We start from the raw sequence: 72,089 nt of genomic DNA on the forward strand, positions 1-72,089 counted from the left end.
AATTGATGACCATCGCTGGCTTACTGCGGACTGCCGATTGCAGTCTACATACATAATTGACGTAATTTTCCAATTACACCATGACAAAGCGACAACGACATTAGCAGCCTACTGAGGTAGTAAGGGAAAACACGCACATGCACATTAGGGTGTTACTTAAGAATTCATGGAATGCAACTTGCGAGTATTAAGATTTTTAATTCATAGCTATCATGCATACTTTTTGCAGTTAAAATATATTTTCAGAAATTTATTTAATTAGAGCTCATATTTACTTAAGCCTCTTTTAGGCATCCGGGTTTGTCCAGACTTTTTCGACTTTGGACGTGAATTTAACATATTTCTATTATAGCTAACGACTTGAGCTTCCAAGTAGCTTCCTAAAATTTAATTTTCTATTGATTTATGTATATAACCTTTTAAAAAGGATCCTCGAACAGGACAAAAAAAGGCCGAATAGAATATTTGTTGAAATTTTCTAAAACTAGGCAGGGTTTTTCTTGTATGTGCTTGTGCATATACTAGGGTGGTTATTACTTTTCATTTTTCGAAAAGTAGCCGAGTCAACTATCAATTCACTTCTAAATGAGGGACGCGTAATTTTTTTTATATTGAGTTTTAGAAATGTGGTAGTGATTTCAAAGTTTGAGAAAATATTGGTAATAATAGCCATGTTCTTTTCGCCATCGACCTGTAAAAGAACACTAGGATATTTAGTAAATTACGTGAAAAGCAACTACACAAAATATCCTACTTGAGTTGCTATAACCGGTTCGAGTTGGAAGCGCATAACTAAAATGCGACCTGATTAGTTAGTGTTGTAGATTTAAAAAAAAGTTGCCACTGAAAAAATCCCATTGGATAGTACTTGGGAAATTCTAGGTAACGTCAAACTACTGCATACACACATAAAGCCGAGGCGTATGCATTTGCAGGTGATAGTAGAAGAATGGTTGACTTGTATTTTATTTGCGGGTTTCAATGACAAAGTGATCTGCTTTATAGTTCTTGTTTCGCTTGTTTGTTTACATTACTTTTGAAATTTTGATATTCAAACCACCACATTGCAAAAAGGAAATACGTGCGAAGAAGAAAATATGAAGTGATATCACTTTCTAGGAGCTCGCCTTGAATAAAACGAAACGTCAAATAGCTGGGTACATAAAATAAATAAAATAAAACTAAACTAAATATAGTAACTGTAAGTAAATTTTAAATATAACAGATTTCGGGTGTTCTTTCTGCACCTCAGATGCAAAAGAATGCAGCAATATGTTTTCCTACAATTGATCTTACGCAAAATATTTACATTAGTTATATAAATGTGGTAAATAGTGACCCTGAAAATCTCATGACGTAGAGATTTATGCATTGGCGGGCCCTGTCGGCTTTAATCTATCTTACATTGACCTTTCTGCTGTAATAAAGTGGGCACGTGGGTTTCGTTTCTTCAGGCATTGAGTGTCACGACGTAAAAAATTGCAGACAAGAGCACCCTAATACAAAGAAATCATCATGATTGTAATAAATAAATAAATAATAAATAAATTTACATTATCAGCTAATGTTGTCTTTTAATAATTTTTTATTTGTTTTTTTTTTGCTTTTTTCTTAATTATAAAAAAAATCCGAAAATAATACCTTTTTCCTAAATAATACTTAAAAATGTGAAAAAGTGCTTAACATTTCCTTTATGGCTTAGAATAGAATAAGTGACACGTGACTAAAATAAAGAAAAAATTTGGAAAATATAAAAATTAGAGCCACCCTAGTACAAATTATATATATGTACGTACGTAATTTGGAATATTTGAAAAAATTGTTAAAAAATAAAAATTAGAACCACCCTAGTATATATTAGATATATGTATGTATGTACGTACAGCTCGCGTTTTAGTCTATAAAACACAAAAATTAAATCAATCAACAGACAATCGAAATTGAATGAACATTTCACAGCACACTGTGACGCCAGGATAAAGGAGCAACACGCTATCGATGGATTTTATCGAATAAATCATTCAAATGGAAAGATTAGTTAACTAGCGTAGTTGTTGACATATAAATTCGAAAGTAATGTTGAAAAAATAGCAGGTAAAAAAATAACGCAAACAAAAATAGTTATAATAATAAATATAATAACAAATTTTAATAGTTTTAAATAAAAAATGCTTAACTAAAATTCAATTAAACAATTATGAGACATATTACGGGGTTGCTTATTTAATTCAAATTTATTAACAGGTCCTATGCATGTGAATACATTTCTATCCGTATTAGAGGCACCTTAAAGGATTTCGAAATAATTATTTAATAATTATGTCAAGATCTCACCTCTACTGAACGCACAGAAACACTGAGATATCTTACTCTTATAAGTATAGCGATATGAAAAGGAAAGAGCTACAGCTTCTTCTATATCAAATATGTACTACCGGCCTGAGCATGGGGTCAAGTGATTTACCGTTCACCCTGTTTCGAAGACTTTAGAAGAAATTCAGCTTGCCTCCCAGTAAGTAGGCGTTGCTCTCTGCTCCTACCCTCAGCGATCACGGCCAGAATATAGAACGATTACAAATTACCGGTAACTCTTAGGGCATAGACAAACGAAGTTTGGTGGCCGATGGAGTACTCGGCCACTTACTTACTTACTAAGTAGTCTGTGTACGCAATAGAGGAAGTTTCAGGTCTATCAGAACACTGTGTCCGCATTACAACGAGACGTCTTGTGGTGTTGAGAGAAGTTAGGAGTTTTTCCAGAACACTACAGTCAACGGGATGTTTTCTGGTCTACCTAGATCATCGTCATAAAAAGTTAAATATACAAAGTTTTTTTGTAATAGCGATCGAGCCTCGGCATACCGAGTGTATTTCTTCCTTGAAAAAGGTTCTCATCCAAACCATCATCTATTGGGGGGCAGCGTAAAACTGTCAATTCCTCCATTTATGAAATAACATCGAAAAGCGCACTACAAATAGTGTTTGTCTCCAGGTAAGGAGCTCTGAAAGCAGTTTTCGTCGGTATGTGACGCCGCGAATCAACCAGGATATCTTCTAGATTAAACGGAAAGTCGTCGCCTTTCACAGATAGATTATCACCATTTTCACCAACTCTTGTTCAGTGTTTTCGAGTACCGTAATTGCAGGCCAATCAATCTTACAGCAGCATATTGATATCTACAATTTACTCAAGCATATTCAACATATGTTCAACTTGGGAAGGATCCCTGCATTTCATTGGACAGCTCTTCAATTGTTCCATCAAACCAATTCATCATTCATTTTTTTTAACCAGTCGAAACAGCTTGTTTCTTTCGCCTACCGTTAGATGACAGCAGAGACTATAACAGATGGACACCCCGACTAGACTAGGATTATAACTAGCTGCAAGGATAATGGCAACAACAGGGTGTCATGTGTTTACAAAAATCTTACGTTTAAAATTAAACTATGTATTTCCCCAAAATTTTCACCCTCTTGCACATTTGTATAGGAAATTGGAATAGGAAACTATGTGATCCTTACATTTTAGAAATATGATATGTTCAGGGATTCCATGGAAAAAGCAATGGGGAATATTTTTGTGGAACACTTTAACCCTCTAGCTCCTCAAAAAATGGGTATTTTTGTCTCACTTGTAAGAGATACCTGTAATAAATAATTAATACCTAAAAATGGAGCCTAAAAATGTAGCAGAGGGATATAGCGGTTTAAAATATAATATAAAAATATTAGTCATGAAATTCTTCTTTAAGTCTCTTCATACACTAAAGCTCAAAATTCAGCTTGACATAAATCAAAACCTTTGTGTGTATGGCAAACATTGTTTTCATTGTATTTAAGATGCAGAACTCAGTGATCGCTTTAGTATTCCATAAGAGTTTATATACCCCAACTTGTTAAATTAGGTACCCTGAACAAAGTCAGTTAAACCCCTAGCCTAACTTTGGCGCGAATGTTTTGTACAAAGGCAAATCAACTATTTCATCTTTATATTTATAAAAAGTCTACCTAATGTGTGGCTCAGTAATGAAACGGTTGCTTCAACGATTCCATTCTGGCAGGCCAATCGTTGAGAATATCGCGAAAATCAAAAAGACTATCTAGTTCGATCGGCATGTGGGCACTTATTCGATTGTCAAGAAATTGAAGATTAGTCAGAACAAAAAAATTATAATATTGTATATGAAATCCTAATTACGCAAAACACTTTTCAATTCATCTAACATATTTTGGTGTGTATACATATATAACGAGGAAACTTTCACGAAAACTTGTTTCGAATACAGTACCTTCTCTTCCTCTCTGCGATACCCCAGACCCGCTAGCTTATAAGCAGTTAGATACTTACATATGTGGGTGCATAGGTTTGCACTTAATTCACTCAACATTCACTGTTCTTACAACACGTTTATTCTTAGTTTCACCCGGCTTGCAAAAAAGTAGACTAAAACTTGTGGAACTTTCTTCTATATAAATTATGACAGTAGTAGTAAAAATAATAAACGAAAAGTGTTTAGTTTAAGACTAAACTTCCAACTTTAGGCTGTTAGGCTTTTTGTGGGCAACTACAATTTGATCTTTAAAGTCGGTATTTATAAAAAAGAATAAAGACTTAAAAATTGTTTGTAATATATAAAAGTGATTTTTAACGAAAATATAATTTGACGTAAATATTTGATTCAAGTCTCTCGGCATGCCATATACAAAATACCATAACAAAAAAAGCACCACACCCACATAGCCAAAAAAGAAAAATTCAACTCAGAAATGATCAAAAGTTAAAAAATTGAATGAAAGAAATGAAGGTATGAAGATATGCAACTACAAAAGAGAAAATATTAAATTGAAAATCACTTTTTCGCAGAGTAGAATCCCTACAACCAGAGCTGATTCCCTTACAAAGACTCAGAAATACTGGCGCTTCTTTTGGTCTAGAAGCGATTGCACGAATGATTGAAAATCATTCTACGCTACATTAATCACCGAAATGTCTGCCATTTTACAGCGATGAGTGGTAACTGCTTGTCCATTCATTTTTCTTCGTTTTTGTATTCTTTTCTTGCAAGTCCAGCAGTTGCATATAGCAAAAATACTGAGCAAAAAAATTCCACAAAAACTTGGCGCGCAGTTGGTTGGGCATTCGATACATTAAAGAAGTACAGAATTGAAAGAGTATCGGTTTTTGTTTTCATTATTATTAGTGTATTGAAAGTTTATTAAACAGCTTTTTTCACATCTTCAGCATTTTTGCAATTTTGTGTTTTCATTACAATAAAAAAATGGATAGCAGAAAGCAATTTTTTTTTGCTTTTTTTGTTTTTGTTTTTGTGAGCGCTACTAAATGACTACTATTTATGACCATTCTGCAGTCACTTCTTTGCGTAATGATTCCATCCTATCTCTCAATACTTTGTTTCCGATAATTATCACAACCAGTTCATTGGCATTCTCTGCATTGAAATTCCTCAGCAATTGATTGCGTTGAGGATTAAAATGATGGCTGCAAATTTTTCATATTACGAACTATGCCTAATCAGCAGGCAGGGCATTGGCAAATGCAGTATCTACTATCAACTTAGCAGACTGGACTGGAACGGTCTTTCCACTTCCTTTTGGCATGCCAGCATTTGCTGCTGCCTGCCTCAGTGTCAGATAATGAAAAATTCTTGGCAACTCTCACCAAACAGTTTTGCATTTCAGGCGCAGCAGTCGGAGAAGCAACCATTTAATTTCAAAAATTTTAGCGACATCATTAGTAAGTACATTGAAGGAAGCAACAGTTATCAGATTCTGAGGAAGAAGGCCGATGCGCGCTGCGACCATGTGGCAGCCAGAGAATGTAGGAAAAAAATCACACCGGACCTCACTTTGACTCCCAGCTTCCATTTTTCCTTCTCGACCACTTGTCGTAGCACTCAACAGCTGTTGCTGAATATCGCTTATTGCTTTTTTATTTTTGTTGACTGCTCTTCCGAATTTGTTGCATTCAACTGACTATCAACTGCTGGCTCCTGCCCGTTGGCATCTTGGCGAGTGTCAATGCTGCGAGCTAAGCCATTGCCTTCCTATTGGCATTACTGCTGCCAATTGTTATTGACTGCATAATGGGACGATGCCTTAAATTCCTGAAGTCCATTTGCAAGCGTCAAGTACTAAATATGTAGAACAGCAGCTAGCGAAGTAGCGTAGAGCAGTGTATACGAATATGAGAAGTTGCTGAATGAAGTGGAATTCCTTTCAGATACAATAAATGAAAAATGTCTCTGCAAATGCCGGATAATTGGAATATCGGGATTTCGGCACTGTAGGCAACTAATTGCCAACATTATGGTATTTCCTGCGCTGCTTAAGCTCGATTGGTCAGTCGCCTGCCAGCTGGCCGCCATAGACCAGGGGATAATGTTTAAGAATATTTTTTAAATATACCTACAACAACAAAAATTAAGAACTTCAATAAACAATAAAAATATTACCGAGGCATGGATCCCTAGTATAGAAATCGGGGTACCTTATAAATCTGCGAGACACATAGAGTAAGGTCGATGTTCGCCTATAATGTGTGAAAAGACCGCGCACCAGGCGAAACACCTACGGGTTTTGACCCCAATAGTTTTTTATGAGAAGCGTTTTCATGGCACAAATACACTCATATTTATGTTGGGGAAATGTGTCTGCTCGGAGATAGCAAACGATGATCCATCAGTGAAACACATTTGATATTTGGTTTGATTTAATTCATTAAAAACAAAATTTCAAAAATGAGCTGTAAGCTATGTGGCTGGGCCACTCGAGCTGCTCGGTGGAAGGAGAGTCATCGTTAGGGTTATTGTTAATATAAAAAAATAATAAAAAACAAAAGCAAAAAAATGTTTTTGCTTTACCCAAATTTTCTACCAAAGTTTCTAAGTTACCATTTAAAAAACATACATATTTCTACACTTTATAAAACAAGGCCCGACATATGTATGTATGTACGCTAATAACTATGCGCAGGCTGCTTCGATTTGCGTATGACTTTTTGTGTTTTCAAGCTGGTCTCTCCTCCATGGCCTTTTCCTATATAAATTGCATAAACTTACATAAATTCAGTTTTCAAACTGCAATAAATCTAAAATTACGCTACCGACTAGGGAACTATTTTTTGCTGTAAAACTTTTATCTGTTTGCTGTAAAATGCTATCTGTTAACCAAATTTAAGTACTTGCAATCATTAACCAAATGTATTAATTATTTCTCATTACTATTAAAATTTTGAAAACAAGAGGCACACTTTTTCAAAAAGTAGCTATTTGTGCGCCAAACTCTACTTAGCGGCAATAAGCACAAAAAAAAAGGTGAAAAATGTATGCTCTCTGATTTCTATATCTGCTGACTTACTATTCTGCTGCTCACTACACTTTCGGATATATACATAGGAATGCCTCTTATTTGAAATAAACTATATTTTAAACTCGCATGTAGCCAATAGCGAAAATCACATTTTACAATCACATTCTACATCTGTTTGTAAAGGTTAACCTCAAAACGCACTAAACTAAGCTGAATGGGACTAGCACTAGCAAGTAGCGGATTTATCGGAGCAGGTTATAGGCTATTTTTATTAGCCCATAGGTGACGCTGGCTTAAGGATATTTCGAAAAATCGATCTTATGTCCAAATTTTTGTTCGAGTCCAATAAAATTTCATACCTATATTGCTACCTAATGCCAGAAATATGAGTGTATAAAGAAGAAAATCTTGGGAAATCAAGTTTCAAAGTTTATTGCTCTATGGAAGCTAGAAGATTTGGTTTATGTTATAAAAAGTTATTTGTGATTCCTTTGTATGCTTAGTATTCTGTGTTTTAGTATAACACAACACATCCAATAGTTAATCAAGTCTACTCATTAACCAAAAATTCGAAAATTTGCATAATCAATGCTTCTCACACAAAGGGGACGATATGGGCTATTCTCTGTCAAGTGAATACAGTTTCGGACATCGTGGTGCTAGTGATTCCTGAAAGTTTCATAGTGGTATTCTAGTAACCTTTCCAGGGGTCTTTTCAAAAAAACAGAAAAAAAAATTTATAAAAAAATTTATAAACATTTTTTGTTTAAGAAATTTGAGATTTACTCAATGTTGAAAATTTTGGAACAGAGTTTTTAAATTAAAATCTCTTCATTTAACTGGTAAACTGGTTTTTTAAGTTTTTGGGAGAAAATATATTTTCTGAAAAAAATTTTATGGAAAACAAATATTTTTTTTTGTTAAGCGTTTTTGCGAAGAACGATTTTTTCATTAAAAACAAACATTTCTTTGAGTGTTTTGTTTATACAATATACAGGGTGTTTAAATTTCAAGGGCCGATGTTGAATGCGAACCACCCCTCAACGTCAAGTTCTTGTCTGCATTTCATCTGATATTTTTCAATTTCAGAATAACTCAATTTGAACCAGAGAAATATACACAATCCAGCAACGCGTTAAAAATATACAGGCTTATTATGAAAACGCGCGTTCACATCAAAATACATGTCGCACACTTCATCTTCAGTGATGAGACACATTTTCACCTCAGTGGATTCGTCAATAAGCAGAATTGCCGAAAAACCAATGCATTCACAAATAGTGGCTGTTTGGTGCGGTTTATGGGCCGGCGGTATCATTGGACAGTATTTTTTTCAAAATGAGGGTGGTCAGGCAGTTACTCTGAATAGTGTTCGTTATCGTGAGATGATAACGAACTTTTTATGGTCCGAATTGGAAGATATGGATGTGCACGATATGTGGTTTCAACAGGACGGTGCCACTTGTCACACAGCTAACGAAACAATGGATCTTTTGCGCGAAAAAATTGATGGCCGAATAATCTCACGTCGCGGCGATGTCAATTGGCCACCAAGATCATGCGATTTGACACCGTTGGACTTCTTTCTTTGGGGTTATTTGAAAGAAAAGGTGTACGTCGATAAACCAGCAACAATTCAAGAGCTAAAGGATGAGATAATTCGGCACATTAACGGCATAGAACCTCAATTATGCCTCAGCGTCATCGAAAATTTGGACCATCGGATGGAGGTGTTCCGCCGAGGCCATTTGGCGGATATTTTGTTCCATACGTAATTAAGCCATACCAGTATTATCATAATAGAGAGAAATGACAATAATTTCCTAAAAAAAATGTACTTTATTCAAAATCAACACCGACCCTTGAAACTTAACCACTCTTTATTTCATTAATAACTGCGACTTTTCTCAGTTAATTCCTGAGAAGATTCTGGGTGAGTGGGATTCTTATATATTAACTTTTCCAGTTATATTCAACAAATTTCTAAAATTTCTTTTTCATTTAATGTCCAAAACATATTTATAAAAAAAAAATGTCCAAAACATACCAAAAACGAATATTTTATTTCAATGCCCATCAAATTTTTATAACTCTTTTTAATATATTTGATACTCTACAAAAGAATAGAAAAAAACTTTAAATGTTAAAATGTTAAAATGAAGAGGGCTCATTTCCTTCCTTCCTTCATATTTCCTTTGCAATGATATCATAAGTGTGCTGTCTCTCTGGGCAACCATTTCAACCGAACCCAAGCTAAAAGAAACCGCAGATATATTACTTTCCAAAACTTTACTCCAAAATTTTCAGCATTGAATAAGTCCTAAAATCATAAATTTTTTAAAAAATTCTTTCACTTTACTTCTAATTGTACTCGGTCCCACAATTTTTCACCTGCCATGGAATGCCAATCAATTGGAATTTTAGTTGTTTTATTTCAATTTAAAAGCCGATGCCACTAAATTGATCACCCTTTACAATAAATAGTTCTTTGATATGGATTCGTAATGTTAGTTATGTTACGTTTGCTCTCTGGGATTGTACTTATATTTTAAACAAATAGCTGCTAAGTAAAAACTTGCTTTAAAAATCAATCGTTTTAGATTAGATAATCGACACTGGCCTTGAGAGAAATGGGAAACGATAGCGTTTTGTAGCAAAATAGGGTTTCTTGAGCTTATAGGTAATTCTTTTACGGATTCCTTACTTCAAATAAGTTTACTGCATTTTAAGTTCCCTTGGTTCCAAAGACACACCTTCCTTGACACACCTTCCTTTTGAAAGTGCTTAGTTTGTCACTTAAGAATAAAAATTTAAATATTTACTTGAGAGTTGCTGCTAAGCCGGTCGCGTATTAACTGGTATATACCACATTTAAGTTATATAATAGCATTAAGAATTTAATTCCATATGTTTATGGCTGTGCACAGCAGTTACCAAAAATAGAAATACAAATTTGCAACTATCATTTCGAGAGCGAACGAGAAACCTTTTATGTTCATCATCTGTTTATTTTGTGTAATTTCATTTCGTTGCATTTCATAATCATCAGCAGACACAACGAGACGTGGAGAGACATTTTGTAACGAGACATAAAATGTCCGCATCAGACTCGACCATTTCAAAGCCAAGCGAAGCTGGTGTCGCTGCATAGCGATGGATGGATGGGTGGATGGGAGTGATCCAAACGACTAGGCGGCTGACGACAAGCGAGTCATACGTTTGGTATGCTGACGTGCACACTGACTTACATGTATGTATCTATGTGTATAAGCATTTGTGCATTTATGCGCAATTTTAAGGCAGCACATCAGCCATAATACAGGAAAAAAACACAAACATTAAAAGCACACTGACTGACAGCCAACAGTTATTGCGTAAAACAGAGGGAGGATGCGAGTAAAATATTTGAACAAAAAATCTCATTTAGTGGATTGGCCGATGTTAGGTGGCCAGCCATAAAACTCGTTATAAGCCTTTTTGAATTTCAATACAAGCCCAAACTCATTTTATACATACATAAGCATGCGTGTGTGTATGTGTATATTTACACTCTTATCTGTACATGATTTTTTTGTTCTGTTTTTGTTTTGGTATGTTTATATTTTTTGGGGAGCTTTACTGCTTTATTTTGTCTATGTGCTCCAACACTTCAGCAGCTTTCTGATTACAGGCACACATACATACATACCGCCACATGTACTCATACATGTATGTGCTATATTTTTTTTTGTTTTAGCAACAAGCATTTTTCCAGCGCGTAAAAATGATTTTCCGCTTGGCAAATTGCATTGTTAGTAAACGACCAAACTGGCTATTGCGGTTCGGTCGGCAAGCTGTAGAGCCTAGACGGACAGACGCAGCCAGAGGTAGGCACGCAGGCCAATATTCAACAGCAATCTGCTTCAGTTTCCAACTCAGCTGTCATTCGCTAGCCATCAACTCGTACAACTCACAACTCCCACTCCACCACACACGCACATACTCACTAACGCAGACTTTCTCCTCTGCTATAGCTGCTCTACCTTCCTGCTCATATGGCTGTTTCATCTTATCCAATTCCATTCACAACCAGCTCATGCCATGTACGTCCCGCATAGCGCATAGCGGCGGGTACATTAGGTGCTGTTCGGCAATTGTCTGTTCGTAATCGTTGCTGAAAATCGAATTTCCCGGGCGGACTGATTCGATTTGGCGTTGCAATTTCACGCTGATATTGCAAAGTGGCTGCTGTTGGTTGTTGTTGTTTTCATTTTTGTTTGCGTTTTTCTATGTTTGTGGGTATGTTGCTGCTCTGTAGCTTCCATGCCAGTATTCCCGGTATATGAAGGTCGCCTACGAAAGTGTCTATGAAGTGTCTGCATTGGCTGTAGCTGCCTTTTTGTGCTGTAAATTGCTTGGCAACATCCGCGCGCATTATTGTACATTTTGCCACACATAGGCATTACTGCGCACATAGGAGATGTGGATGTAGCTATGTATAAATGTAGCAACATACGTCGGCTCATTTTGCTGTTGTTTAAGACAGCGCGTGTTGTTGTTGCTATTGTGGCATTTGAAAACACCAACTGACCATGAAGAATGAAAAAAAAAAGAACTGCACTCTGTACATCGGGGAAAATAGAGTGGAGAAAATGAAGTGCGGAAAACATTTAGTGACGAATTAGACGCTTCGATAGACAGCGCGACCGAGAGCTATGGCAACAATAGCTGTGACATTGGCAATGGCAATCAGCCGCCGATTTATGGTCACGGCCGCTATAAAGTCGAATGCCGAATGCTGGCATTGATGGCGATTGCAATTGTAACGCTAGCTACAACAACAAAAATGGCTGCAATAAGAAACACTATTGATGTGGTTGCTGCAATAACGCCGCCAATGTTAGATATTGATTGGTTTTCCAACAGCCACAACCATTGTGTCTCCATGCACTCCATCTCACACACGCATACCAATGCATGCATGCAACATATCCTTTAGACTCCTTTTTAAGAGACTGAGACAAAAAGTTGCCTATTTGCTCCCCTGCTGACGTGGCAAATTGCATTTTTCGTCCTCGAGTCGGCATGTGTTGTAGGAGAACGTGAATCATACACCCACACTTATGCGCTTATGTCAGCATCGCACACACTAGCATACCTGCATATGTATGCAAGCGTATGTGCAGGGGCGGCACTTTCCTTGTGGCATTAGAAATGATTTATTTATGCAATTTGAGTAGGAGATGCGCTTTTATCGGTCTCAGCATTGAAGGGGTATTGTGGCATTATAAGTTTTACAGTCGATGGCAACACTTTAATGGACAACCTGCAATATTCGTGCATATATTGGGACGTACAAATATACGGTAATACATGCATACATGCACACTTTGTAGCTTCTTGTTGCACATACGAGCAACGCCCGCATGAAACTTCACATCTCACAATTTAGAAACTCATAGCAAATTTAGATTTCGAGTGGCGCACTTGTCGGTTGCCAGCTTGCCGAAAGAGGTTCATCAATTTTTGAGCAGTACACGAATTTCTTTGAGGTCGTTTATTAATCAAAGTCGAGGTTTAGTAAACTGCAAACAGATTGCACTAAAATATTTATTACCCAAGGAATCAATTTTGAGTATATTTTGTAAGCAATGAAAGTTGTGGGTGCGCTTAAACGTATTTTTGTACAGTATATGGCCAAATTATTATACACAAGTTTATTTATCTCTAAAGGATTTCCAAGGATTTCTCTTCGACCATTTTTATGCAACATTTTGTGGGTTGGAAGGAATCTCTTTGATATTTTATAAGTTCGTGAGACTTGTATCAATTCAGAATTCAGAAATTAAGACACTGCACGCAGCTAAGTTTGGTGAGTATCACACGAAGAGCAGAAGAGTGCTTTAATCACATTTTTAGTGCAAAAACTATGGATTTAAGATAAGATTTTTTATTTAATTTATTGTATTTGAATTGAATATTACTCTGACATAAATAAATCATGGGTATTCTATGTTTCACAGATGTCATCCTAACCTCAAAGCCCCTCAACATTTCCGACTATAAGAATCATTAATACAAATATGATTTTGAGTCGTACCAGTCATTCTCAAAAACAAAAATGTCTGTCTACGGTCGGAAATGTAAAGAAAATAAAAGGTCTTTCAAAAAAACGTGCATAGATATTGTTTTCGAATAAAACATGTAAAAATATAAATTATTTCATATCCCACTATTTCATCCAGATTACGGCTCCTAACAATTAGATGTGGCATCATTTAAATGTCCATTAAGGCTCTCGCCTCATTACAAACGGTGTTCCTTTAAAGCGTATAAAACGGAAATGAAAAAAGATTCTCAGTATTTCATTTTCTGATTAATTATAAAAAAATACAATTTTTTTTTGGTTTGCTCAAAAAGTTGTTAGCCATCTAAAATGGTATGTAACATGGTCAATGGGCACAAATATAGTCGGTTCTACTAAACCGATTTTGATGAAATAATATTTAAATGACGCGTAACTGATGTCATTATCGTGTGAACAACGATAATTTGGAAAAAAAATTGTGTATTTTTTTCGGACATTTAAAGTAAAAAAAGGGCTAAAAAACTGTTTTCCATCTTTGAACGTCAGCGATTTTGCCAAATTTTATTTGTTTTTAAAAATCGTAGTTCAAACGATAACGACGTTCATTCTGAAGAAGGCCCTTTTTGTCTTTTCGAATTCAGACATCTGCCAGTCCCGGAATCCGTGTCTCCAGTGATCCATTTTTTTGAAGACTGACAACATTTTGAACGAACTTCGAACGAACAAATTTAAAATTTTTTTAAATGGATCAGAACATAAAATACTCAAAACAAAAATAAAAAATATTTTTCTATTTTCATTTTACGATTTTAAAGAAACTCCCAAGAACACATCATTTGAAATTAGGCGAGGGCCTCAAACGAGTGTAATTTGCGCAAATGCATTAATATTGGAAATTAGGCATCAAATATTCTTTTTCGAGGAAAGCTGTTTTTCAAAAATGTGAAACAAAAATTTCTTCACAAAAAATGTTGATTGGGAACATTATTTTTTCTTAAACATTTTTTTTTTTTTTTTAATTTTATCCTGAAAAAATTAAAAAAACTGAAATTGGGTGGTCGTCAAAAATGCAAAAAAAACGTTTCGTCCCAAAAAAATTTCAATAAAAAATATATACATTTTTTCGAGGAAGGGTGGTTTTCAAAAATGCAAAACAAAAACTTTTAGCAAAACTTAAAAAAAAAATTTCTAAAAATATAAATATACCCTAAAAAAATCAATTACGGAGGAAAGGTGTTCTACAAAATTGCAAATCAAAAATTTCTTCACAAAAATTTTTAAGGAAAAAACTATTTTTTGAAACGTATGTTGTATTCTAAAAATTTTTTAAAACATTTAAAAATTTTTATAAAAATGCAAATATTTCACTTTAAAAAAATCTATAGGTACAGAAACTCTCAACATTTAATGAAACTGAAAATTAGAAAAATTATTTCTCTCTGTAAAATATTCAAAACCGCATAATTAGAAAAGTTTCAGAAAAATTTTGCTTTGGAATTGAGTAGTACACCAAAATGTATTTTTTAAAGAGGCAAACGTTGGGCATTGAGGGGTTCACAATTTTCTTTCCACTACTGTAAATTAATAATCACACTAATAAATACGAGTTTGATGAGGTATCCGACTGAGCGGATTTTAATATGTATGAGTTCCAAAGTAATATTCAACGTTATTAATTCAACATTAAAAAGCACATAAATACAAAACGAACGATTTGGACGCTTGAGATAAATAAATTAAAAACAACAGGCACTTGTAAAATTAAAGCGCGGAAATAAGTAAGCGAAAGAGATACCAACTATAAAGTGAAGTAAAACAAAAAGTATTTACAAAAGAATAATGAAAGATAATGTGAGAAACACTGGAAACTAAAAAATGCTGTTGAGCATGCGCAGATCATCAATTAAAACGGTGGATGTTTTTCTTTGTTCTTACCAACTTTTTTGGACCTCTACAAGACTAAAATACCCATAAAATCGAACAGATTTTAAGGTTGGAGAAGAAGAGAAGACAAACAAATTTGTATATCAGCGAAAAAAAGTAAGAAATCGAAGCGGAAGAAAATATGTACGAGCAGGCTGCTGTGAATAGGCGCTTTAAGGTGGAGTTGCGAGGCGAACTGTCAGCAGCGGCAAGCAATTTATTACGCCGCTGATTAGGTAACGCCGCCGCCAGCGCCACAGCCAGCCATCAATGCATAAATTGTTTAAACAAATGCTGAGATCGAGTGATGTTGGTTGCGTGCTTCGTTTTTCTTTTGTTTTGTTGTAGGTATTGCGTGAGAAAGCCTTTTTGGCTTCAAAAAAAAAAAAAAAAACGAAAGAAGTCAAACAAATATTGAATCTTGTTAATACCAACGTTACAACAACTGTGTAAAACATGGAACACAGAGGATTAAAAAAAGTCACAGCAGCAAACGATCCAGATGCACGAAATGAAATGAGATAAGATGCGTGATGACCAGGCCTAAATATAAAAGTATATTACCTACGTATATTTGTATGTACATATTCTCTACGCATAAGTACTGTCGATCAGCAGTTAGGTGAAAACAAATACAAAACAATATGAATAGAAACATACATGCAATGATTAAGAGCACTGAATTACAGTTAGAATGTATCCAGCTGTGCGGCACGAACACGCGCCACTCTGTTCGGATTTCGAATGGAACTTATGTAGATCTCCATTGAAGATACAAGGTACATACATATATATATACAAGTATTATTAAGATAAGCAAATAAATATTAGGTGAAGTTAAAAGTACCGAACTTTTTTTGACTTTATTTCAACGATGAAATTCCCCAGTGTAAGTGATTTTTGAGTAACAAAGACGCTTCCATTGTCTAAAACCTGTTTTTAGCAAAAAAATATATACTAATCTTAGCAGTTACAATTCAAGCAAAGTGGCGAACGAATTTCGTTCAAAGAGTAATTGCAGTCCAGTACTCCAGTACTTTTATGTTCCCTCGTTAAAACTTAGTACTTACGTATAAGTAAATATTTAACAGAATAACACAATTTATCCTAGGAACTAACAAAAAAAATTACATTTTTTTCTTTTAATTAATACATACAAACAGATTTCCTAGATTAAATAACCACGCTGTCACGCTTTCATCGGAAATTAGGTATTTTGGAGTAATACTTTGGTCAAAACTCCCTCGGAAGTTACACATGGAAAATCGGGAAAAGAAGAGCAGTGTAACATTCAACTCCTGCAAATATATGTTCCCAAAAATGGGGACTCAAACCACAGATCGTTCTTTGGATATACAACGCAGTGGTTCTGCCAATTTTAACGTATAGATGACTGGTTTAGTGGGAAGCTCTTCGGAAGAGCTATAGTATTACTAATATGGGAACGGTGTAAAGGATTGCTTGTATTGGCACAACCCGAGCATGTATAACTTGTCGCAGTGCTGCATTGAATGCAGTTTTGCACTTACTTTCCATCAACTTTTACGTTATTTCCATCGCTGCTCAAAGTGCAAACAATTTAAAGAAGGTTAATCTCTGGAGCCAATCTCTCAAAGGAAATGCTAGCGTTTTTAGCCAGTTAACACCACATTTTCTCACATTTCTCTGAACTTCGTACAGATCTCTCTATCCGTAAACCGGAGTTTGAAGGTCGTGCCAGGGCAATTTTTCCAAGTAGGCAGGATTGGAACTAGGGAAAAATCTGTACCGATGTTGGCACCTCTGTCTTCACTGACGGTTCCAAGAAGCAATCGGGAGTCGGAGCAGGGGATTTCCTTGAATCAGTCAATTTATCTCTTTACTTCAAACTGCAGAATAATGTTAGCACTTCTCAGGCAGATGTCTTTGCGATGCTGCAGGCAAGCAAAATGCGAGCGAAATATTAACATTTTTCCGATAATCAAGCCGTGATCAAGACTTTGACGACGCCGTGGTGCAGATCCAAAGTGGTCATCTCCTATAAGTAGGAAAACAAATCTCTTGGGTGTGCAGGTAACATTTCTCGGATCTGGGTTCCAGAACATGGGGACATAGAAGGAAATGAAAATGCTGATGTGCTTGCCAGGAAGGAGGCGATTGAATTGGTCTCAGAGATCTCTTACCCGGTCGACGATTTCCTTGATTTTTCAGCACATTCGATATTTGACTTATCGGAACTGAATAGTTGAAACCTGTATTGGGTATATAATAAACATAATTTTTTTTAGTCGCCTACTCCGACTTTTCATCTTGACCGTAGTGGCCGTGACTAACATATAGAACTTTCTCTTTTCTGTCGCTATTTTAAGGCAATATAACTCACAACCGACATCAAACACAAACACAAAACTATCAAGAACACATTTTTTTAAGCATAATTTAACTTTTAGATCACATGTAAGTATTTCCCCATACGATTTATATACACATGTCGAGCTGTAACTCACTAAAAACGACAACCCAAAGACATTCAGAACTTTTTACTTCACCTAATATGTGGATGCTAAGTGCGTTGGAGCGTTGGCGTTACAAATTTCTGAACATTAAATTTCCAATCAACATTGAACATATACATAAATCCAATCCTACTTTCCGCTGTTAACAAATTACTTTGACGAGCTAACACGATTGAGACTACATGCATAGGTACATACACCATACTATACGTACATATCTTGAACTACACCCATTCATACGCACGACTAGCGCATGTGCACCACAGCGCTTCACCTTAACTTGGCATAACATGTTCGCGTAATTTGATATTTTCCTATATTTGTCACATTTTAAACAGCAAACCATTGTCACCTTCAACACCAAACACAATTCACTAATTTTTATGGCCCACAAAGAGCGAGAATGCGCTCATTGACATTTGCTTAAGAGTGCTTTCAAAATACCAGCGAAGAAACAAAGCGACACAAATCTCCTTTTGTGGCATCCAATTCCACGAAATTCATTTTTAAATGCCTCATAAAAAGGCGCTGACGCTGTCACATACCTTGCAAGCGATGGTAATCAGTACAATATCATTTGGAGCTCACACTTTTCCATTGGATTCGAATTTTAAGTATCTGCATGCGGTAACTAAATACCTGGCGTTTAAATTTAAGCGATTTCAGGTCGAGAGTGAGTGCTAAGGCGCCAAGCGCTAACTGACAGTGAAAGACGGAAATTGTTAAAATACTGAAGAAATATTTACAATGCTAAATTTTAATGTAGATTTTTAAAATGTTTTAAATTTTATTACATGCAGCAGGAATATGGTAAACTTGCCAACTAATACTCGTAGTTGGAGGCAAGGCATTTGCATTGACTGAGGCTATAGAACTTAGTGAAGAAAAGAAATTACAGGAACAATTATGAAAATTTCATTAGTTTAATGAACGAGAACGCTTATTTTTATGTAAAAATGGTCTTTAAAACATTTTTTTACCAAACATATTCTTTAAAAAATTATTTTCAAAAAAGTTATTAAAAATGTTTTTTTAAATTCAATTAAAAAAAATATTTTCAAAAAAATTATTAAAAAAATGTTTTTTGTTTTAATTCAATAATTCAATTAGAAAAATTATTTTGAAAAAAATTATTAAAAAAATGTTTTTTTTATTCAATAATTCTAATATATTAGAAAAATTATTTTCAAAAAAATTATTAAAAAATGTTTTTTTTAATTCAATAATTCAATTAGAAAAATTATTTTCAAAAAAAATTAAAAAAAAAACTTCTTTCTTGAATAGACAAATCTGTTGTTTGTATTCTTGTCTGCGTGTTTTCTTATTAAAGCTTCAGCTTCCCAAAGATCCTTTAGAGGTAGCGCACACAACTTACGAAGCTAAGATTTATGGTGTTTCCAAAATCACGACATAGATTCACTATGCATGGTGGCGATTGTCTAGAATATCCTGTACTTATCAGCGGGAAAACCCTGATTTTAAATATTCCCTTAATCTGTGGGGATTAGTTGGATCGATATATGGTATAAAGTGAGTGGTAACGTTCAGTAGATTAGTGAGTAGTCGTGTTAGTCAAGGTTTTGTGTTTTTTTGTTTTTTGGGACATGGTCCAGAGCTATACGGAAGGCCAGTTGATAGTGGTTTCAGCTACGAAGTCTGACCGGTGACTTAAAACTAGTGCCATGAGGAGGAACAGGAACCCTCGGGAAGTATCGTGATGATTGTGGTTTAACACTTAATTGTGGGTAGAGCCGGTTTGGCTCGATGTCTCCTATTGTCCTATTGAGAAAAGACATTAGGAATGGGGAACACCGGCCGTTTCATACTTTCTACTAAGAATGATATATTGTAAGGTTTGGCCATTCGAAGCAAAATTGTGGCAGTAACTTCGGCTGTCACGTGATCGAGGATTCGGCAACAGAATTCCGATCGCTCGTTTTACTCGTATTCACACGCTCGTCCCATTAGTCGTGGGTCAGACAGCAATGAAGTAACCTGAGAGGAGGATGCGTTGGGCTTTATCGTTTATCACCAACACCATCTAATTTTCTTATTAAAAAAACCGCTGAGATGACACCGACTACGTAAGCCAATCAGCTGATTCCATGCTGAGAGCCTGTTGACAGACTGATATTGGTCACACCTCTGCGTTCAGTAGCGTTCACGTTGTTGAAACATTGGTTTCGCAAACCTAAAAGCATACGATTACTTGTTCGCGAACAGAAATCTTTCGCCGATTGACAACTCCTAGAATTTATTCTGATCTTATCAATTTCGCGAACTTATCAATTTCGTCTCTTCTCCTCAATAATGCTTCGAACGGATCGAATATTTTCGCTTCTGGTGCTGAGACGAAGACGTCGATTGTGTTTTTAGCTTTCCACTTGTGTCAAATTACTATTCTTATGTTGATTTATACTCACAAATTGTTTAGTCAGATATATTAAGAAGACCAATATGTACAAACTCACCTGAAAAAAAGAAAAGTTAAAATTAGTTTTATGCTCGAGATTAAATAACAAAAAAGCATATATCCAAATATATAAGTATATTTAATTAATAAACGCCATTATTTAGTTTTATTTTTTATTTATTTATAATCTGGAGTGACATAAGTTAGCCAGCAAGAGTGTGTAAGGATTTCAGAAGGAAATTTCGAACACCAGATTACGCGATATTGGGTCAATTCGAAACCAACGGAACTCAAATGAACTCTTATGCCACATTAATAAAATAAACCTCTTGCCGCAACAAATTAAGTTACTGATGAATAGATCTAATTGCGAGTGGAAAGTATTTAAACTGCCATACATAGCCTTACGATCAAGATCGAGAAAGCGTTGGCTGGTAAGGAGATTGCACTCTGTACATCAGTTTACATTACGGGGGCATTCGGCAATGTTTCTTTCAGTTCTATTGAGGAAGGTATGGTTAGCAAGGAAACATATAGGCTAATCATAAAGTAGGTTCTCAATATGCTGAGGAATAGAGCAACAATCTTTGAAACTGGGCCAAAAAGATTATGTGTTAAGTCAACCAAAGGATGCCCCCAAGGAGGCGTTTTATCACCGCTTCTTTGGACTCTCAATGATCTCGGATACGAAGTTCAGGGATTTGCTGACGATCTAGTCGTCATGGTTAGAGGCAAATTTAATTTTACTATAACTGATCGCATGCTACTAGCGCTGGATATTACGCAAATTGGTGTCGGGAGAAAGGACTTTCGTTAACATGTATGGTACCCTTCTCCCGAGGAAGGAAACTAAGTCCAGGGTCCCTTAAATTAGGGGACGGCAACTTAATTCTATCTAGAGACATGAAATATCTGGGAGTAATATTTGATAAAACCTTGACCTGGAAAAATCACTTATCGTACATCACAAATAAAGCCTTGAGAGCAATATACATATGCCAAAGGCTTTACGGTAAAACATGGGGTCTGCGGTCAAAGATGATGGCATGGTCTCATAAGGCCATAATAGTGCCAATGTGGTGCCAATTTGGTATGGTGGCCAAAAGTAGACCAAACTAAGACTCACATACGAGTAACACTTAACAAGACATACAGAATAGCCTGTCTGATAATAACGGGAGCAATGCGAACCTGCCCCACAGCGGATTTAGGAATGATCACTGGACTCATTCCACTCTATCTTGTAGCCAAAGGGTCGGCAGTCAGTGCAGATCTAAGGCTTCCTAATCTATTATATCTCAAAGAAGGCAATCTGACAGGACATGTAAGATTTTTGGAATCAATCCTGAACTCTCCGAGTCCACGGCAAGATGGAAAGAAAACTAGAATTATCCAAGAAATTCAAAGTGGTCATTAGTGACCGCTCAGTGTGGAGAAATAATGAAATATCCTTAAAACAGGGTGCACAGGTGTCGTTTACTGATGGTTCACGAGACGCACGCGTGGTGCCAATATTAACATTCTCTCTGACAGTCACGCAGCTCTAAAATCGCTGGATAGCTTCTCATTCTAATCAAGGTTGGTATGGGAATGTTTTAAAATCCTAAACTTCCTAGCATCAAGAAACTCTTTTATCTTGATGTGGGTTCCGGTTCAAGGGAATGAAATTACGGACACCTTAGGGAAAAAGGGGGCAAACACGTCCTTCATAGGTCCTGAACCTTTCTGCGGAGTAAATAACAGTTTCAAACGTGCCTTTCTACGCGAGCAGAACAACGAGGCCTAATCGACTACTGGAGAGCCCCATCGGGCATGCGGCAGTCGAAAAGACTCATAGATCCAGAACGGATAAAAGCAGAAGCAATCGTCAACCTAAGCAGAAACAGGACACTGTAAACTTACATGAAAAAGATAGGTGCGATAGAAAACGATTCCTGTAGACTCTGCAAAGAGGCACAAGAAACAGCAAAACATATTATATGCGACTGCCCAGTGTGGAGTGGCACGACGCAGACTAAATTACCTGGGAAATGGAGCTATAAATCCATAAATCCTAGTAGAAATTAAGCCTACAGCAGTTTTAGGATTCATAAACAGCCTGAAACTGTTTGACATGTCTACATGGCTGCACAATAGATCTCTTCAGGTCGCAGTGCACAAGAATCCAATAAATAATAGTAATTTAAAATATTTTTGAACAATGTCAGTGCTGTTACATTCTATGATGATAAATAATAAGATGGCACCTATCGTGGTCCCGTTACTTTCTCTCAGCGAATTTGACAACGAGTTACGTGGTTTTAGCACCAGTATGGCCAGATTACCATTTTCGTAACTTGATTTACAATAGCATTTTTTTTTTGTTATTTAGCCTCGGAGTTTTAGTTCTTTCTTCATGACATTTTTCTAGCCTGTTCTTATTAAAATGTAATGTTTATAATTTTGTAAAATATACATTTTTTTATAATTAGTTAAATAATTCACTCAGTTTTATTTAGCTAAAGCTAAATTTTTTAGTATCTGGTGGCATTGCCCACGATAGCAGGTGATGTTGGTGTTCTTCTGCTTTGTTGCTAATTTCTCTCTCGTTACTGCAGTGTTGCCTAGCTTAGGATATAAAAACGCACTAAAATTCCCATTTAAAGAAAATAAAACACCAAGTTTTTATTGAATTACTTAAAGAACTTTGTACCTATGCGTGACAAATTGTTTTTAGAATGTGCCTTTTTTTATTAAATAAATGCTTATGTACAATTTAATTTATGAGTTTTTTTTTGTTAAGCGAGACTCGTTTGTTAAGGGCACGACTTTTTTACTATATTTGAGGTTATGTGACTCGATAAGGTACTCTTTTTGTAAAAATGTCAGTATGGTTTCTTTAGTATTTTCTGGCATCTTGTGGCTTATTTTTACAATGAATACACCTCTTGATGCCCTATGTCCCACTAAGGATTGATGGCCGGAAGAAACGATTACACTTCTATGGTTTTAACGCCTTTTAAAATGTGTGAAAAGCTTTTCAATCTTAAGAAGAATTGAGAGAGGGACATTTAATATTCTTGCATAACCTTAAAAGGAGCAAAAAATTAAATTTACACTTTCAAAATATCAAATTTTATAAGAACCAACTAATTTTCATTAGCACTAAAATCTTCTCAGAAAGGCCTTTTTTAACCTTCTTTTGTATAATAATACAGTTTTGTTTTTTACCTTAAAGTTTCGATAGCTTTAACTTAAAAAAAAAGAAACAAACACGAAACTTCAAAATTTTCGCATTTTGGGTATAAAAAAACACTAAATTTATTGCGAAGAGCAAATGGTTGGCAATACTGCACAACTTGGAAAAATGTGACATCACCCACTCTTTGATGAGCGCAATCTTCTCTCTATCATTCTTGCATTCTATGTATAAGTATTTCAATATTGTTTGGTTTTAAAGAGTAAACTTTTGTGCGTGACTATCATTCGGTTGCTATCGGGTTCGAAGCCCACTCTGGGCATAAAACATCTAATGGCAGCAAAATTTGCTTCTAATAACATTCGTCATTTGGCCGATAACACAAAGTGTTTTGCCATGAAAAAGTTTTTCTAGGACCACATGAAATTGGGGATATCTACTATTGTAGGACAAGATTAAGGTGTACAGCTAAATTTAGAAGCTCGTGCAAGCCCCAAACGGAGAGCGTATGCGTGTATTATAAAGGCTAGCGTATGCGTATGTTCATAATAATGGCTGGGCGACATGTAGCAAATTTTATTTAGCTTTTTTTGTTAAGAGTTTACAGCAAAACATATATAACTTAAAGTTTCCAATATTAGCGAAATAAAAAAAAATAAAATTCAAAAAACTCAACAAACTTGTATCACACTTTTTAATCCGAATTTTTAGAAAATTTTGATAGAATGTAGAAGTGTAAATATAGACCGAAATATCGGTGCCAGAGTCGGTAAATTCTTCGTACCGTCTAGTCGAGCTGGCGAGAAATATTATTAACTCAAATAGCGACCCACGTAGAAAAAAAATTTATGACGGTTCAAAAGTGGAAGAATTCCAATTTTTAATTACATACACTTATAAATGAATGTGAAAGGAAACATAAAGAAGGAAAAATACAAAAAAAAAAATTTAATTGTCTTAAAACAACAAATAAAATATCTTTTATGATTGTTAGCAGATTTTTCACAATTATTATTGTATTTATGAGAATTAAAATTTCAGCGGAAATTCAATTAATTATTGTAAAATTTTTCAAAACCTTAAATCCGCATGAAAAATATTAATACACAGGTACTAGAATTCATATAAAAGAGAGATGAAAATAAATAGTGAAATAAATATTGCAATTTAAAATTGTTGATTTCATGCTTGCTTGTTAATTTAAAATGCATTTCCAATTCACTTTTTTGCGTATTAATTTATTAACTGAAAAATTTTGCATGAAAAAATTGCAAATCAGCAAATTTGCTTTTTATTAATTTACGAAAATTGGTACGATATGCAATCGAGTTTGAAATGGTTAAATGAAAAAAAAAAAAATATTAATTGATATATGGGCATTTTTTAGAAGCAGGATTTAAACAAAAAAAAAAAAAAGAGAAAAGAACGAAAATACAATAAAATAATTTCAGATGAAAATTTATATTGCGAAAAGTTGGCAGGTAATTGTTGCATATTTATGGGCGCTCAACTCCGTGTCACAATTTGACAAATTAACAGAATTTACAGAAGGATTAAATTAAAGTAACTGAAAATTTACAAGATGCCCCGCATGCGCATGCCGCACACAGTGGCAAGTTAGTGAATGCATAAATCCTGTGCGCACCGACGCTGTGACAATTGCGAACTTACAACTTGCCACCACATGGCAGTAAATACTTGCACTGCACCACACATACATATAAACACACAAATACATGCGCATGTAGACGTAGTTATCGAAGTGGTGAGCAGTAAGCGCAGCGCATATAAATCATTGGTGGCAACAAAGCTTGCACAAGGTAACAAAGTGATTGGCGGCGCGCTGACGTAGGTGGGGGCAGAGAGGAAGAAGCGAGCGTACGGTAGAGGGTCTCATAAATTGTGGCGCAATGTTAATTTACATTTTAATTGTCATTGGCTTGGCAGCTCATAAATGCCATTTGGTGTGCCAGCAACAACATTCCCGCGTGGGCAATAAAGCACACACACACACACAGCAATCAGAGCGTAAGAGCAATATAGACGGAAAATATAAATGTCAAATTTATGCAAGTGTTAAACTGAGCAACAGCTTTGGATGATTTGAGAAACTACAAAGAAACGAGTGAGCCAAAAACACAAAAGGAAAGAACAGATAAGTTCGCGTATCTGTAACAAAGGAGGGCAGTCAATTATTATTTTTTTTTTTGTTTTTATTCTAAGCTAAAAAAGTTAGAAGTGCATGATTCGAGGATGTCGTCAAAGCGAAAACCCCTCTTTTATTATTTATGGCGCATTTTTTTTTTGTTTTTTGTATATTCATTTTTTGGTTTTGGTTACACGCTGTAATATGAGTCGAAAAAAAAAATTTCATGAATGACTGGTAAAGAGCGCGCAATTATAACTTGGCTTTTCTTCCGGTAAACAAAGCTCTCGCGCTCCACACCGTCTCAGGAATACAGTGGCGCGTAAATAAGTAGACGCTGCAGTCATAAAAAACTTGTTTCATTATCAGCTGGCAAGAATATTGGTCGCAAATTTATCAACTGAGAAGCACTGGTGAACTTACTTACATATGCAAAACACACACACATTTAAACTTGAATACTAAATTGAATGCCACATATCCTTAAGCATTGTCGCCTTTTCCCCCCCAAGAAAAACAGAGCACCAATTAAAAAGTATAATTAAAATTACATTACTTGCTGAAGAGTTGTTTCTCAGAAGTTCGTGCGTGTGCCAGTTTGTCGGTAAAAACTTTTGTATACTTGTGCGTGTTTTAGCCACAATCGAATCACAAATGTATGTACCTATGTAGATTACAAGAAAACTTTTCAGTGTATTTGTTCCTTGGAGCATATCGACAGGTGTTGCCCATGCATTCAATTTCAAGCCACTGCGGCACTGCGAAAGCAATTAAGCCATCAACTGGTTTCATTCAGGCATGTGTATGTATGTGTAAGTATGCACCTTGCTGTGTATGTATTTCAGTCCATATGTAAACTCACATATTTATATATTTTACAAAAAGGGTGGTTAAATTTCAAGGCCCGATGTTGAATGTGAACCACCCTTAAGCGTCAACGACAGTGTTGGACTTCTTTCTTTGGAGTTATTTGAAAGAAAAGCTGTACGTCGATAAGCCAGCAACAATTCAAGAGCTAAAGGATGAGATAATTCGGCACATTAACGGCATAGAACCTCAATTATGCCGCAGCGTCATCGAAAATTTGGACCATCAAATGGAGGTACGCCGCCGAGGCCACATATTTTGTTCCATACGTAATTGAGCTATACCAATATTATCATATAAAGAGAAATGATAATAATTTCTTAAAAAAATTGTATTCTATTCAGAATCAACACCGGCCCTGAAACTTAATCACCCTTTAGCTAGCGTACCGACACCCAGTAGTCAGCTGAAGGGTATGCCTAAGCCGCTTACTATTGTAACTTAATGATATTAAGACAATTGAACAAAATATAAAAATACATACTCGACATATACTACATCCATTTGTGAAAAGTGTAGAAACTGTTTTTTGTAGAAAATTGTTTCTAAATTGCGGTAACTATGGATTTTACACCAGATTTCTCAGATCAGATTTGATTTCGGCTTAAAAAGATCCAACTAACTTCTTTTTGCTCAAAAAACCAATGCTGCAATTATTTAATAGTCAAAACCTAGTAATTCTATATTGCAAAGCAAAAACAATACTTGCAAGCACTAATGCTGATCAGTGAGGACCGTCTATCACTACAGACCTGAGCAATTGCTCACTAGCCACAAATGATGGCGGAGGAGATGAGTATTTTAATGCCACTATTTTTAGCGCCCGCCATAGCCGAATGGGTTCGTGCTTCACTACCATTCGAAATTCAGAGAGAATGTAGGTTCGAATCTCGGTGAAAAATCAAAATGAAGAAAAAGTTTTTTTCAAATCGCGGTCGCCCCTCGGTAGTGTATTTTTGCGACGAAAAAGCTCCTCATAAAAACAATATCTGCCGTTCGGAGTAGGGTGGAAACTGTAGGTCCCTCCATTTGTGGAACAACGTCACGACGCACACCACAAACAAGAGGAGGAGGTCGGCCAAACACCCAATTTTGTGATCGACCGTTCGAACAAAAAACAACTAAACTTTTTAGATATGCTTTTGTTTTCTTTCTAATTTAACATTGCATCAAGGGAAGAATGGCGCATAATGGAAAGATGAGCTTTGCACAAACTTGTAAGATCGCGACATCATTCCGGCCACTGATGGTTCGAGGCGTTCTAGGGATCTTATAAGGTTAACAAAAAAGGGCACATAGCGAGGAATGCATGCTGTGGGACGCGGCAATATTTCGAGCTCTTTGTACGTCAGCTGGTATAGCAAGCTGTGAATATCAGGCCATGATAAAATGGTTAGCATAACCGTAGTTCAGTCATCGTTCGGTCATCATACATACCACCTCCTAACTTCTCTGTTCTGATCTTTTTCGTCAGGGCGGGCTCTCTTTGACCGCATTGACTTACTTTATAGTTTATGAAATAATATTCACTTAAAATAAAACGTAGATTTAAAAGCGATTTATTTTTTATTTATTTGTATTTTTGCGTAGACAAGCTTCTCAAAACATTATTTGTGTTTTTATTTAAAGAGGTTTTTTGCATACCAGTGTCACCTAATAACATTTAATCCGTGATTTCATAACTTATTTTTACGATGCCCGTTACCCAACTTTATCGTTTTTATGACGCATATCAAAACACACTCCTTCAGGGAGTTTTACTTTACAATATTTCAGTTTATTGTTACTGTTTAGAAAATACAATAAATTAAGGTTGATTTCAATACAAAGCAAGCCCATATAAATTAAGAAAATTCAATTCTTTACAATGAAGACTTCGTTTTTAATATTCTTAGAGGTATTGGGTATATTGGAAATAAGATTCCGTCCTTTCTTAGCCAAACTTAGGAATTATTTAAACAATTAAATAGTACAACTCTACTCCACCTTTCGGGCAGAATACGGGCCCCTCTGACGAAAAATTCGAATTCTTTTGACTCGATCCGTTCATTGAGCCAGTTTGCGATGCTCTCGTAAGAAGTGAAGCGCTTTCCAATAAGGGCTGACTGCATTGATCGGAACAGACTATAATCCGAAGGTGCAATATCTGGAGAATACGGCGGGTGGGGCAAAGTTTCTTAATTCAGTCCCTCTAAATATTTTTGGACCGATTTAGCAACATGTGGCCTAGCATTGTCATGCAGCAAAATCAGTTTGTCATGTCTACCGTCCCATTTCGGCCACTTTTCTTTGAGAGCTCGATTCAAACGCATTAGCTGCAGTCGGTAATCTTCGTTAATGATGATTTCACATGGTTTAAGGAGTTCATAATAGATCACACTCTTCTGTTCGCACCAGATGCACAACGTAACCTTTGAAGCATGAATATTTTTCTTCGCTGTCAATGGACCTGATTCACCTGGCAGGCTCCCATATTTTCGACGCTTAGGGTTATCCTAATAAATCCATTTTTCATCGCTAGTTAGGATGTAATGCCGAAAACCTTTTCTTGTCTGCCGTTCAAGAAGCATCTCACACGTCACCAAACGTATCTCGATATCCCTCTCCTTCAATTGGTGTGGCACTCACTTATCTGCTTTCTGGACCATTCGCCTCGCGCGTACAATTGTTTACCGACGGTTGATCTGTCAACATCCAACTATTTATACATATCATCAAGGGTTCGACTTGCGTCTATATCCAATAATTGTTGTAGTTGAGTACCTTCGAATTTTTTGGTGCCCCTTCGCGATCTTTATCTCTCACGTCGAAATTGCAACTTTGGAAGCGTCGAAACCACTCTTTACGCATTGTATTTGATGGAGCGTGATTACCGTACATATTAATCAATATATGACACGTTTCGGCTTCACTTTTTTTTAAAGGTAATAATGAAGCATGACTTCCCGCAAATGCCTTTTTTTCGGGATGAACGTAAACACTTTCGACGTCAGATAAAAAAGGATCTTTACGCTTCGAACGAATGTCAACTAATGCGATCAAGACCTCACATAAACATCTTCAAATCACCAGTATATTACTAGAGTGAGCACAAAAGTAGTATCAGCAGCGACACCACTTTTACTAGGACGGAAACTTATTCCTATATTTACGTTGGACATTAAGATTTTGCTTAAGAAGACTCCTATCAGAATTTTCCAAAGGATACTTTTCTAAAACATTTTAATGCGCTGACAGCTTTCCGAATTTATTTCTTGGCGAGTATCTTGGGGTGAGGACCAAAGTGACCCTTTCAGTTACGTGCTAATGGGTTAAAATGTCCCACGAAAATATTTCACGTGAAATTTTACTGCATGTGGATAAAACTTTAATTTCACTTAGACATATTTTTTCACATTTTTTTCAACTTTTGTGGAAACCACTTTCATATCCCAGGAAAACTTTAGCAGACCGTTAAAAAATATGAGCCAATTTTGCAAATTCATCGATAGTTTTATTACTAGAGAGAAAATATTGAAAAAAATCCGGGTTGGTTTGAGTTGTCATTGTCAAAACTGCCGCACATTGATGCATATTTACATATGTAAGCCTTGCGAGTACATCAGAGTTTATTATCATTTTCAAAATCCATGTTAAAAAACGATCCGTGTTTTTCAAGTTGCACACAAAAGGCATAATATTATATTAAATGTATTTTATATTTATATACATAGTGTATCGTATGAACGCTGTAGGACAGGATGCGTATACTAGACGGACAAATAGACAAGCAGATATATGAGTTTACTAACCTCTTTTTCTTGCCTGCGTAAATTTTTGTTTATTTTTTCATGTTACAATTTTTCTTCTAGATAATTTGTCTTTATAATCAATGCTCTATTCCCACTGCACGAAATTCGTTCTCTCACTCGAAATTCACTTCTTGGATCAAATAAGATTCATAGAATAATTCAGGTCTGACACCCTCAAAGCATCTTTTCACCTTTTGAATTTACAAACTTTATATGGGATTAGGTTTAAACCATATACCTAAGCTATTTATTTGCTACAACAGCATTTTTATATGAAGCACTCTTCATCGATTAAGCCAGAGAGATTGGTATTACTTCCAAAATGCACTGCTTCCGCCATGGTTGATGAAAGAATCCAGTTTTATATTAAACTTAGCAAAACAAACATGGTAAAAATCACACCAACCTCAATGTTTAGCAATGTCTTTTTGCAGAAGTCACAACTCCTCTACTTCCCGAATGGAGCATAATTTTCAATTCTCAATTACCCTTCGAATTATGTAGTTCATCATACAACATTTTTAAACCGAATCACATCATTTTTAAATAATTCAGTTTCAATTGCCTTGCGAATTGCGAACAAATCGTTGTCTTCCCTAATTGTGATCGGAAATTTATCAGAAAAAATTAAATTACAATATTAATATGTAAAAAATTTTTAATTGAAAAAAGAAGTGAAATTAATTATGTCGAGGAGATTGTTGGACATCTCAAGAACTATGGTGGAGACCAAATTATCTACTCAGACACTTTTGCACGGCCATGAAAAGAACTGTAAACCTGTCATTAACCTCTGAATTTGAGTTTGAAAGGATATTAGTCCTGTGCAAATTTTGGTTTAAGTTTGTGAGTATTTTAAAAAAATATCTTATTACGAGTACATAAAGGACCGAACTAAATTCTTCTGAGAGACCGACAGCTCACGCGTTGATAAAAGTTCTTTTAAAGTAATCCGAATCAACCATTTACATTTTTATAAATTGCGCCGCATTATAAAATAAAATAAATCTTAATTTTGTCTCGCTTTTTTCTCCACCACCGATATTTACAACAAATAACAATAATGAAAAGCAAAGAATGAAAACAAGAAGCAGAGCCACAAAAGTGAAATACCAAGGCGGCGTGGAAATGGAGTGATTGGCGAATGGCTTCAAGAGCGAAGTACGCACCGTGGCAACATATCATTAGACACATTCTGAATCCTGGATTACCATGAGTGAAGCCGTTCCGCATTTTTATTTATTGAGATTGGGAAACTCATCTCGAAAATGGAGATAATCTGAATGGAGAAATATATTTTAGAAATGAGCATTGCCGATTTTCGAAAGCGTTAATTGTGCATGAGAATTTAAGATCTCAGCTCTGCCATTGAAGCTCATTTTAGTCAATAGGGGCCTTGAAACATATGAACACTTATGCACATTTCTTATTACGCTGATTTTTAGGAGACAGAAGAATCGCTTGTGGTATACTCCATCACTAAGGGTCGCTAATAGATGCGGGTGATAATCATGGGAATTATTGATGAATTCTGAGTACTTTCCTACTACATATTTGAGTTCTCTTGTCACAACAAAGTAACGAAGTTAGTAATTGCATTTCTTCTCCTACAAGCACACAATCATCTCACCTGGGTACATTTATGCCTACACCCATGACAATTTTGCAATAATCCAAGGTATGACATTTACCTACAAAATTCTTATGTATATGCACCTTGAGCCAGTCGGTGATGTGCTGATTGCAATTAACTTAAAAATGTTGCTGAATATGCCATAAATATGCACATACGGAAAATTGCATCCATGTGTGTATGTGCGTATGTGACTGTGTAGTGCCTTACACGTACATATGTTGCCGCGGGTGCAATCAAGCGTTGAAGCGCGACCACTATTCCTTCTGTAAAATGTGTGGCAAGTACGAGTGCGAGTTTATAAGGCATACAAACAAGGGGCAACTGATAAGTTTGCGACTTAAGGTACTTAGCGGTGACTCAGCCACTCTTTACTAATAATACTGATTTCGTGAGTCATTGTACAACGAATGCTCATACCGCTCGATAAGCAATTGGAGATTTATGCAAATTTTTTTAAATTATTTCAGGGTTAGACTAGGTTAGATTGGAGAATGGCAGACTTCACTTTCGAACGTCTCCGGAAACGACGAAAAACTTCATATTTGGAGCATATTCTACGAAACCCGAAATATGAACTGATATAACTCATATGCAAGGCAAGATTGAGGGAAGAAGAGGTAAGCAGTTTTCTTGTTTGAGGAACATAAGGCAGTGGACCGGTATACACCTAGAGACCGCGAATTATTTTCAAATATAGTTCAAAATTTAAATTAAAAAACAATTCTAAAAAAAAAAAACAATTTTAATACTTTTAAATTGTACAATCGCTTACATTCGATAGCGAATAGCAAAATAACAAGAATAAGTATACGGATTCTTCGCTATAAGATCCATCTGGATGCCTGGTCATAGTGACTGCTAACTATCTGCGGTCTTCTCTGCGTAAAGTGGGATTCGCGTCTACTCAGGAGCACTACACAAACTGGTAAGCTTACAAGGTACTCGAGAGATTTTCTAAGGTTAATAGAACCGACAGCTGCATGGAGGATGAGACGAAATTATCTCAGCATCTTATCCTTTGCTGTTCTGCTTTCGCGGGGCTAAGATTTGCGGCATTTGACTTTCACTTCTATGCTGCATCTGCTGATATAGCAGACCTTGATGTTAGCCGGTATTTGAATCAATATTAGGAAGCATGAAGCGGTTAATATGGCCCTAAATTAGTCATCGTTCGATCGTCATCCACAAACCTACAAAATGGAACCACAAAGCGTGAATTTGATTTCTTCGCTCAAATGTTCCCTTCAAATTTGTATAGCCCTAATACATATTAGATGAAATTTGTAACCACATTGTAACTTTTGATAAATCTTGGATTCATCAGCATGCTCCGGATTCCAAACATAAGTCGATGCAGTGGAAAAAAATTGGTTAAAGACCACAAGCGAAATTCAAAGTGATTCAACGGCCAGTACTACGCTGATTTACTGGTTGAGGCACGTGAGGCGGTCATATAGAAGAGAATAAGAGACTTGGCAATTTACTCACTTAGTGCTGTTCACAATACTCGGATAGCAAAGTATGCCTTAAAAGCCAAGGATGTTCTACAACCCAGACCTGACTCCCAGAGACTTTTGCCAATCCTCAAATTTCAAAACCCTAAAGCATCTTTTGTGCTACTGCCCGGCTCTCTCGAAAACTAGACTATGCTACCTAGGTGGTCTCAGTTTTGAGAGAGTTGAATATATCCATGAACTGTCCGGCTCTTAAAATTCTCGAACAGTACGCGCATCCTGAGTGATGCATATTTTCGCTAACAAAAATGACTTTTACCTGGTATAGCTATGGACCAAAATGGTTGTTTTGAGGAATTAAGTATTTTCTTAATCCTGTTAATTATTTTTTCCGAGTGAAAAACAATATGTGGATTTGTTCACGCACCAAGTAGAAGAGAGTGCAATGTATTTTCGCAACCTTATTTATAGTATCAAATCTGCAAAGCAGGCACTGCTAGCTTAACGAAAAATACAGATGGAAAAACAAATATGATAACAACATTATATGTATGTACATGCTAATTTTTGGTACGGTTACAGAGATCGGATGTTTCTACTGTTATTTTAGAAGGAATGCCTGTAGGTATAACAAAGAAAGAATGCCTGTAGGAATAATACAAAGTATTTTCTATAACTTAAACTAAATGGGGGTTTATGCAGATTCCTGCTGCATACATACTCCCCCCGTTGGAAGGTGTAGGCTTTCAACCAAATCTGTTTCAACCGGAAGTGCTGCAATCTTAGTTATAGCTCGTTTTACTGGCCCATTTGCTGTTTTAATGAATGCTGCTCTAACATATCCGTCAGCGCCACTGAAGGTGTGTTCAACCCGACCCAAACTCCATTTTAAAGGCGGTTGATTGTCATCCTTTAAAAGCACCATAGCACCTTGTTGTATGTTTGCCATAGGGTTTCGCCACTTAGACCTCTCTTGCAGTAATGATAGATACGCAGTGCTCCACCTTTGCCAAAAGATTTGCTGCATCTGACAAATTCGCTGCCACCGGCTTAGACGGTTCATATTTAGATGCGTAACAATTGGTTCTTCTATGGCTGTAAATGACCCACCAATGAGAAAGTGCGCTGGTGTAAGCACGTCAAGATCGTCTGGATTTTCTGTAATTGGACAAAGGGGACGAGAATTTAAAATAGCAGAAATTTCACAAATGAGAGTGCGAAGCTCATCGAAGGTTAAAATAGAGACGCCAACGGTGCGATAGAAATGAAGTTTTGCGGACTTGACCGCAGCTTCCCATAAGCCGCCAAAATAGGGCGAGCGGGGAGGAATAAATTTCCAATCTATTTGATTTTCAATGCAAGCTTCAGCTACTGCTCTATTGTGATTTTGATCGGCGAATAGTTTTCGCAGCTCTTCTAGCTCATTTTTTGCCCCAACAAAATTTGTAGCGTTATCAGACCAAATAGTGCTTGGCTTGCCTCTAATGCTGATAAATCGTTTGAGTGCAGCAATGAACGATGACGTCGATAAATCTTGGACAAGTTCAAGATGACATGCTTTCGTTGAAAAACAAACAAAGATACATACGTAGCATTTCACGGGTGGCCGGTTGCGCACCTCACATTTGTACTGGAGTGGTCCACAATAGTCAACACCTGTTGTATTAAAAGGTCTAGATGGTCTCACACGATCTGTTGGAAGTTGACCCATAATTTGCTGCAGTACCCTGGGCTTAAGGCGGAAGCACCTCAAGCATTTATCAATGATTTTTGAAACTGTTTTGCGCCCACCAATAGGCCAAAACTGCTGACGAATTGATGCTAATAAGCTCTGCGGTCCTGCATGCAATAGTTTACGATGATAGAATTCAATGAGTGCGGAAGTGACTGGATGCTGCTTAGGTAGCAAAAGTGGGTGTTTTGCCTCGAATTCTAAATTCGAATTATAGAGCCGCCCTCCAACGCGTAATGAACCAAAGTCGTCGATAAATGGATTGAGTGACAGTAAATGGTTGCAGGAAGGCAACTGTTTGTTTTCTTTCAGTACTTTGTATTCTGATGCGAAGTGCACTTGCTGGATATGCCTGATTAGCAGCAGTGTACCACCTTTAATGTCGTCGACTGTGAGAAATCCAGCTGATGGTAAAGTTCGTTTTGATTTAATGTGGCAAAATTTGTAAACGTACGCAAACACGCGCTGTAACTTGATGAATGAATTTTGGAACTTGCAACCGTAAGTTTCATCGATTTGAGTTGCAGCAATTAAAACATGGCGCCGTCTTTCTGGAAGATTAGATAAGAAATCCATATTGCTTGGCCAATGCGCTGAATCAAGTTGAAGGAATGAAGGTCCATTAGCCCAAAGGGTGTTATTTAGAAGCTCCTTTGGAGTGCAGCCGCGCGAAAGAATATCCGCAGGATTCAGTTCGGTTGGAACGTGATGCCAGGTCATACCTGATGTAAGCGATTGTATTTTAGCCACGCGATTTGATACGAATATGTTAAAATTACTGGGAGCAGATCGTAGCCACGACAATACAATCATTGAATCCGACCAACAATGGCACTCATATGATAGTTGGCTATTTTCCAAAATATTTGAAACCAATTCCGCTAACAACAACGCAGCAGACAACTCGAGTTTCGGAACCGTGATCGACTTCAAAGGTGCAACTCTGGACTTGGAACATAGAAGATGTATTTTGTTGACGCCGTGCTTTTCAACGCGTGTGTAAACACAAGCACCATAAGCGGATAAACTGGCATCACAAAAGGCATGAATTTGAACGCGGGCTTGCAGTGCAAGCACGTACCGTGGAAAATGGAGATTGCTAACAAATGAAAGTTTACCACACAAGTCCAACCAAATGGACTGTAGCGATTGCGGCAGGCTTTCGTCCCAAACCAGTTTTTCCTTCCATAAGGCTTGCATGAAGATCTTCAGCTTTACGATAACTGGGCATATTAAGCCAAGTGGATCGTAGAACCGCGCTATGACTGAAAGAATAGATCGCTTTGTAATTTTCTGCGAATTCAAGATTGGTGTGAAACTGAATAGAAAGTTGTCTGAGATACGTTCCCACACAAGGCCAAGTGCCTTCGTCACATCTGTACCATCATGAAACTTTATGAATTTTTCGCAATTACTTTCGTCTTCATCTTTCAAAACATCAACTTCATTAGAACACCATTTTCGAATTGGAAAGCCTCCTCGTAGAAGTAGCTGCCTGATCTCTTGCTTCATTTGTATGACCTCCTCGATTGAATCGCCACCAGATATCAAATCATCCACGTAAAAATCTCTTCGAATGATTTTAGCGCCGACTGGAAATGATTCCTCCTCATCAAATGTAAGCTGATGCATAGCCCGAATAGCTAGGAAGGCAGCAGGCCTCGTTCCATATGTGACCGTGTTTAACTTGTATGTCTTGATTTGCTCAGATGGGTCCTCGCGCCAAAGAATGCACTGCAACTGGTCATCAGGGCTACTCATTTTAATGCAGCGATACATTTTACATATGTCGCCAAGTAGTGCAACTTTGAAAAGTCTAAAGCGAAGCAAGATATTAAAAAGTTTTGGCTGAATGATTGGCCCTGGTAGCAACAAATCGTTTAGCGAATACCCCGAAGAAGTTTTAGCGGACCCATCAAAAACCACGCGAAGTTTGTAGTGGTACTGTCTTGCTTTTTAACGCAGTGATGCGGTAAGTAGTAAACTGGTTTGTCTGCTTGAAATGATGCCAGCGACATATGACCCAGATCCTTATACTCCTGCATAAACGCCGAATACAAAAGTTTTGTGGATTCATCCTTTTGGAGTTTTCTTTCTAGCGCCCTGAATCTACGTAAAGCAAGATAATAGGATTCACCAAGAGCATCAAGATCGGATTTAGGTGGCAGTCTAACTGAGTAGTCCCCTGAGGGCAAACGACGAAAATTTTGTACGAAATGCTGCTCACAAAAAGCGTCCTCTTCCGATAATGCTGGAGTAGAATCGAAACCATTTTCGATCTCCCAAAAGCGTTTAACAATGTTTGAAAGTGTATTAATGCTATCATGTGGCGGTGTTAAATTTCTAAATGCCGAAAGAGTTATTAATTTATTACTGATATGTGATACGCCTCCAGAAACTACCCAGCCCAACTTAGTTTTTTGCAGTGTTGGTAGGTGATCAGCAATTCTAAATTGTCCAACGCAAATTAAGTCGTAGAATAATTCCGCACTGATCAAAACATCAATGCGATTTGCCTTAAAGAACGACGGGTCAGCTAAGTTAATGTTGTTTGGTATGTTCCACCCCTCAATGCTGATATCAAAATTCGGCTGATATTCTGTTATTCTTTGTGTTATTAAAGCTGTGAACGATGTCGAAAACCGACCATCTTGCGCTTGGGCAAATATGTCGACGCATCTGTCTGCATTGAGACTCGATTCTCCAATGCCAGATACTGAAACTGGTGAATGATGAGACCGAAGTTGAAGTTGATTTGCTAACCGGGATGTAATGAAATTTAATTGAGACGCAGAGTCTAAAATAGCGCGACAAGGAATTAATGTACCGGCACGATTTTTTACTAAAATGATGGCCGTTGCTAACAGCACACAATTGTTAGACACATTTTTCGAGGCTAAAGGTTTGGGCCTTGCAGCTAATGATGTTAATAGGGCTGATTGTGATGTTGTAACCTGGCTATTTGTTACAGGCGATGCCACAATTGGTTTTGGTACACCATCTTGCTTGCCATTTAAATGCAGTAAAGTGTTATGTTTTGCTTGGCAATACCTGCAATTGCCAGATTTGCATTGCTTGATAGTGTGACCCTTGCGTAGGCAATTTAAACACAAATGAAATTTTTTTGCTTCCTTATAACGCAAATTTGGAGAAAGATTCAAAAAAGAAGTGCAACCAGTAATAAAATGCTCTTTGGATTCACAAAAAATACAGAGTGGAGTGGGTTTGCCAGCACCTACAGTAACGAGTACGCTTGCTTTTGATTTTGCTTGAGATACAATATTTTTCACCTGTTTGCTAGGTGCCTGTATGACCATAGCGTTCTCCAAATTCTCCATCATGCGGCATCTTCTTTCCAAAAACGTTGACATATCAGTCCATGTAGGTAATTTGTGTGCAGATAAGTTCTCTTCCCATTTTTCGTGCGTTTGTCGATCCAGTTTGCTTGTGATGAGGTGAATGAGTAAGCCATTATATATATCTTCAGTAGTTGCTAAAGTTTGCAGCGCTCGAAGATGTGCATTTACTTGATCGCTTAATTTTCGTAACCCATCTGATGCGCCCATTTCCATACCTTGTAGCCCGAAAATTGCCTTTATGTGTGCCTGGAAATGAAGTAATTTATTATCAAAACGTACTTTTAATAAATCTAAAGCTTTGTCGTAATTCTCTTCACTGGGCTCGAGTGAGCGCACAGTGTCTAAAGCTGCATCACTGAGACTCGTGATTAAGTACTGCATTTTTTCTAGTTTGGACATCTCCACGTCTTTGTCTATTGCTGAAGTAAACGTGCTGAAAAACGATGGCCAGTCGAGATAGGAGCCACTAAAAACTGGAATTTTAAGCTCAGGTAGCCTGGATCGTCGTTGTAACTGCTGCGGCGTAATGTCGTCCCAAGAGAATTGTCGTAGTGTTGAAGAGTGCGCGCCAGATGACTTATGTTTTGTATTCAGCCAACGATCAATTTTTGCCTCTACCTCAATATACACTTCGGAGAAAATTTCGTCAGCATCAGACTCAAATTCCTTGCGGTCCAATCGCCTAGGTGTTGATCGTGCATTTTCGAAGTTTGCCTGCAAACGCTCAGCATGTTTAAGTCGCGCAGAAAGTTCGGCCTCATCTAAGTTTTTTAGCTGCTCGTTCGTAAGGAAGCTATTGAGATTATCTAGCTGGCGTTGAAACGCATTGCCTTCCTTTTTGTAGAAAGCGATTTCACCTGCTACACCAGGATTCTCATCAGACGATTTACACTCTTTCGGCATTTTATAAATATATTTTCTTTTGTTGAGTTCTATTTTCTTTTCACTGCACTAATTGTCTTTATGTTTGTACTAATCGTTAACAGTTAATAGAAAAAACACCAAATGTCTTTATTTTAAGCGAAAAACAACCTGTTTGCCTTCGATAGCTGTACTTGTGTAAATGGGTATACAAACACTCACGGCCGCGACGAAAATGTACATATGTTTTAAACTATGTGCGTACAAATATGCGTACCGAAATTACTTCTACTTGGGATACGAAAATTCTAATACGATGCGGTTAATCGAATAATTATATATGTATATTATGATTTATTCGATCACGTCGGGGTCACCAATGTTTTGAGGAATTAAGTATTTTCTTAATCCTGTTAATTATTTTTTCCGAGTGAAAAACAATATGTGGATTTGTTCACGCACCAAGTAGAAGAGAGTGCAATGTATTTTCGCAACCTTATTTATAGTATCAAATCTGCAAAGCAGGCACTGCTAGCTTAACGAAAAATACAGATGGAAAAACAAATATGATAACAACATTATATGTATGTACATGCTAATTTTTGGTACGGTTACAGAGATCGGATGTTTCTACTGTTATTTTAGAAGGAATGCCTGTAGGTATAACAAAGAAAGAATGCCTGTAGGAATAATACAAAGTATTTTCTATAACTTAAACTAAATGGGGGTTTATGCAGATTCCTGCTGCATACAATGGTCTCTGCGTGGTTTCGGCCAGTCAGTATAGCCTAATCTGGTAAGAAATAAAAGAGCAAAGTATAAACCATTTTGAATAGGTATACTAAAGAATATTTCCAATGTATTTCATTTGAAGGGGATGGCATTAAAAAATAAAAAGGAATATAAAACTATAATTTAAATTTATTAAGTACTTTATCTGTTGCCCCTCGTAAGCCAGTACGGCTGCATAAACGACAACTGTTGCTTTTACGCTTACACTTTGCCACTTCTCATCTTTACATTTTCTTGGCATCTCTGACCGGAGCTTACTCTTATATTTACAGATACATTGACGTTTAATTAAAAAGCAACAGTTGCTTGTTTTCTTTAGCCTTGAGCGTAGCGTTTTGTTTGCTTTACAATTTTTCAATGGAGCTGCTGCTCATGGATGGGATAAACTGGCTCGTCCGTTGGCTGAATGGCCTGCCGGAAAGCTTTCGTTGTTACTGGTGTTGTTGGGCGTTAAACAGCAAGCAATAAAATTCGAACTTCATCTACTTACTTGTAGTTGTTGTTTTCTCATCGATACAGAGTTGCACAAGAAATTTGCAATGAAGGCATTTTTTGCTATTAACCAACATATTCACACAGTCATTCGTTCATTCGCTCATTCATTGCTGGCGTATTAAGTGCCTGTCAAAATATTGAAGCCCGCCACAATGAACTACATAAATATTCTGTTTCTTCGATTCACGCTTCTTGGCTTTCCTCACTTTAATTTAAATGTCGAAATATTTCAATCATAATCGTCTGCGAGCGGCTGTTCTTATTAAGATTTTTGTGACTTTTGCCATTTGATGTATTCGGATTTTATTGAAACATGCGTACGAACATACATACGTACATATGTACATATGAGCTTAACAACATGACTTTGAAGATCTCACCAATAAGGAGAGAATGCTTCTTTTTCTGTGCTCTGTTTTCGAATATTTTTGTTCTGTGCCTGTAGCATACCAAATGCAGATTTCTTAATTTCATGAAGGATTAAGCTTTAATTGCATACGCCAATGCATAATGAATGAAAAGTCATGAAACGGTAGCGCAAAATTAGTTTCAGTTGAGAAAGGTATGTGGAAATTAGATTATAGTAAAATAAGAAAATATTTCTTTACTATCCTTGGTATTAATCAAAACGTCTACCGGCACTTTGTTGCGGCAGTGAAATGACTATTCTATAACTATTTCTGCTTCCAAGACTGCATTGTACTACATATGGGGCAAAACCTGTGAGGTATGCCCGACTAAAATCTTCCCCACTTCGCTTTTTATGAAATTTGAAGAGTACGTTGAAAATTCATGAAGAATTCAGTGAAGAATTCAGTCTCCTCATAAAAAGTGGAGTATCATTTCTAAGGAAAAATTCCAAGTTTTCATTTACGAATAATTAAACAAAGTGTAAATTGTAAATAAATTGTAAATTGTAAATAAATTGTAAATTTACCAAAATACATTCAATTTTTTATTAATTTTTTATCTAAAAAAATATTCTTAAAAAAGTTTCCATTTTTCAAAAACTGGAATTCATGCAATAAATAAAAATGTTTAAATTTTAAATTTTTTCTAATTTTTTTTAGATAAAAATATAACTACAAAGTTTTAAAACCCTTAAATTTAGTTAAAATTAAGCAATTATTAAAAACAAGTAAAATATATTGAAATGTGAAAAACAAAATTAAAAAATTTACCAAAAAACAACTTTTTGTTATTAAACGAAAATTTAAAATTTTTCTATATAACAAATAACACATTTTATTTATAAAAATATAACTAAGAAGTTTTTCAAATTTGAGATTCTATAAAGGAATTATTAAAACAAAAAACAAATATGTCGAATTAAAAAAACAAAAAACATTTAAAAATCTTAAAAAAAAATTTATGATTTTTTTATAAATGTATGCATACAAAACATTTAAAATCTAAAATTTCATTAAAATTAAGCGTATAATCCTTAATAAAAAAATCAAATAATCGTATGTTCAAATTTGCAAGCAAAAATTAAAAATTAATATTTAATATCTGCCGAAAAAGTTTATTTTTCTTTTTAATTTATAACTATTTTAACATTTTAAGTTAAATTTAAACGAAAGAATAATTAAAAAAGGTCGAAGAAGTTCAAATTAAAAACGACATTTAAAAAGGCTCCAAAAATTAAATTTTATGAAAATGTATAAAATTAAAAAAAAAATGTATTACAAATTTCAAATTTTTAATTAAATAAATTCAATAATCAAATCAGTTAAATAAATTTAACTATTAAATTATGAATTAAAAAGTTGTTTAATTGAAATATTTTTACAAAAATAGGCATACACAGTTTTTAAAATCTAAAATTTAATTAAAATTTAGGAAAAATTCAAAAAAGTCAAATATGAAATTTGCAACAAAAAAATTTAATATCTGCCAGGTTAGGCAGACCTGGCTGGCTCAAAGCCTTCGCATAGATCTATTGACCCTTAGTGATCTCAAATGGAGCTAGACCTTTACGTAATATCTGCTGTTTTCTCAAAAAACAATATTTTTATTTTCTTCTCGAAAGAATAATACTCAAACAATTTCTTTTCAAACAAAACATTCTTTTCTTAATTGTTTCGCGAGAAAGAGAAAAAGTACGTAAAAATTGCTATAGTAAACATTTATTTTGTTTTTTCTTCAGCCGACAGTTAATTGATGTGCAATTAAAAACAAAACATTAAACAAAAAAGATAAACATTTAAATTTCCACAATTTATACTGCTTTGTCACTCAGAAGCGGATACCTCCAATATGAGCTGTTTTAAGGGGTTATAAAGAGTTAAAATTTTCAAAAAATCGATTTGTTTTTATTTTATTTTCTTAATGCACATATATTTAAGAATACACACAGAAAATGTAGTATCGTTCCGGTGAAACGACGCTTCCTGTCCTTTGTAAAGTGCTTTTCAAACTTTAAACGCGTTTTTCCCAAAATGGTGTGTTCAACATTATCCGCAAACGACTAAGCTGATTAGTCTCAATTTTAACACGAGCTTCTTAAATATATATTTTAGTAATTAATACAAGATTTTTTCTGACCGATAAATATTTGTTTTTTTTATAATCAATTTAAGGCCGAAATTTTGGTCGAAAATCAAACCAGATGCAGATTTACTTCGTATATACCAAACAAACCACATAAATTTGGCATAAATTTTTGGCTGACGTCTGAAGTAGAGACGAAATGTGGCTAACCGTATTTAGAAAAAGATGAATCTCAAAATACACCAACCTCCTAAGCGAGTTAGTAAGTTTGGGTCGTTCCGGTAACGTAGAACCGACTGTCGGGGGCACGTATTTAGATTAGTACAAGAACTTGTTTCAAAATTTCAGACTTTACGGCAAAAACTAGACGAATATGATTTTCCAACTACAAGTGTCGCAGTTTCTATACGCAAATGATGCCAAATAGAATATTGCAATAATAATCAGACTACATATATTTCTAAGACATGCAAAAAAAATATATGGGGAGAGTATACACACAAGCATGTGTATGCAGTTCAAGAAGCGATGAACTTTGTTGTGTAAAAATGATGGAGAGGCAGGTTTATATGTGCCTGCAGCGACAGCCAAGCTGCGCTTATGGCCTTAGACAGCCCTCCAACCACATCAGGGGTAGTCAAGTCCTGTAAATCCACGCTGAACTATGTCGGTAGACATAATAGCCTGATGCTAACTTAGGTCCCGGGGCACGTGGGTATCGCGGGCAACGAGACCTCTGACTCCTTAGCTAAGATGGGCTCTGAGGCCAACTTTTGCCACTCCCTTCTGCGGCCATCACAGCCACGGTTAGCAAATGGGTAACTACCACCCACAAGCCAGCTTGGCAGGCTGAGAGAGCCTGCAGATGGTCTAAACTGATGTTACCTGTCATGTCCGATCGCCTGTCGCAAACCCTTCTGTCATTAAGCAGTTGGGCATCTCAGACAGTGTACTCTGCCCAGCTTGTGAAGAGGAGGATGAGACGGCGGACCACTTCCTGTGTGTCTGCCCCGCCTTCGCTCGAATCAGGTTTGAGGTCTTTGGCACTGATGTGTTAAGAAGCGACCATCTTGGCTCCTTGGCACCACAAGATCTACTCAGATTTCTTCGGATATCGGGTAGATTTAAAGAAAATTAAAAGGGAATCCAAGTGTAGTACAATGGACTTAATTAATGTATGAGTGCTGCACTTGCTAAATGTCCCGACAAAAAAAAAAGCAAGTATTTTGCTATTTGACGATGTATATAAATTCATTTATCTATTACAACTAATATTGTTCAACTTTTTTTGTATTTTTTTAGGGGTGGATAAAGACTGGAAGTCATTTTGACTGGTTTTGGTAGAAATAGGTATATTTAAATAGCTGGTAAATCTAGTGTTAACTGGCCGTAAGTAGATGTTTGACCCATGTTGAAAATACTAATAAAAAAATATATAAAAACAAAAATAAATTATAATAAATAAATTTAAGCTTTAATTTTAAAATTCAAAGAATTAATTTTTTTCTCGTCAAAATCCATTTTCATCAAAATGTTTTCTACCGTTACAAAATTATTTAATTTTTTCAAAATTCCACTAAATTGCCCATACAATTCATTACAAATTTTAAATTATTCATGCATTTCAGTGTTTACAAATATGTTTGTGTTTAAACCTCAACATTTAATATATGTAATAATATATGTATATGCATTTACGCTTTTATTTAAATGGCCAATAACCAATAACCAGTCAGCAAAGGAAAAAAAATTAACATCGGCTTATAATTTTTTGATTGCCATTCAAATTTTTGTATGTAAATAAGGATAAAAGAAAAAGAGCAAATTTTTTATTTGCCAAAATGCGCTTAAAACGGCGGTTAGCTCTTTTTTTACGTACTTGTAGATATATTCATTAAAATTTATGGATTTCACTAATAATTTTGCTTGCCGAATTTGGGCAATTGAGTGTGCAACACACACAAAACAACAACAATAAGAGCACTTTGGCACAAAAGCAATGCTGTCATGCATGGAAAATGCGAATATTGCCCAAAAGCAAAAGCAAAATAAAAAATTTAAATAAAAACGAAAAAATTAAAATACGAGTATTTATAAAAAGGCCAATCAGTGAAACGTTAGCGAACAAATGCAATAATATTATAGAAAAAAGGGCGAAAGTACATTCACCACCGAAAGTTCTACAAATTTCAACAGCCAAAAATTATTCACAAATTCGACTTGAGTGCAAAGTTTTATATGAAATCATCATTTGGTGCACAAAGTCTAGCGTTTTCATGAGAGAGAGAGAGAGTAGGCAGAATGTTTGGGAAATATGAATGATAATTTGTGGCGATTGTGTGCGTTTGGATATTTGATATGTGCTTAATTTCCATAGCACCGCGACAGTGTGGGTGTGTGTGTGTGTGTGTGAGTTGGGAGATTTTCAAACAACTATCATCAATTGAACAGTTAAGTATAGAGATTTTTCAAATTATGAATATCAAATATTTCCCATAAAGCTGCACCTACGAGACTCAATATTACACGCATCAGGAATAAGTTTGAAAAAGAGAGATAACCACACACAGCGTTCTGGGAGACCACACACAGTATTAGGAGCTGCACAAAATAGAAATAAATTGTTGGTGGATTTAAAAAAAAAAGAAAAATTATGGCAGCAGATACCTACACTTGGGTTTTGCGCAATTCTCGAATTTATGCGTTAGCAGAGCCGTGTTATAAGTGGCCTATTTGTATCAGAGATAAGCTATGTTTAAAACCGTTTGATAATAGGTAAATTTAACGGTTGCTCTTCTCTTATCCACTTGTCACGGGGAGATCTTAAGTGCGTTGATACTCGAGCGGGAGCTTCCTACAGAAGAAAATGGCTAGAAATTTACCTGTTAGCAGATTAATCATAAATATTATTTCCAGTATTTTTCTACGACTACCAAGAAAGGGAACACCTAGAAGTGTTTTTAAGCTATTGTATGGTGATTGTCATATAGCGAGTTCCACTGAAAATCTCCTTAGGCAAAGAGCAATAAATTAATTTTAGCTTTTCTATATAAATTTGCGCCATATTTCAGTTCCAGTCTTATTAAAGTTGTAAAAACTTAGATTTTTTACTGAATTCAAGAAAATTGCGTTCTGAGACCAATCACCTTAAATCGAGATTATATGAAAAACATACCGAAATGCAACAACAAATCCAGAATCAACAATTACAACTAGTTAAAATTTCACAAGAAAGTAACGCAACACTAATAAATTTTCGTTTTTCGAGCTTAATACTATTTTTCTTATGTACAGTCTGTGTCGGAAAAAAGGAACCGCTATTATTCATGAAGATTTATATTTAAAATGTTTTTACATGAAAGTATGAAAAAACAACGAGTCGCAACTACTCAATCAGCCGTGTAGTCTTCATCGTTGTCGAGTATAGCCTGGCATCTTCTTTATGCTTTGAACCAGCTTTTCTGCGTAGCTCGTCGACAAAGAGAACCAGATTTTGCAAACTTGACGCACCAGTTGCTTTAAATCATGAGCTGGCCTTCCAGCAAGATGCGTTTCCATAGTTTCACACACATTTTCAATGGGGTTAGCGTTGGGGACTGGGAAGGCCAGTCCAATACTGTGATGCCATTTTCTGGTTTTGTTGTTTCTCAATGAGTGTTTCTGAGAGCAGTGGCTTTGATGATGAGAGACGGTAGGATATGTTCGCCTCCTTCAGTCGACGAATAGACTCACAACTATTCCCTTTTTAGCAAGAACTGATTGTGTTTGGAGTAATCAAAAAGAAGGGTCCCGCTTAAAAAGTTGGACGACACTTATTCTGCTTTTATGTCAGTTTTTAAGTCATCAACATTTTTGTGCACTTTATACCGTTGATTCCACATCGCAACAAACTTTTTTTGATTTTCTAATCACTTTTGAAGCCGCGGCGTAAGATAATTTTGGCCCCTTCGAATACGTGCATAAAACTCACTCATATTTGATTTGTTGCTTTTACGGGAAAGTGTCGAACAACACTAGCCTGAGTTAGCACTGGCGTCATAGTCCTTGAGTGGGACAATTATGCAACAAAAAGCAGAACGAAATATATCTTCAAGTTACAAGAAAGAACCGGTTCTTTTCTTCTGACACAGACAGTAAATATGGTAATACTCTTTATGCTTTGAAATCAATCGCAAATAAACCGTCAAACTGAAAAACACTGATCGGTCGGCTTCCTACTCTGACGGGTACTTCATTTCATATCGCTAATATTGGCATAGCTGCTATGTTTTACTATTTAATATACACTTTTCCACGTTTACTAATCTGCCTTTTTCTCTATTTGCCTGCAACTGAATTCACCTGCCAGCAGCACAAATATTTTTGTGCATTAATAGACCTTTTGTATGAATTTTCAATTTTGAATAATTGTAGACGTTAGCTTAGTTCAATTTTGGCGCATAATTTATGGAGATTTATTGCAAAATAATTTAAACAAATATCACTTTTTGCTTTTAATGTGTAGACTAACATATTTAATACGCACTAGACAATGCGTGTATCAAAGTTATAAATTTTTAACAAGGGCGTAGCCAAAGTGGCTAATGAGCGTTTCTCAATTGAATTGTTTTAGAAGAAAGTCGGTAGTTTAAGTGTTTTAATATACAGAAATATGTTTCCTTAAAACAAATGTTAATATATATCACATATTGTACTGATGTAACGGCATAAATATTCAAAGCTGGAGTGACATTCTTTGGCCGGTTATAAATCTGGGCTGCTTCGGTAACGTCGATATTGAATTTATACTCGTATTGGTTGCTAGTTCTCAGTTGCCAAATTTGGCTTGTTTTCCTTTGCATTTTCTGCAAAGTAATTTGTCTGTAAAGTAATTTGTGCTGTAGATTATTAAAAGTAGAATACAAGTAACCAAATAAAATAAAATTATAGAGCAGTTAAAAAGTCTCCTTTCGATTTGCCAACTTTGGAGAATGACAGTTTTTTGTGGGGTTGGTTACGACATTTTTATGATGCAATAATCTGTAATTCCAAATTCTGCATTCAAAATTTTGAGATCAAAATTCTACGCCTTACAATTCTACTTGATGAAATTTTTTATTGCAAAATTCTGCTTTGAACACTCAGAATTTTTAGTAGAGAAATTAAAATAACTAGTGCCAATTTCAGAAGGTGTTCAAATCGCTAAACAACTAGTTGCATATTCATTTCTCTTTTACCAGGCTCGATTGTCATAATACACAATTTATACTTATTTATACACAACAATTTTCGTTACAAAAAATTTAAAAAATACAGACTAATGGGCCAAAATAAAATTTGATAGCTCAGAGGTTACATTCATCGCAAGGAACAGTTCAGAGGCACCTGGTTCAGTTGGGAAAGGTTTCAAAGCTGGGAAAATGGATGCCGCATAGACTTTCGGTCGCCAAACTTCAGCAGAGAGTAAATGTGTGTTCTCAGCTGCTGCAACGGCTTGAAAATCAAAGTTTTTTGAACCGTATCGTTACTGGTAATGAAAAATGGGTCCTTCACAATAATCTTGTTCGCAAACGCCAATGGTTCGATAAAGATGGAACACCAGAACTTACCCCTAGAGATGGCCTTCACCTCAAGAAGATTCTCCTGTCTATTTGGTGGGATATGGCCGATAGTGTTTATTATGAACTTCTGGAACCAAACCAAACGATAACTGCTGATTATTATTCCCATCAGCTATCAAACCTGAATGAGGCACTTAACAAAAATCGACGGTTTTTAGTGAATCGACGCAAAGTTTTATTTCACCACAACAATGCAAGACCTCATACCGCACGGCAAACATTAGGCAAGCTGAACGAGCTCCGATGGGAGCTAGTGCCGCATCAACTATACTCGCCGGATATTGCACCTTGTTATTATCACCTTTTTCGTGCACTTCAATCCCAGATGAGTAACAAGAACTACTCCTCAAAAGAAGCTAGAAAAAGGGATATCGAAGCGTATTTTGGCTCCAATGGCAAACAATTTTTTGAGCAGGGACTGACCTGATACATTATTTTGCCTTTACAGAATTTTGAAAATATAAAATATGAACCAAAGGAATTTTGCATTTTTTTAGTTTTTTTCAGAATTTTCTTCCAAAAAACATTGTAATGCAGAATTTAGAATCGCACCTTGTTGCGTTTTTTTTTTTTTGTTTGTTTGTTGTTGCATACTAGTTGTATTGGACGTCAGCAGTTTCGAAGCCTAAATTAGTTAAGCAACATTATTACTTTCACTAGAGCCTCAGGTATGTATAATGCTTACTCATAAATCGTAGTCATTTAAACTCTATTGTGTGAAGAAGGAATTTCATCCGGGGTTTGTTGGAGCGGATCCCTAGCCTCACCTACCAATAAACAGACGCAGATTCTAGTAAGTTTCTGATTAAAATACGTGAGAGTGGCTCCACTTGACGACTTATGGATCACCTCCAAACCGGTATTTGGTAGCTACTCAAAGGAAATTCGGCCCAAGTCGAAAGTGGAGTTACATTCAAAAACGTGATAGTCTAAATTAACTCAAATTTTATTTTAAGGTATTTTGGTAAAGAGCTTAATTTGTTGTAATATTTGCAGCTTAAATAAATAGCATTTTCGATCTGCGAACCTTGTCCTTTTTACTGGTCATCATTTCAAAAACTTAACGAGCGGATAGCTGAAGTCAATTCAGTTGAAACACTTTTCGAAAAGAACGAACTTATATACATATTTTATTCATTTGTTATGTGTGGGAACCAGCTTTCTCTTCACTTTGTGGATGCGTTCTGATGCTGTACTACAGATGAAGCCAGCTATTTCCTACTTGCATAGCCGAGCGAGCTCCTCCTCTTGTTTGTGGTGTGCGTATTTATGTTGTTCCACAAATGGAGAGACTTAGAGGGACCTGCTGCCTAAGAACGGCAGGTGGTTTATTTATTTATTTATGGTATATATTTACTTTTATTTTTATTTTTAAAAGCTTACATGATAATCAAATTTTGAGTAAACTCAAGCAAACGCAGCGCCAGCAGCAGAGGCAGGTTTTTTATAAGAAGCTTTTTCATGGCAGAAATAATTTCGGTGATTTGCCATTGCCCATTAAGGGGTGACAACTATTACGAAAAATTGTTTTTTTCATTTGGTATTCCCTCGCTGAGGTTTTGAGTCTGGGCACTACCGAATGGTAGTCAAGCACCAGCCTATTCGTCTTCGGCGGTCATAGCAAAAATGCAATTTCTATGTCAAGTGACGTACGCTTTAGAACAAAAGTAATTCAGGTCTTGGAATAAGCAACCAACCGGATGATAATCATACTTTTACCTCAACAAAAAAGTAAAATAGAAAGACTTAATTCTCCTAAGCGAACTGAGGTAACCGGTTTAAATACACAAAAGTCCCCACCTGATGACTACGTCCCTGTTTCACAATAATAACAAAATATAACAATTTTAATCTATCGAATTAAAATTTTCTAATTAAAATTTTTGAAAATATAAGCATCTTATCAGCGTGCATTGAATATACAAAATGATTTCATATTATAAAAATTTGCATAAATTTGTAAAACCTAAACTCAATCAAATTTTTGAAAATATAAGCATCTTATCAGCGTGCATTGAATATACAAAATGATTTCATATTATAAAAATTTGCATAAATTTGTAAAACCTAAACTCAATCAGCGCTTACTTATTATTTCATATTTTAAAAAGTCTGCTTATTTTTGCTTTTAATGAAACGCGCGACCTTCGCGCTAAGCTCAGAAATGAATTTCACAAAGAGTGAACGAAAACTGTAAAGCAAATTAAATTATTTAATAATTAATCAGATTAAAGTGCTCTATCAAATATTTACACTACTTTGGCTGTAAGCCGTAAAGTATGCAATGATAAAGACAATTAGCGGAAAGAAGGATGAACAATTAAATTTGTAAGGTTTGTGCAAGAATGCGTGGAGCCGCATGAGTAGGTAGCATAAGGCTAATAACGGATGCGACAAAGAAAGAGTATACAAAAGAGGGAGATGGAGTTGAAGTATTTGTCAACGCATACACACACACACACACACAGCCATCCATACGAATTCAAACACATTGCAAAAAACTTAATATTAATCGCTAATTGGATGCCAATGGTGGCCACAAGCAGTGCAATAGACCAGAAGAGAAAATAGAGGAAAGCGACAGGGGAAGAGGAAAGGTAGAAGAGAATAGGAAAGTAACCACAAAAAATCAATTACGAATGGGAAATGATGAATTCGATATGATTAACTATTTAATGCGTGTCATGAGTGGGGGAAGGTGAATGCTGTGGGGCACTACTTTGTTATACATTGCTACCGGCAACACTTTGACAACGCACGCAAACAACTGTGGCATTATATTGCTTATGCGTGCCACATCGACTAGTAACACGAAAATCATAGGTCCAATTCTCACTGCGGACATGCAAAATTAAAGGGTCACAATAAGTGTTTTTAAGAATATTAGAAGGTGGCGCAAAGAGTGTTTGTGCTGACTCATAAGCAAACTACAAAGGAAGTGCGGCCTAAACCTGCCCTGGTGGTATTGCAACATTATGATTACACAGTGGAATATCGATCTTCGGTCGGGATGACTCCAACACAGGAAACTATAAAAAAGTTGTTACATACTTCAAGGAAGCATATTTGGCTTTCATTTTCAGTGGACTTTTACGTTCCCTGTCATCCTCGGTACCGAAACCCTGACGTTGCTAGTTAGTCTTGCGTACATCTATGAAGCACTGGGCTGTACCATCGGTTTGCTTAGGCATACCAACCATCCATGTTGGAGAGGTCAGCCTGGAGATCTTAGACTAATACAGGTATATGACTAGGTGGGATGGTCATTCAAAATTCCGCTCCCCACTCCGGGATTGCACGCGTCCATCGGACTTGTTTGCAGTCAGTGGGAAAAGACTGTAGTTTAGTGTTGCACCTCACTGATATCTGTCCACCTCAGTGAGTAACTGTGCTAGTGGGTGCTATGACACATCGTACACGGATGATTCAATTATGGATCAAACAAATAATAAAGTAGGCGAGCAAATCAAAAAGTGGCCGGTACTGACTCCTAAACTGAGAGAATCAAGACTGACAAAGAGCAAAGAAATCAAAGTATCTGAAAAATTTGCATCGTCGACAGAAACAATAACCCGTAAAGGCCCCAATTCAAAGAAGAAAAGTGCAAAATAACTAGTATTAACGTTGAAGGAGGCCAAACACAAGTAGGGCAGGTTTCTGTGCGGAAAGGTTATAAAAATGACAGACTTCATATGGTATCTATGCTATCTCAAAAAAGGCTTAACGCCAGAGAATGCGAACTCTGGGAAATACTCTGAAGGAGCCACTATAAATCCTTCAGGTCTCAGTGCTAAATACATTTATAATTATATTTTATTGGTATGTATAAAGACTGGATCTCAGAGCATCGCTAGTGAACATTTTCGGCGCATAATTTTCTAAAACATTTGGACCCGCTAGCGACTATTATTCAGGGTAACCAAGAAAGCATTATAACCGACCTTTTCTGAGAGAGATAATGGGTTACAATGTGCCACGCAATTATTACTCGCACAATTTTACTTTATGTACTCCAACAACAAATCTCGCTTCGATATGAATTTTAAATTTTTTTTTTGCAATTATTCTAAAAGCACTTCAAACGTAGAAATTTCAAAGCCAATAAGGTCACAAAAAATGTATCTAGGAATGCAAAAGGTTTTGAGGTTTGAGGTTTTACTATATCAGTCTTTCATCCTGTGCCCCTGCAATTGTTGCACAGTGTTATTTAACTAGGAATATTCGTAGAGGAGACGTAGAACAATTAATGTAAATGCGCGTGATTATGAATAACAAATTATGCGCGATTATATTCCACACACTTACGCACTAACACATTCATGCATAAATATACAGGCAATTATGGTATCTATGTGCCAGTGAGTGTGGCACATGCTCACTCAGTCATGCGCCTAACACATTTCATATGGATTGAGGCTCTAATGAAAGGACATTTTCTGGTTAAACAATTACGATAAAATAAAATAATAAATTTTATTGATTTAATGCGACAGTTTGACTACGCGGATTAGCACCAAATGGGCCAATCAGCGTGTGAAAAGTAACTATTAATGCACGAATGGCGACTGTGGGGAGGTGCAGAGATGGGCGCTGTGTTGGCGCAGCTCATTAACTTGATTATCGCCGCGAGTGCAGTCAATGTGGAAGCCAAGTAGCGAAGAGTGAAAGGGAGAACAAGGCGTAATAAAACAAAAACAACACAGCGAATAGGAAGCAAGTAAGCGAATGAATAAATGGATATTTGCATGATTGCCTCCATAACTGAATGGGCGAATGAACGATTGCGCTCATATACAGTCACATACAAACACACATACAAATATAAAATATAGTGAAATGAATATAAAATAAATGCGCTATGTGCAATATATAAGTACGCACTCTAATGTGTTGGAGCTTATAAAAAATTATTTGTATCTATCTCCAATTTAAGCGCCCATGTCACCAGTGAGCAAGAATAATGAGTTTTGTATTGAAATATTTAACTAGGAGACAATCAGCTGAAAAAGTGCTTCGCGCACAAGCCTTAATGCTGCGGATGACAAATGAGTTGCATGCAGACATAAAGGATTCATAGATATGCACGTACTGGCAGTTGAGCCAGGCAGGCAATGCGAAAGTTTAATTGAGAGTTTCATTCATTAATCAGCATAAAATTAGCAGCGATTGCGCGAAATTAAGCAGCTGACAAGGAAGCTTTATGCAGTCGCAGTAAAGGATTTGCCTAAGTTAAATTAACATTTAATACAAACGACGTTGCCACTTTGAAAAGGATAGGGGTATTTTTCAGAGACTAAAGAAACGGAAGTGCGCAAATCTTTCGCGAGAGGATAATTAAAGTTTTCTTTTTTAATTTTATGTTGAACTTGGGAACGTAAATCACATTTCACTGGCCATCAACCTTCTCAGTAAAATCACAAAAATTGTATTACGAATTTAGCACACGTTTAGACAACGCCAGCATTTTTTTTTTTATTTAAATACACACATTTTTTGTTCAATCATAAAAAATAAATAATATGCGAATAATAACTATGAAAAATGTCCTAGAACGATTTAATATCAGAATTCACAAGTGTGAAGTAAAAGTTAAAATTAATGACACTGTGGAAGTGCAAAATTGCGAAAGGTTTTGATAGCTGATCTTACTAGTTCGCGGCTTTCTAAATTCCATACGGATCCCCTTTTGCTAGATTGGATCCAGAAGTCGAGATAAAAAATGTGAAATTTCCCATGTAGCCGTTAAGAGCTTCACATTTCAACAATCAGTTCTGTATGTCAAAGTGATCCGTTTTTCGTGATTTTTAGTAAAAAACTGAGATTATATAAAAAAGAGCACTGTGCAAACTTTTAGCAGAATATTTAAAAAAGTTTTTTACAAAAACACTCAAATGCAAGTAAATTTATTTAAACAAATTCTTTGGCTCAAAAATAATTAATTTTATTTAACCCTCATCGGTTGTTAGAATTCGTATTACATATACGTTGTTTGGTATGCGCACGAATACAGGATTAAAATCCAATTAAAGAAAAAGCAGACCCATACATTTTTTGCACGACTTTTATTGTTTATTCATTCCTCATTAATACAATGATTTTTAATTTCAAAACGATGTTAAATGAAAACAAAAATGCGAAAAAAGAATAAATATTTAGGAAACGTAAAAATTCAATTTGAAACTATTCGACAGGCACAATTATGGCAAATTGAATATTTATGATTAGCACAGATAAATCTCGCACACTTTTCACATCGGGAAGCGAAAACATTACGATTGTTTTTACTGGAACAAATATAACATCGGCCTCTTTTGTTGTTCGGTTGAAGATGAGACATTGATGTTTGAGGATGCAATTCAGCATGGAATTGCTGTGACATACGTGGTGGATGACTACGGTTTGTAGCAAATGGAACTGTGAGTGCTTCACCCAATTCCTCAAGAAACAATCTACGACGAATGTTAATATTTGTTTTTTTTTCTATTCCAATCAGAGAAAATATGGGTGAAAATAATACATATATGCGTTCAATGCACTTATATCTAGCATATTGCAAAAGAGAGCCATTGGCCAACGATTAACTTTTCTCTTTGATCGAAACGTTCCTACCATTTGGTCGAGCGTATCTACTCCACCTTTAGTTTTGTTGTAAAAAGTAATCAAATTTGGCTTCTTCTTCGCTGATTGTTCAATTTCTAAGCCTCGATGATATGTGCTCAACAATGTCACAAATCGATTTTTTTTTGGAACATATGACAACAAAATGGCTTGCAATTGTGGCTCATAAACAAATTCTGTATGAAAAACTGGCTTTCGCTTCATATCGAGCAGTATTGGTGGTAATTCAGCTCGATTCTTTCGTATTGTTCCCACTATCGTCATTTTTTGCTTGTGCAAATCCTTAGCCAGCGCGTATGTTGTAAAAAAATTGTCACAAGTAACGTTTCTACTTGTCAGCCCATGGCACAAATCGAGCACAACACGTTGCCCAACATTTCTTTCCACAGCAGTGTTTGCAACACGGCCAAGATAAACTTGAGCATTATGAGTGTAATAGGACTCTGAATCGCAAATTATCCAAATTTTTATTCCATATTTTGCCGGTTTTGATGGAATGTATTGGCGAAATGGACATCGGCCACGGAACGGAACAAGTTGTTCGTCTATTGTGACTGTTTTTCCAACAGTATACAATGTCTTGAGATGTGCAGTCCATTTGTCAAACACAAATCGAATAGGTGAAAGCTTATCACGCCGATTACGTTCCTCGCGGTCATCAAAACGAATACACCTTTGAATTTTCTTGAACATGTCAAGGCTCATGGTTTTGCGAAAAATAGCTCTGCCTTTATCTACATTCTACAACTGCGTAACGCACTCGCCATATGACCGGTAAACAGCAGCAAGAAGAAGCAATCCGAAGTACGCACGCAATTGCTGAATTGTCAAATGTTCCCAGTTGTTGCGATATGTTCTTGCACCAAATAAATTTGTCATTCTGAGAATATGCTCTTCAATTGGCGAAAGGATCAAAAGAAAAGCCGATAGAGGAGAATCAACCGCAGAAATAGCAAAAGCAGTGGGACCTGTGAGCAAAATGAACAAGAATAAAAAAGTTACCAAAACTACCAAACCAAAAAAGGAGAAAAACAGAATAAAAAATACCTTTAGAAACATTCGATTGATGTCGAAAAGAAAATCTTCTACCACGTACAAATGGTTCTTTCGTATACTCGATCAATCCATTTTTCGAATTCATGCGAATATCGAGATTTACTGCGCTACCTTCTAAAATTTCTAGTGACAGTGGTTCGATATCCGATGAATCACTTTCAAGGCTATCGTCACTCGATCTTTCAGATCGCTCATCGTCATTTTCTTCATATTCACTCGATGTCTCAAGCTCTGAACTTTCACTTTCCAACTCATTTTCATCAAAAATACGATTTCGTAGACTGCGGCGATTCATTTTCTTCAAAAAATGGTAAAATTCTCGTAAAATATCAAAGATATTGTTAGTGATGATTGATTCTCCGTTAATAACTCAACACAATATTTAACACTTAACAGAACGTACTGATAGAGAAATTTTCTGAAAACATGCGAAAAAAGGTAACGAACACTCAAATATGTACCGGTACAAAAAGTCATCCCATTATCTTTGACACTGGATATGTAAGTTTTTTAGTTGGGGCACTTACAGCCCGCAACGCCATTTGTCATTCAATGTAGTAGAAATACTTGCTAAAATATTTAGTTGGACAAAAATTCAAATCAATCGATGACTATTTACTATATTAAACAGAGTTTCAAAAAGTGAAATGGTATGCACGCGCATACCAACAACGGATGAGGGTTAAAAATAAATAAATTTGAATAAAATAATTTTTTTTTTTAAATCCTAAAATGTTTGAATACACAAATGTTTTTGAGCTAAATTTTTCGAAACTTTTTTAAGATTAGACCATAAAAAAATTTTGTTTATAGGTCGATTTGATTCAGACTCGGAAAATGTTTTACCTATTTACATAAAAATTAACAAAAAATAGATCGCTTGGTTTACTATTTTCGTAAAAATTGTTTTTGAAGTCCGACTTGATTTATATCGGGTGTTTTTTATAGCCGCATGAAAACTATCGACATCGATAACTATGGTTCGATACCTGTCCAGTAGGGTTTAACGCCAGCATAACGCTTCCAAATTGGGAAAAATTATTTAAAAAAAAAATTCTGTTCGCGAAGTTCATGGAGTGAAATGTTGAAGAAGACGTCGAAATGTCGATTCATTGCCCTTCAACTAAGTAGACAAGTAAGGATCTTGGTTTGCGCTCCTATTAATTTTCCTCTATGCTCCTATGTCCGGGAACCCAGATCAGAAAAAATGTTACCTGCACACCCGAAGTACTTGATCTCATTCTTATAGGAGTTGACTAAAAATTAAAATGATTAAAATGAACAAAAAAAAAATCATTCCAACAATATTTCTGATTTGTACAAGTAAAGGGCTTTCCAATAAGAGGTGTTATTCCCGTAAAAGATCAATGGTTTCGTTGCTTGTGTGGCACGTAGCGCCGTACTGTTGAAAATAAACGTTGTCCAGATCAATACCATCCAATTCCGGCCATAAAAAATCGTTAATCATCTCTCGATAGCGCAATCCATTCACCATAAATGTTGCTATGGCTTCATTTTCGAAAAAGTGAGGTCAAATGACTCCGCCGGACCATAAACCACACCAAACAGTCACACGTTGAGGATAGAAAGGCTTTTCAACAATAACTCTTGGATTTTTTGAGCCGCAGATCCAACAATTTGGCTTGTTGACGAAGCCACCGAGGTGGAAATGAGCCTCATCCCTCAATATGATTTTTCAATGGAATTCCAGATCATTTTCAAGCATTTCAACGACCCAATCAGCAAAGGCACGACGTTGTTGATGATCGGCCGACTTGAGTTCTTGTGTTAACTGGACTTTGTAAGCCTTAAGACCCAAATCTTTATGCAAAATGCGGTGTAATGACGTTTGTGGAATGCCTAATTCCGACGAAGAATGGACAAACCTGGGTTTTCTTCAACACTTTCTGCTACAACAGCTATATTTTCGGCTGTACTTGAGCGACGTGCACGGGTTTTATTCTTCACATCACTAACTTGTCCCAACAGCTTGAATTTTTCACCAATTTCTGTATTGCGGTCCGACAAGGTGCTTCACGATGACCCAAAAATGTTCGAGTTTTACGAACCGTCTCTGCCAAATTTTCACAAATTTCATAGAAAATTTTAATAATTTCATTTCCATTTTTATTAATGGCGTAGTTTCTACTTGTCAAATATCAAAAAATGACAGCTTTAAAAGTGATATCTATCGAAATAGCGGGCTATTCAAAATAGCACCTGTTATTGGAAAACCCTTTATTATCATTTTAAGTTCTCAAAGACTTATAAAAATACATTAAGATTTAAACGAATTTCGAATTAAAAATTTATGGCATTAGGTTGTTGATAAGTGAGCACTCAAATTCTCAAAGGATCACCTCCAAATATCGTTATCTCAAAAACTAACGCGGATCTGCCGAAACGGGAGACGCCATTGTATTAACAAGGCCACAATGAAGGAAGATCAGCTAGCAAGGTTTTTACCAAAAAAAATTTTTAAATCAGTCACGCTGTATTTGGTAACAAAGCTTTACACAAGACCATTGCGTTGAGGATTTTAGTATCTTCGGTTGAGATCAGCAGTTGATGGTGGGCAATCACGAAGCTTGATCGAATTTTAAGCTCACAAAAAAAAAACAAAAAAGGTATTTCAGTGATTCGGAAGGTATGCTTCGGATCATCGTCTTGTTGAGATTTTGGAACTTCCATATTACCAGTAGACGCTATTCAGCATATGGAAGCATTACGTTTTGGAGTATATCGGCATAATTGAGGATACAACTATTGCCTTCAATGCGTGAAACTGACCTGACTCCTTTGCACGAAAAGCAGCTCCAAACCACTATTGATCCACCTCCGTGCTTTACTAAGTATTGCTGAAACGAACTGCCGCATTATTTTTCTTTTCCTCAACGCTGAATAAAATATATCACCCCACTGATACTTTGAATCTACAAAATGTGCACACGAAAAAGTTTTTTTTGGTGATACCGTTGCATCAATGTAACTAGTGACCTCTTGTGAGCCAATTGACCGTGAAGTACGGTCTCTCGTAAGAAAGTGACTTCATTAGCATTAAGCCCGAAATCGAATACTGCGTTCCTTTTATTTATAATCTGGGTGTCTACTATATACTACCCTGCAAGGCGATTTCCAGTAGGAAGTAAAGATGTCGGTTCTAGGCTAAAATGGTAATTTGTTTATATTTATTTATGTATTTTATTTATCTATTTATTTTATTTATTTATTTTTTTATATTTGAAGAAGTTTTGCAAAAGACTTACTGTCTCCTGTCTGTCATTACTTTACTTCATAATCATAAACAACTTTTTTTTCGAGGGCTTTTTTGAGTTTTAGTAGTTTAAATCTGGTCGGAAGAATTTTAGGAGGCGCAGCTTAATTACATTTTGTCCCTTTGTTTGGCAACTCTTAATGACATTTTTTATTTATTCTAAAAGTGTGGTGAAGTAGTATTCCATACTAAGTATTGGCACTTTTTGCTCTGTAAATGAGCTAAGGGCTGCTATCAGAATCTCAACATAACTATGGTATTGTACGTGCAATGAAGGGAAAAAATATCTTGGACTCGATAAACAAAAAATTTATATATAAATCTGCAGACTTTTTATGCCCTTTCCTCCAATAATCGGCAGCAGTTAATTCTAATATCCCCGAAATTGTCCAAATAAATTCGTATATCAGAAATCAAACTGGCAAACCTGCATAACAAAGCATTTACAACACCTTGGAGGCTTTTAAATCAGTTACCATTATTGAGTTCTATAAAAATGAATTAACATACCCGCCAGCTACTTCTCTCACCTTCTTCCCAAATTAAAGCATGCCATATATCCTATCATTAAGGACATGAATCCCAGCGATTAAATCGTTATGACCGCCGCAACGCATGTAAGCTATACCAGCCGTAACCAACACAACCGTATAACTACAACAATAACCAATAAAAATATGAATGCAACAGCATAAAAAAATGTGGCTCGTTAAAGCAAAAGCAGTGGAGCAAAGTCGACGGTAGTGTTATAGTACTTTGAAAGGGGAGTAGCTGCGAAATAAATGCTTTTACAGCCGCAATATTGCGTAAAAATGTGAAACGAGTTGTGACGATTAAAGTCGCAGAATTAACGTCAGAGGTGCATGTCGACGACCACCAGAGAAAAACAGATATACCTACATGCATGCAAGTACATAGGGTGCCTGGATAGATCTGTATGTGCATCTGCAAATGGGGAAAATGCAAAAAAGTAAAGTATAATTGTAGCTGCAACAAGCGGCAAATAGTTATTTACGAACGCATACACGCACAAACACATAAATACTTGTATTTATATATAGAACAGAATAGTGAGAAAAAGGTAGATATACGAGTGGAATCGATAAAAAGCTCGGCCGGCAAAAGTTGATAGGCAGGCAAACATTGGCGAGTGGCAGATGACCGGATGAACTCTACACTTGATGGACAGAAGGGCAAGCAAGCCGAGCGAAGTAGCTCGAATGTCAGGTTGACAGGCGGATCGAAAGGAATGTTGGACGCAGCGAAGGTATTGCATTGGCGGTTGGCGGCTACGAGCTGCGATGCAATGGACGGCATATTGGAGAAGTGATATAAAACTATGTGAGTGATATAAAAATGTGCCTTTATTACTTTGCGGACAAACACACTCAAATACACAAAGGAATAAGTAAGTAAACGTTTGTGAATTTAAATAAATATGAAAAATATTTTTATCTACAGTTATGTGGTAAATAGTGAATACAGCAATACCAGGAATCACCATGGGATGCAAACACAGGGAGAAGGAAAAATTTTGCGCTGATAAGGGATACCAGTTTATGACCTGCTCAGTACAAAGGAAAATCCAGTTAAGTAAATTCTAACTAAGTTTTTCTCAAGCCTGCCAGTTGGTTTTCTAATGCGAAATAATAAGGGCGGTAGGGGTTTTTTTTTCAAAACAAAGATTTGGTAATCCATCAAAGAGAATTGAATTGAAAGTGAAAAGTTAGAATAAGTAGTTCAGATTCAGCGGTATTACCTTTTCTCGCAATTGTTCGTAACAAATTGGACTTTAAACTTGCAAAAAAAGCAGAGTGACGCTTAGCTGATGGTGCTGATGAGTTTCAAAAACAGCAGTCAAAAATGCAATAAAATTGGTCTTTATCAATTCGACAGGCCCACATATACGAGGGGTGCCTTTTATATGTCGGGATTAGAGAACAAAAACAAATTTTAATCATCGAAAATCACTTTATTGTTTTTCAAAATATTCTCCATGAAGATCTATACACTTTTGCATGCGTTTGACCCAATTGTCGAAGCACTTTTGCCACTCTGAATGAGGTACCTCCAAAACATGCATTCCGAATGCCGCAACCGCTTCTTCAGGTGTCGAAAAACGTTGACCTCTCAGTTTGTTTTTTACGTACAGGAATAAAAGGAAGTAATTTGGTGCCAAGTCAGGACTATACGGCGGATGACCCATTAATTCGATGTTTTGGGTGCTCAAAAATGCAGTTGTTTGAGCCGATGTGTGAGAGAACGCATTGTCCTGTGAAGAGTGATCCATCTTTGGCGATTGGTTTTCCTAATTTCTTGGAAGACAACTGGCAAACAAATGGTTGTGTACCACTCAGAATTTACTGTTCTGCGTTGTTCTAGTGGTACGGTTGCGACATGTCCAGTTTTTCTGAAAAAACAGGCGACATTTGCTTGGAAGTGCTTCGTGCGCGAACAACCTTTGTTAGATTTGGCTCATCTTGAAACACCCATATAGTCGACTGCTGTTTACTTTGGGGCTCATACGCGTAAATCCATGATTCATCACCTGTCACGATGTCATAGACGTGTTTCGAAGCCCCGCGATCGTATGTTTTGAGCATTTCCTTCGACCAATCGACACGAGCTTTTTGTTTGAGCGATTGACAAATTGTGTGGGATCCAACGCGAACAAATTTTTTTGACAGTCAAATGTTTATGCAATATTGAATGCATGCTTGTCCCACTAATGCCTAAGATTGTCTCAATCTCACGATAGGTCACATGACGATCTTGCAATATCAGTTCGCGTATAGCATCAATGGTTTTCGGAACAACAACTGATTTTGGACGACCTTCACGAAATTCGTCTTGGAGTGAACTACGACCACGATTGAATTCACCATATCATCGATAAACACTGGTCCTTGATGGAGCTTCATCGCCAAAAAATGAATTAAGTTCATCCATGCAATGTTGCTGAGTTAATCCACATCGAAAGTTGTAAAAAATAATCGCACGAAAATGTTCACGATTTAATTCCATTTTTGGGCCGAGATGAATCTTTTAAGTTACTGTAAACAACACAAATAGCGCTGTCAAAAAATGTCAAAATTTGCGATACAGCTGGCAGTTGCCAAATTGCAACACCAGGGTTGCCAAATCCCGACATATAAAAGGCACCCTTCGTACCAAACAACTTTTATTATTACTCATAAAACGCGCAAAATATATTTGTACATAGTACAAGGTGGCGCAAACTCCAATTATGGTTTTGTATAACACCTTTTTACTAAATAAAAATAAAACCGATTTTTGGTGACGGAAATTTTTATTTAACCCTTAACACGCTCCGTTGCAATCTTTTCAAAAAATTCGCTTGTTACCTTCAAAATTTTAATACTATTAGGAAATAACTGATGAATTTGATTACTGCATGGAGATAGTAAGCATTTCAAAGCAAAAAAACACAGTACTCCATTCGATTGAGTCGTTTTTGATTTACTAGAGTTCGAAATTTATTTTTATATATTAATTTTTTTACACATCATCGATTATAGACACGCCCGTTTTCTAAGTTTAAACTATGCAATCTATTTGTAGGTATCTAGCCAATCGCGTGCTCTTATACGAAACGCGAGAAGGATGTTTGACTACACAAATAACAGCAGGTGCGGCCCAAGGATCAATACTCGGACTTGAACTTTGGAATATAAGCTACGATGAAATCATTCGAATTGAGATGCCTGAGGGTGTGCACATAGTGGGATACGCAGACGACATCGCAGCTGTAATGATGGCTCGAAACACTGACGAAGCCAAAAGGAGTTCATCGAGTTCAGACATGGATAGAGGACCATGGATTAAAGCTGGCCACAGAGAAAACAGAGCTTATCCTTCTAACCAACAGACGTATCCCATTAGAAGTAGATATTCAAGTACTCCATGCCACTTTATCCACAAAAAGAGTGGCCAAGTACCTAGGAGTGCAATTAGCCACAAGGCTAACCTACTGGGCGCATATAAACCATGCTGCCACAAGAGCTGCCAGAGTAAGCGGCATGTTAAGTAAGCTCAAGGCAAACCTTGGAGGTCCAACGCAGAACAAGCGAAAGCCTTTAATGCACACAACGAACTCGATTCTTTTATATGGATGCGAAATATGGGCAGATTCGCGGAAAACTCTGGAATCTGTGCAACGAACCTGCGCTCTCAGAGTGGCTTCGTCATACAGAACAGTATCTGAAGCAGCGGTGTTAGTTATCAGCGGAACCTTCCCTATAGACATTCTAGCACAAGAGCGCAAACGGAGATGGGAGGCAAAAATCAGAGGAATCCCGAGGTACTCCGATATTAGAATCCAAACGCTCCCACTTTGGCAGGCAAGATGGAATTCTGAACGGTACGGTTGATGGACAGCGAGATTAATACTCGATTTAAAAAAATAGGTAGAAAGAAAGCACGGTGAGGTTAACTATTACCTAACTATTACAGTTTTTGTCCGGACATGATGGAATCACCGCACAGGTGGTAGCGACGGTACTATATGGTGCGAAGGCATTTTTAACCCAACCTCACCGCCACAAAAAAAAAAACATTCCGTTCAGTCAACACAGCAAGTGATTCATAATAATTTTACCCTGTATTTATTTATAGAATTTATAATTTTTTTATCTTTCATGTTATATATCACTGCTTTTTGAACGGAAATTAATTTCGACCAACACATGTCCCAATTTATTACGACTGCAAAAGTTTGAAATAAAATTCAAAATATTTTTCTCCACAAGTGCAACATTGGCTATAGTAATATAATAAAGTAAATTTGCATAGATTAAAGTGGAATTGGTGTTATTTAGAAATACAAGAAAATTTTTGCTAGAAAGAATTGATTGGGTCCTGTTTTGTGATGGAGCCATGGGAAACCTTTAGTATATTAAATTCATAATAATATGATAAAGCGGAAAAATGCACACGAAAATATTTTTATAATTACTAAATAAGAAATTAGTTATGCTAACTTTCCCAATTTTCTAAATTTTATTTTTATTTGCAACAAATTTCAATATTTCCCCCAACTGTCTCCATTATTTTGCGCACAACTGCACTTATATTTATTTAAATCGCGTGTGTGTTTGTTTCATGTCATTCCACTTTTATCGCATTCTTCTCTTTAAACCCGGCAATGCCAATGTAACGGCGCTGCTCCCCTGTAATTTCAAAAGTAATATCAAAACGTATGGAATATTAAGACAACCAATAAGTGAGGTTGAAAAAAGTAGTAGCCATGGCAAATGCGATTTATATTAAAGTTGCAATAATATCAATGAGTTGTATGGTGACTGGCTGAAGAAACAGTTGCAACATTTAGCATCTGCTCTTGCACACACACTTTCATATATGTATATTTCCACTCATACATATTCATATACACATACATACAGGTATATATGTAAATGATTCCACGCTTGTCACTCACTGGCAGTCAACGCTTGAGCGATGCATCCGATTGCCGATTAAGGTCACTGCATTCGTTTCAATTCAAGTTGGCTATCATTTACTCAAATCCATAATTAAAGAGCAATAAAACTGTTGCGCTTCACTGAACCGTTTTCCTTCATCCTTTTACTACATTTTTTTGTTGTTGTTTGTTGCCGGTTTTTGCATATGTGATGTACATATGAATGAGAGCTAATGTGCACCTGAACGAGTAAATGCGCTGGTTAATGGAATGCATGGCTAAATGTGTAAATAAAAGGCTCACCGGACGCATATCAAGTTTTTGTGCCGCAGCCATAGTACCGTAATACCTTTTGAAGGTTATTACCTACCGCAAAGATATTAACCGTATAAAAAAATTGAATTTTCACATTTAATCTATTATTTTAATGACTTATAAAATATACCAAAAAAAACCCCTTCGATGCTGGCATGAATTCGGCAAACAGCTGCACAATGACTGGACCAATGGAAAAAAGAAGTGAGCAAATATGCATGAAATGGAAAAATAATCAAGCTCCCTCCAAGAAATGGCGTCAGGAAATATGGCTTTAAGCAGGTCGACAAATTTTAATATTTTTTATAAGAGATTTTGTATGTATTTTTGTGCGGTGACAAAGAAAACTGACGAGTATTAACGTAAAATTTATATCAGATAACGCGATCTGTGAGGTACACAGTCAAGAGGTACTAAGCAAACGCCTGCTGACACCATATCGGCATATTCTACTCCTGTGAGACGAAGTTAGGAAATGCCCTTTAAGCTGACTTTCCTAAGATTTTTTGAGTTCTTACAAAGTTACAAGTTGGTCCATAAAAGACGTATGAAGGTTTTTCAATATATTTTTTTAACAATAGGGAACAGCACGTCTTACCATTAAACTGGCAAGCCAATTCCACTCGAACTACTTCCACTACTGGTCTTACAATAAACCATTTTTGATTCCATCTCAGTGCGTTTTCGCGGGTCTCGACATTTATCTCATCAAAGACAATCTCGACTTCCTGTTTCAACTTCTAAATCGTCTCTGGGTGGTTGATATAATATTCATTCTTAACGGCTTAGCAGAAAAAATAGTCTAATGTTGTCTAATCGCGACTTCTAGATGGCTATTTGACATCACCAATTCGGCTGAGTGTTCGATTTTTAAAGACAATGCACGAAAGATCGAATATGAAGTATGGTTGTGTGGCACGTAGCGCCCAAATGTCGTCTATGACATCCCCTTCAATTTGGAAAAAATGTGGTTAATATGGTAAATATGTCGACTTGTGGGTTATTTTCGAAAAGAAAAATGCTACTTTCAAGCCGCCCGGGCAAAATCCACACCAAATAGTATCTCATGCATACATACATACACCACGACAAAAAATGGTAGCACATTTTAGCTTCTATTGTTATTATTTTTTCAATGTTCATTATCTTTCTACAAAAGTATGTTATAGCTCATTACATAATAAAAACCACATAAATCCAATTTTCAAATTTTATACAAAAATTAGAAAAATTCCATAAACTGTTCATTTATCTCAAATTTCAAAAAGAATTTTTAGAATAAAGTGCAAGTTTGAAGTTGGTATAAATTTTCGTTGATTTTTTATTAATTTTTTCCTCGGCGGGGATGCTCATAATCCCCATACGAGATTGTCTTGCATTAGTATAGGCTTGTAAAATAATTTTAATATAAAATTTGGAAACTGGATTTACATGATTTTTGTTAAATGAAAGTATGAATAATAAAAATAATATTAAGAGCAGAAAAGAAAAAATTGTCCAAACTATTTAAAATGCTTGACTATGCATTTTAGTGGGAATCAGAGATCAGTTTTGTCCAAATTATGACTTTGAACCAAATGAAGCTGAACACAAACATATACAAGGTGGCGTAATATTAATCAGCCTATTGGAAGATTTGTACAATTTTTGTAAATGCCATCATACATAAGTCATATTTGACATTTGTGAGTTGGACAGCTACAGGATACAAAAAACCAACCGCATAAAGGTGAAAGTAAAGATTTTCATCACTCAAAATAATTTTTCTTTTAATTTATTAAAAAAGTTATTCAAAAACGAAATTGAATGATTAGTTTTGCGCCTCCTGGTGTAAGCAAAAAATTGGTTTTTCTGGCTTGCTAATGGATAACTTTCATAATCCTTGTCGTCGTTCGTTCCGCATCGACTTGAATGCGGATTAAGAGGGTGCAGCTTGGATTTGAATGAAGCTCAATTTTGCCGTTGCAGTGCTGAAAAATTATCTTGCAATCAAGTTAATTGTATATTCACCCAAGCATCTACGAAGAGTAGCAGTTTGAGCGGATTTTCAAGTGATGCCATCATTCTGCCACACAGCCCAATAAACAGACGTTAATTTCGATACGTGTCCCACTTGTAAGCCATCTCGATAATGTGAGTAAGAAGCCTCAGATGTACAATCAAACTGAGTTATAGTTCTCTATGGCTTGTGTGGAAACATCGATGTTATGCGGACAATACAAAAACCATAGGTGCATATCGTCCGACTCATTGCTGCGATAGAGCCAGAAAATGGAACCAAAACCCTCGAATACTAATTGCGCTTACATATTTTAATTATTGAAAAAACAGGGATGCTTTCCATTTAAATTCAACCGGGCTATTCGGGTCATGTTCTTCGATTTCGATGTAACTTAAATATGTTGCTCTCTGGTCAAAATAATGAGACACGTATTTTTTTGTTCGCCCGAAAAAATTTTTTTTCAAGAGTTATCGGCAATTTTGTTTTTCGCCTCAAACTCGATTTTTTTTAATTATATAAGAAATTTTTTTTTTTAAATGCCCATAACTTAGTCAAAAATGAACCGATTTTAATAATTTTGGGTTCAAAATGATCGTAATTACATACACAAGCGACTTCATGTAGAAACAATTGCAAAAAAGTAGTTGAAATTTTTTTATTTAGCAAAAAAGAAAAAAAAATGAAATTTTTTCGAAATTCAATATTTCAAAAAGTGTATTTTTTTTTTTTATAACTTTTTCCAAATCAAAAGGACATCTCAAACTTTAATTGAGCTGCATGCCTAGTAGCTAAAATGCGTTGTTTTTGAGTAATGAATTTTTGAATAAACACCCTGTTTCGCACTTTTTGTTTTTCGCAAAATAAAAAATTTTCAACTACTTTTTTGCAACTATTTCTATATGAAATCGCTCGTGTAAGTAATGACGATCATTTTGAACCCAAAATTATTAAAATCGGTTCATTTTTGCCTAAGTTATGAGCATTTAAAAAAAAAAAAATCTTATATTATTAAAAAAAATCGATTTTGAGCCGAAAAACAAAATTGCCGATAAAGCTAGAAAAAAATTTTTTTTGGGCGAAAAAAAAATACGTGTCTCATTATTTTGAGCAGAGAGCAACATATTTGAGTTACATCGAAATCGAAGAACATGTCCCGAAAAGCCCTTTTGAATTGAAATGGAAAGAATCTATACAAGAAATTTTTTTTTAATTGCTCATAGCTTAGTCAAAAATAAGCCGATTTGAATGATTCTGGGTTCAAAATAATCGTAATTACTTACATAAGCGATTTCATGGAGAAATAGTTGCAAAAAAGTAGTTGAAAATTTTTTATTTTGCGAAAAACAAAAAGTGCGAAACAGGGTGTTTACTCAAAAATTCATTACTCAAAAACAACGCATTTTAGCTACTAGGCATGCAGCTCAATTAAAGTTTGAGATGTCCTTTTGATTTGGAAAAAATTATAAAAAAAAAAAAAATACACTTTTTGAAATATTGAATTTCGAAAAAATTTCAATTTTTTTTCTTTTTTGCTAAATAAAAAAATTTCAACTACTTTTTTGCAATTGTTTCTACATGAAGTCGCTTGTGTATGTAATTACGATCATTTTGAACCCAAAATTATTAAAATCGGTTCATTTTTGACTAAGTTATGGGCATTTAAAAAAAAATTTTTCTTATATAATTAAAAAAAATCGAGTTTGAGGCGAAAAACAAAATTGCCGATAACTCTTGAAAAAAAATTTTTTCGGGCGAACAAAAAAATACGTGTCTCATTATTTTGACCAGAGAGCAACATATTTAAGTTACATCGAAATCGAAGAACATGACCCGAATAGCCCGGTTGAATTTAAATGGAAAGCATCCAGGGGCATTGGAAGGAGATTATATTGAATGAAAAGAAAACGAAGTATATTCAAAATTCATTCCACTCTTTCAATTTTGCTTTCATACTTTTCAACCAACCTGTGGTACGGGTGGTAGGGCGCATTGATAGCTAAAACAAAATCCTCTGCTGCTACTTGTGCAGCGCATCGTGAAGTTTGCACACAAAATTAGAGGCCCTACTGTAGTTTTATGCTATCGCGGCGTCAAGAGAAATTTTCCCCAAACATTAAAGATATTAATTTTAAAAATCTCAACAATTCTTGCTGGGTCAAATAAATATGCGAATATTTTCTAGCCTATTCTCCACCTCATGGGCATATATGGTATTCTTCTTATACAATGCGAGAACGGCACAAATCCCTTTTTTGCTATCTACTGATTATTCGCCATTTTTTGCTCCTTACCGGCGTTCGGTGGTGGCCAAAAAATGCCTGCAATGCGCACTGGTTAGCTGGCTTTATGGCATTTTTGACGGCGCATTTCGATACCGCACATAAAAAACCACATTCAAATACCCCTGCATATGTGCCAGACCAAAAGTGCACGTAGCTGAGACCACAAGCCTGGTCACCCGATTTGTGTTTGTTTTTTTTTTGGTTCTGGTTTTGAGTGAATTTTTGGCATTGAACTCTGTTTCAACAACAGAGTGGGTGATATGCGCCCGCTCACACATGCACACACACACACACATGCACACATACAATGTTTATTTGCATAAAACATAAAATATTTTTTAGCTTTTGCAGCAGCAGCAGTCTCGAAAATATTCAAATAAGTACATAAATTCGGCTGTAATAAAAAGGATTATGCGTGCGTTGGTGCAGCCATTTTTAACGCTTCACTGGCGTTAGGTCTGCCCCACTCACTCTCCCATTAGCCGATTATATCAGCCGTCATGGTTATGGGTTACAAAGATATGTATAAAATTTGTGGATTTGCTTTATTTTAGTTAGTTTTACAGAAAAAAAGAATTGACTTGTTTATAAGAAATTTTGAATTTTTTCATTTTTGTGGCTTTCGCGCAAATATTTTTCGATTTTAGTTGCTGTCTGTTGAACTACAAAGGATAAATGAAATGATTTTACTGAAGGAGTTTTGATTACATAAAATCATATTAGTATTTCATATTGATCACACACACAAACACGCGCACAGATTACAAAAAAGAATCTTGTATACAAGTATTATAATAACAACAACATGAAAAGTGAAAATAAAATTTTTTGATTGCAGCTCTGCCATTTACTTTCACATCTCACATTCACATCTCCTTTAATTGCCTGCTTTGAAATTTGTATTTGTATTTGAAATTGAGTTTATTCAATCTGTATTCTTTTAACTCTGCATTGTACGTTGTTTGTATCACGTTTTATAACACAAACGCGTAGGTCTCGCCTCACATCTCTCGTGGCACCATCTTGCGGTTACTACTTTTACTTATTGCCCCCTCTTGGCGAATTGGTTTACATTTTTAGTACCAACTCATAAAATATGCCAATAAAATGTTAGCATTAATTGCAAATTTACCTTATCGATTGCAGATATACCTGCCTTCGTATATCCATACACCCTTACATACATACAGTCGCACAAGTTTCGCTAATAAGCAACTTGATTCCATCTATACGAGTACCCTCCCTTTGACTCCACCTTCCAACCGTTTAATGCGTCTCTTTATAGCCTACCAATGTCGAAATGAGTTTTTATTGTTGCCCAATGTTTGCAAATGTTGTAAATACTACGAGCAGCATGTCCTATGTATGTTCCAACACATTCGCACACAACCCATAAACGCGCAACAAGCCATCCAATTAATTTGCTACATTAAATTTTCCATCGAAATGTTTCCATATCCTCTTTCCATCAATCTTTGATAGGTTTCATGGGCTTTATGGTACATGAAATTCGGCATACTGTTACACCTGTTTGAAATTGATTCGGGGCAATCGTAAAATTTTGTATGCAATCACACAAAACAAATACGTACATTTACATTTTTACGATGACAATATACTACATTGTTGCTATGCTACAATACAGATTTGCTTTGTTAGATACAGATTTACCTTAGAGCCGACGTGTGTACTGAAGAGAATTTTATATCGCAGAGCTTACTAAGATTTCAGCAAGATTTCAACTTGTAAAGGTGTAAAGGTGGTCCAGCAAAAGTTTTTCTTCTATTTCTAAAATCTCCTCTATAGATAGGCCACTTTAAAGGCTCTAGACTTACATAAATGAAAGGCGCGAGACTCATATGAAATGGCATCGAGACTTGTTATTGACTAAAAAGTCCAATTAGGTACCAAATATTCTAGGAAAGAAGCATTTAAGGGCTAATAAAAGGTTGATAGTCTCGCATAAAACCCGACAATATTTGAATGTTCAAGTTTTTTTATTCTTCAGCAAAACTTAATTGCAGACTTAGGCAAATGAGATGGACTTCTGGGTCTAAGCGGGCTCCCCTTTAACCCTTATTTTGAGTGACAACCACCACAACCTAACGTAGCTTAGGAAGATAAGAAGAATTTTATAGTATTTTGTTTTCTCGAAAACAAAAAAAAAAATATCTCGTCCCCTTAGTATAACAATAGCCTATGTGCTCATAGGCTATTATTATTTTTTTTTGAATTTTTGGATTCTCCATCGTCGATTTTATATGTGGTCAAAATTTTGTCAAATTCTAATTAAACAAAGTGGGTCAAAACGTTAGTCAAAAAATAATAAATATTTACAGACATAACGAGATTTGAGTGAGAGCTACTTTCGATTTCATTTTCTCAAAACATCAAAAAATTTATAGGCTATTTTAATACTAAGGGGACGATCTAATCATACGGAACATTCAGAAAATATTGCCAAACGT

General features: G+C 35.9%; 2 protein-coding genes across 2 annotated transcripts; both read right to left on the reverse strand.

Annotated features, from left to right (window-relative positions):
• Positions 1-33,996: 33,996 nt before the first annotated feature.
• On the reverse strand, positions 33,997-36,813 carry LOC129236547 (uncharacterized). The gene has a single exon (XM_054870920.1). It carries the CDS (start codon positions 36,811-36,813, stop codon positions 33,997-33,999), a length of 2,817 nt encoding a protein of 938 aa, XP_054726895.1.
• A 101-nt stretch (positions 36,814-36,914) lies between these two features.
• On the reverse strand, positions 36,915-39,296 carry LOC129236563 (uncharacterized). Its single transcript, XM_054870921.1, has one exon. It carries the CDS (start codon positions 39,294-39,296, stop codon positions 36,915-36,917), a length of 2,382 nt encoding a protein of 793 aa, XP_054726896.1.
• Between the last annotated feature and the right edge of the window lie 32,793 nt (positions 39,297-72,089).

Source organism: Anastrepha obliqua, chromosome 1 (assembly GCF_027943255.1).
Source record: "Anastrepha obliqua isolate idAnaObli1 chromosome 1, idAnaObli1_1.0, whole genome shotgun sequence".
In the NCBI taxonomy this organism is placed as follows: Eukaryota; Metazoa; Arthropoda; class Insecta; order Diptera; family Tephritidae; genus Anastrepha; species Anastrepha obliqua.

Bases quoted from the DNA above. Each gene is read 5' to 3' on its own strand.
- LOC129236547 (XM_054870920.1), bottom strand. From the start codon at position 36,813: ATGTATCGCTGCATTAAAATGAGTAGCCCTGATGACCAGTTGCAGTGC.
- LOC129236563 (XM_054870921.1), bottom strand. From the start codon at position 39,296: ATGCCGAAAGAGTGTAAATCGTCTGATGAGAATCCTGGTGTAGCAGGT.